The following is a 72,089-nucleotide window of genomic DNA, read 5'->3' on the forward strand; positions in this document are numbered from 1 at the left end:
TGCTGGTGGATTCTAACTGCCGACCTTTTGCTTAGCAGCTGAGCTCTTCACCACTTTGCCACCAGGTCTCCATGTATATATGAATTTATATATATATTTATTTATATGTATGTATATATATATATACATAAGCTTTTTTTTCCACCTTTGTCAGCCACTGTGTATAATTCCTGCACTTCTGCACAGAATTATCTCTAGGTATTTTGATACTAATTTGAAAGGTCTTAAACTGATTATATTTTTAGGCATTTTCTTTTGTGTAGATTTCTTTAAACTTGTCACACATTTTCTTAAAAAAAAAAAAAAAGCTTTGAAGATTTTTTCCACTGAGTATTTGGAATAATTTCCAGTGATAGTTGAAAGTGGATTGTGTGCGCTTGTATAAGTTTTTAAACAAGAGAATTATTCTCTGAAGTCTAAAACTCTGTTTCGTAAGCTCGATTATCATAAATTTCATGGAAATTGTTAAAACAGAACTTAAAGGGATGATTAAAAAAAATTAAGATTCCCAAAGGTAATGAATATATTGTTATAAACTGACAGGTGTTGAAAACAGTTTAATGAAAAGTCTGATAGTCATGAATTACAAAGTAAATAGAAATTGAGTACTACAATTATCTAAAAAGGAACCCTGGTGGTGCAGTGGTTAAAGCGCTTGGCTGCTGACCAGAAGGCTAATGGTTCAAACTCAGCGGCTCTGCAGGAGAACGACCTGGTGATCTGCTCCTATAAAGATTACAGCCTTGGAAAGCCTATGGGGCAGTTGTACTCTGTCCAGTAGGGTCACAAATTGAAAGGCCGGGGGTTCAAACCCACCCAAAAGCTCCTGGGAAGAACGTCCTGGCGATCTACGGCTAACAACTTAGCCATTGAAAACCCTGTGGAGCACAGTTTTACTCTGACACACACGGGGTCGCCATGAGCCTGCATGGGAATCGACTCGATGCCAACAGGTTTTCATTTGGGGTTTAATTATCTGACATTAAACGTTCGTCAACCTGGGGCACAAGAAAGGGAAGACATAACAGACATTCTCCTGCTTCAGCTTCAAAACTGTTTGTTTGAGACAAATTGAAAGAGCAGAGAATGTCAGAATTAGAAGAGACCATAAAGAGATTTCACTTCAGCCATTCCTTCCATAACCGGAGATCCTCAATAAAATTCCTGCCAGGCCAGTATCCAGCTTTTTTGTGGACAGTTCCTACAAAGAGACTTTTACAAATTCCAGGGGTAGCCTGTCCTCTCATTCACAGACCAACTTGTTCTGTGCTGCAGTCTACTTCTTCCAAGGAGCCCTGGTGTGCAATGGTTAAGTACTGGGCTGATAACCTGAAAGATGGCGGTTTGAACCCACCCAGCAGCTCTGGAGCCCTGGTGGCATAGCATGGCTAAGAGCTTGGTTGGTACCAAAAGGTTGGCAGTTCGAGTCCACCAGGTGCTCCTTGGAAACCCTATGGGGCAGTTCTAATCTGTCCTGCAGGGTCGCTATGAGTCAGGATCAACTCAACGGCAACTGAGTTTTTTTTTAAGTGGCTCTGCAGGAGAAAGATCTAGTGGTCTGCTTCCGTAAAGATTAGCCCACGTGAGGAGTGTGCTTCTTAGTTCAAATACACGAGACCAAATGGGCAGCTCCTGTCCAAAAGCAGGATGAGAAGGCAGGAAGGGACAGGGACTGGACGAACAGATACAGGGAATCCCGGGTGGAAAGAGGGAGTGTACTGTCACATTGTGGGAATTGCAACCAATGTCACAAAATAATACGTGTATACATTTTTGAATGACAAATTAACTTGAGCTGTAAATTTTCACCTAAAGCCAGCACCACACACGTACACACACTCACAAAAACATTGCCATTGAGTCAATTCCCACTCATAGATACCCAACAGAACAGAATTGCTCCATAGGGTTTCCAAGACTGTAATCTTTATGGAAGCAGACTGCCACATCTTTCTCCTGCCCACCTTTTGGTTAGCAGCAGAGCGCTTTAACCACTGCACCACCAGGTTCCTTCCGTAAAGGTCACAGCCTTGAAAACCCTATGTGGCCATTCTACTCTGTCACACGGGGTCCCCATGACTTGAAATTGACTTAACAATACCCAAAACAACAGTATCCTCTCACAAGTTATTCACCTCATCACTCTGGTCCCTGGAGAAGCAAAGTAATGATTGTAAAATGTGTTGTGAACTCAACTCAAATACTGAAAAACATTATATTGTGTGCATTTCACCACACTGTGTGTCTGTAGCCGTTACCCTTTGCTGTGGAGTTGGCTCCAACTCATCGCGACCCCACATGCTGTAGAGTAGAACTGCTCCGTAGGGTTTTCTAGTTTATTGTAATCTTTAAGGGAACAGACTGCCAGGTCTTTCTTCCATAGCACTGTTGAGTGGGTTTGAACCGATAACCTGTAAGTTAGCAGTTTGCAAACTGTTTCCACTGCCCAGGGAACGCTCTACTTCTTTCCACCTGAGTCCTTCTTGAAAACTGGAACCACTGTGCAACAAGATTTCATTTCTCTTTATGGCTGAGTAATTTTCCGTTGTATGTATGGGCCGCATTTTGTTTATCCATTCACCTTCTGGAAGCCTTGGTGGCGCAGTGATTGAGCATTCAGCTGCTAACCAAAAGGCAGTTCAGATCCACCAGCTGCTCCTTGGAAACCCTATGGGGCAGTTCTACTCTGTCCTATGGGGTCGCTATAGGTGTGTTTTTTTTGTTTGTTCATCTGCTGATGGACACTTGGGTTGTGTCCACGTTCTGGCTCTTGTGAAAAGTGCTCCAGTGAACCCATAGGGTTTTCAATGGCTGTGAGCTTTCAGAAGGAGGTTGCCAGGTATTTCTTCTGAGGTGCCTCTGGGTGGATTCAAACTGCCAGCCATTCAGTTAGTAGCCCAGTACTTAATCAAGGGACTCCACACAAAGACTTGCATATGTTTTGTTTAAGGATGTGAAGATCTACTTTACAATCCTTAAGTCGCTTAAACCTTGGTGGATATCATTCATTCAACTCTGCAGATTCCAGACTCCTTAAACTCTGGATAGAGTGCAAAGAATTGTTTACAGAGGAGTGTTAGGTAAGAAAAACACATTTAAAATGATGGCATCTTGTATCTTTACCGGAACGCCTTCCTGTGTCTTTCTTAGGTGGAAAAAAGGAATAGTCTTGCCTGGGGATGCTACAACTGTCTGTTGTCTATAAGAGTGTCAAATGGATCACAGCACGTCTGCTGATGGTAAGAAATATTTCTGCAGTCTGGGTTACGGAGCAGCTAGATCTGCAGGTGAAAAGTCGCAGGTGGTATCACTGCTGCCGCCCTTATGATTTACAGTCACCAAATCCCACAGTCATTATTATAATTAAATCTCAGTAATTAATGCTGAGGGACTCTCTCTGCCCACCATATGGTAAGGTACAATTTGGCTGTATGATTGAAACCATCACGAAAATGTGAGAGAAATCAAAGACGTCCTAAACAGAAACCTTTCCACTCTTCCTCATTATGCATGATACCTCATCGCATGTAATTCCTCCCCTTAAGGAGCCCTGGTGGTGCAACGGTTAAGCACGCGGCTAAAGGAAAGGTTGGAGGATCGAATCCACCCAGGAGCTCTGTGGGAGAAAAGTCCTGGTGATCTGCTCCCATAAAGAAGGCAGCCGAGCCCTGGTGGTGCAGTAGAGCCCTGGTGGTACTGTGGTTAAAAGGTACAGCTGCTAACCCAAAGGTTGGTGGTTCAAATTCACCAACTGCTCCTTGGAAACCAGATGGAGGCAGTTCTACTCTGTCCTATAGGGTCGCTATGAGTTGGAATCCACCCAACAGCAATGCTTTGGTTTTGTTGGTTAGGAAACTCTGTGGGTAGTTCTGTTCTGTCATGTGGGGTTGCTATGAGTCAGTTCCAACTCATAGGGATCCTAGATAGAGTAGAACTGCTCCATAGGGTTTCCAAGGAGTAGCTGGTGGATTCGAGCTCCTGGCCTTTTGTTTAGCAGCCAAGCTCTTAAGCACTGCAACACTGTGGCTTCTACTATAAAAAAAAATATATATATATATAAATATATATATATATATAATTTTTAAGTGTATAAGTGAAGAAGAAAGGAGCCTTGGTGGCGAAAATGGCTAAGCTCTTGACTACTAACAGAATGTTAGCAGTTCGATCCCACCAGCTGTTCCACGGGAGAAAGACCTGGCAATCTGCTTCGCCAAAGATGACAGCCAAGTAAACCTTACGGGGCATTTCTACTCTGTCACTTGGGGTTGCTGTGTGTCAGAATTGACTCGACGGCACCCAACAACAAAAATAATTCTTTCCATTAAAATATACCCTGGTATTTTTTTCCAGTTTTGGGGAAAACGATTTATTACATTTTGGGTCTTCCCCTTTTATAAGGATCTTGAGTCCGAATTTTTAAATTCTACTTCTATATAGCTTTGTTGTGAACATGTATTTCTCACATGTTCTGTTGACCAAGTATTATATAATGGAATCATGCTTATGGCTCATCCACAAAGAAATTCAATTTAAAGTTGGTAAAACCACCACCCATCTGTCAGTTTGTGGTATGGTATGTTGCTGTGATCCTGGAAGCTAGACCACCTGTACAGTAGTTCCACTTTATCCTCCTGGGATACTTTCCAAGACCCCCCATGGGTGCCTAAAACTGAGATAGTCTCGAGCCTAGTATACACAACAACACTAGCACAAATTTCTTTTTCCATCTTCCTAATTGCACAGGTAGAAGATTCACTCTTACTGTAACAACCTTACCATGAGATTTTTTTCTCTTTCCTCATTAAGTCATGAACTTTCACTTAAAAGAAACACTTTACGTTTTGTCTTTGTCATATTCAAATAGCCAGTATTGCTACTCTTATGACTTGGAGCCAGTATTAAGTAAACTAACGGTTACTTGAGCACACACACTGCAATACCTTGACAGTCCATCTGAAAACCTAGACGGCTACTAATGGAGCTGGGAGCCTATGCAGCACGGGTAATGCTGGACAAAAGGATGATTCACATCCCGGGCAAGATGGATCTGGATGGAGTGAGATTTCGTTATACTACCCAGTCCCCTATTGAGTCAGCCCTTTCAGTCTCTCCTTTCGTGACAATTTTGCCAGCTTCCCTCTCTCTCTATCCTCCCATCCCCCCTCCAGACAAGAGTTGCCAACACACTCTCAAGTGACCACCTGATATAATCAGCTCACTCTTCATCAGCGTCTCTCTCCCACCCGCTGACCAGTCCCTTTCATGTCTGATGAGTTGTCTTCGGGGATGGTTCCTGTCCTGTGACAACAGAAGGTCTGGGGACCATGGCTGCCAGGATTCCTCTAGTCTCAGTCAGACCATTAAGTATGGACTTTTTATGAGAATTTGGGGTCTGCATCCCACTGATCTCCTGCTCCCTCAGGAGCTCTCTGTTGTGCTCCCTGACAGGGCAGTCATCGATTGTGGCCAGGCACCAACTAGTTCTTCTGGTCTCAGGATGATGTAGGTCTCTGGTTCATGTGACCCTTTCTGTCTCTTGGGCTCTTAGTTGTCGTGTGACCTTGATGTTCTTCATTTTCCTTTGCTCCAGGTGGGTTGAGACCAATTGATGCATCTTAGATGGCTGCTTGTTAGCATTTAAGACCCCAGACGCCACATTTCAAAGTGGGGTGCAGAATGTTTTCATAATAGAATTATTTTGCCAATTGACTTAGAAATCCCCTCAAACCATGTTCCCCAGACCCCCGCCCCTGCTCCGCTGACCTTTGAAGCATTCATTTTATCCCGGAAACTTCTTTGCTTTTGGTCCGGTCCAATTGAGCTGACCTTCCATGTATTGAGTGTTGTCTTTCCCTTCACCCAAAGCAGTTCTTATCTACTGATTAATCAATAAAAAACCCTCTCCCCCCTCCCTCCCTCCCCCCTTCGTAACCACAAAAGTGTGTGTTCTTCTCAGTATTTACTATTTCTCAAGATCTTATAATAGTGGTCTTATACAATATTTGTCCTTTTGCCTCTGACTGATTTCGCTCAGCATAATGCCTTCCAGGTTCCTCCATGTTATGAAATGTTTCACAGATTCGTCACTGTTCTTTATCAATGCGTAGTATTCCATTGTGTGAATATACCACAATTTATTTACCCATTCATCCATTGATGGACACCTTGGTTGCTTCCAGCTTTTTGCTATTGTAAACAGAGCTGCAATAAACATGGGTGTGCATATATCTGTTTGTGTGAAGGCTCTTGTATCTCTAGGGTATATTCCGAGGAGTGGGATTACTGGGTTGTATGGTAGTTCTATTTCTAACTGTTTAAGATAACGCCAGATAGATTTTCAAAGTGGTTGTACCATTTTACATTCCCACCAGCAGTGTATAAGAGTTCCAATCTCTCCGCAGCCTCTCCAACATTTATTATTTTTTGGATTAATGCCAGCCTTGTTGGTGTGAGATGGAATCTCATCGTAGTTTTAATTTGCATTTCTCTAATGGCTAATGATCGAGAGCATTTTCTCATGTATCTTTTGGCTGCCTGAATATCTTCTTTAGTGAAATGTGTGTTCATATCCTTTGCCCACTTCTTGATTGGGTTGTTTGTCTTTTTGTGGTTGAGTTTTGACAGAATCATGTAGATTTTAGAGATCAGGCACTGGTCGGAGATGTCATAGCTGAAAATTCTTTCCCAGTCTGTAGGTGGTCTTTTTACTCTTTTGGTGAAGTCTTTGGATGAGCATAGGTGTTTGATTTTTAGGAGCTCCCAGTTATCTGGTTTCTCTTCACCATTTTTGGTAATGTTTTGTATTCTGTTTATGCCTTGTATTAGGGCTCCTAAGGTTGTCCCTATTTTTTCTTCCATGATCTTTATCGTTTTAGTCTTTATGTTTAGGTCTTTGATCCACTTGGAGTTAGTTTTTGTGCATGGTGTGAGGTATGGGTCCTGTTTCATTTTTTTGCAAGTGGATATCCAGTTATGCCAGCACCATTTGTTAAAAAGACTATCTTTTCCCCAATTAACTGACACTGGTCCTTTGTCAAATATCAGCTGCTCATACGTGGATGGATTTATATCTGAGTTCTCAATTCTGTTTCATTGGTCTATGTGCCTGTTGTTGTACCAGTACCAGGCTGTTTTGACTACTGTGGCTGTATAATAGGTTCTGAAATCAGGTAGAGTGAGGCCTCCCACTTTCTTCTTCTTTTTCAGTAATGCTTTGCTTATCCGGGGCTTCTTTCCCTTCCATATGAAGTTGGTGATTTGTTTCTCTATCCCCTTAAAAAATGACATTGGAATTTGGATTGGAAGTGCGTTATATGTATAGATGGTTTTTGGTAGAATAGACATTTTTACTATGTTAAGTCTTCCTATCCATGAGCAAGGTATGTTTTTCCACTTAAGTATGTCCTTTTGAATTTCTTGTAGTAGAGCTTCGTAGTTTTCTTTATATAGGTCTTTTACATCGTTGGTAAGATTTATTCCTAAGTATTTTATCTTCTTGGGGGCTACTGTGAATGGTATTGATTTGGTGATTTCCTCTTCGGTGTTCTTTTTGTTGATGTAGAGGAATCCAAGTGATTTTTGTATGTTTATTTTATAACCTGAGACTCTGCCAAACTCTTCTATTAGTTTCAGTAGTTTTCTGGAGGATTCCTTAGGGTTTTCTGTGTATAAGATCATGTCGTCTGCAAATAGTGATAACTTTACTTCCTCCTTGCCAATCTGGATACCCTTTATTTCTTTGTCTATCCTAATTGCCCTGGCTAGGACTTCAAGTACAATGTTGAATAAGAGTGGTGATAAAGGGCATCCTTGTCTGGTTCCCGTTCTCAAGGGAAATGCTTTCAGGTTCTCTCCATTTAGAGTAATATTGGCTGTTGGCTTTGCATAGATGCCCTTTATTATGTTGAGGAATTTTCCTTCAATTCCTATTTTGGTAAGAGTTTTTATCATAAATGGGCATTGGACTTTGTCAAATGCCTTTTCTGCATCAATTGATAAGATCATGTGGTTTTTATCTTTTGTTTTATTTATGTGATGAATTACATTAATGGTTTTTCTGATATTAAACCAGCCTTGCATACCTGGTGTAAATCCCACTTGATCATGGTGAATTATTTTTTTGATGTGTTGTTGAATTCTCTTGGCTAGAATTTTGTTGAGGATTTTTGCATCTATGTTCATGAGGGATATAGGTCTGTAATTTTCTTTTTTTGTAATGTCTTTACCTGGTTTTGGTATCAGGGAGATGGTGGCTTCATAGAATGAGTTGGGTAGTATTCCGTCATTTTCTATGCTTTGAAATACCTTCAGTAGTAGTGGTGTTAACTCTTCTCTGAAAGTTTGGTAGAACTCTGCAGTGAAGCCGTCCGGGCCAGGGCTTTTTTTGTTGGAAGTTTTTTGATTACCGTTTCAATCTCTTTTTTTGTTATGGGTCTATTTAGTTGTTCTACTTCTGAATGTGTTAGTTTATGTAGGTAGTGTTTTTCCAAGAATTCGTCCATTTCTTCTGGGTTTTCAAATTTGTTAGAGTACAATTTTTCGTAGTAACTGAAATGATTCTTTTAATTTCATTTGGTTCTGTTGTGATGTGGTCCTTCTCGTTTCTTATTCGGGTTATATGTTTCCTTTCCTGTGTTTCTTTAGTCAGTCTAGCCAATGGTTTATCAATTTTGTTAATTTCTTCAAGGAACCAGCTTTTGGCTTCGTTAATTCTTTCAATTGTTTTTCTGTTCTCTAATTCATTTAGTTCAGCTCTAATTTTTATTATTTGTTTTCTTCTGGTGCCTGATGGATTCTTTTGTTGCTCACTTTCTGTTTGTTGAAGTTGTAGGGACAGTTCTCTGATTTTGGCTCTTTCTTCTTTTTGTATGTGTGCACTTATCGATATAAATTGGCCTCTGAGCACTGCTTTTGCTGTGTCCCAGAGGTTTTGATAGGAAGTATTTTCATTCTCGTTGCATTCTATGAATTTCCTTATTCCCTCCTTAATGTCTTCTATAACCCAGTCTTCTTTTAGGATGGTATTGTTCAGTTTCCAAGTATTTGATTTCTTTTCCCTAGTTTTTCTGTTATTGATTTCTAGTTTTATTGCCTTGTGGTCTGAGAAGATGCTTTGTAATATTTCGATGTTTTGGACTCTGCAAAGGTTTGTTTTATGACCTAATATGTTGTCTATTCTAGAGAATGTTCCATGTGCGCTAGGAAAAAAGTATACTTTGTAGCAGTTGGGTGGAGAGTTCTGTATAAGACAATGAGATCAAGTTGATTGATTGTTGTAAGTAGGTCTTCCGTGTCTCTGTTGAGCTTCTTACTGGATGTCCTGTCCTTCTCCAAAAGTGGTGTGTTGAAGTCTCCTACTATAATTGTGGAGGTGTCTATCTCACTTTTCAGTTCTGTTAAAATTTGATTTATGTACCTTGCAGCCCTGTCATTGGGTACATAAATGTTTAATATGGTTATGTCTTCCTGATCAATTGTCCCTTTTATCATTATGTAGTGTCCTTCTTTATCCTTTGTGGTGGATTTAAGTCTAAAGTCTATTTTGTCAGAAATTAATATTGCTACTCCTTTTTTGCTTATTGTTTGCTTGATATATTTTTTTCCATCCTTTGAGTTTTAGTTTGTGTCTCTAAGTCTAAGGTGTGTCTCTTGTAGGCAGCATATAGATGGATCATATTTCTTTATCCAGTCCGTGACTCTCTGTCTCTTTATTGGTGTATTTAGTCCATTTACATTCAGCGTAATTATAGATAAGTGTTTAGTGTTGTCATTTTGATGCCTTTTTATGTGTGTTGTTGACAATTTCGTTTTTCCACATACTTTTTTGTGCTGAGACGTTTTTCTTAGTAAATTGTGAGATCCTCATTTTCATAGTGTTTGACTTTATGTTTGTTGAGTCGTTAACGTTTTTCCTGGTTTTATCTTGAGTTATGGAGTTGTTATACCTCTTTGTGGTTACCTGATTATTTACCCCTATTTTTCTAAGTAAATACCTAACTTGTATTGTTCTATATCACCTTGTATCACTCTGCATATGGCAGTTCTATGCCTCTTGTATTTAGTCCCTCTTTTTGATTATTGTGATCTTTTACCTATTGACTTCCATGATTCTCTGTTATGTGTATTATTTATTTATTTAAATTAATTTTAATTTGTTTGTGTTTGTGATTTCCCTATTAGAGTTGATATCAGGATGTTCTGTTTTGTGACCTTGTATTGTGCTGGTATCTGATATTATTGATTTTCTGACCAAACAATATCCTTTAGTATTTCTTGTAGCTTTGGTTTGGTTTTTGCAAATTCTCTAAACTTGTGTTTATCTGTAAATATCTTAATTTTGCCTTTATATTTCAGAGAGAGTTTTGCTGGATATATGATCCTTGGCTGGCAATTTTTCTCCTTCAGTGCTCTGTATATTTCGTTCCATTCCCTTCTTGCCTGCATGGTTTCTGCTGAGTAGTCTGAACTTATTCTTATTGATTCTCCCTTGAAGGAAACCTTTCTTTTCTCTCTGGCTGCTTTTAAAATTTTCTGTTTATCTTTGGTTTTGGTGAGTTTGATGATAATATGTCTTGGTGTTTTTCTTTTTGGATCAATCTTAAATGGGGTTCGATGAGCATCTTGGATAGCTATCCTTTCATCTTTCATGATGTCAGGGAAGTTTTGTGTCAGGAGTTCTTCAACTATTTTCTCTGTGTTTTCTGTCCCCCCTCCCTGTTCTGGGACTCCAATCACCCGCAGGTTATCCTTCTTGATAGAGTCCCACATGATTCTCAGGGTTTCTTCATTTTTTTTAATTCTTTTATCTGATTTTTTTTCAGCTATGTTGGTGTTGATTCCCTGGTCCTCCAGATGTCCCAGTCTACATTCTAATTGCTCGAGTCTGCTCCTCTGACTTCCTATTGCATTGTCTAATTCTGTAATTTTATTGTTAATCTTTTGGAGTTCTACATGCTGTCTCTCTATGGGTTCTTGCAACTTATTATTTTTTCCACTATGTTCTTGAATAATCTTTTTGAGTTCTTCAACAGTTTTATTGGTGTGTTCCTTGGCTTTTTCTGCAGTTTGCCTTATTTCGTTTGTGATGTCTTGAAGCATTCTGTAAATTAGTTTTTTTATATTCTGTATCTGATAATTCCAGGAGTGTATCTTCATTTGGGAAAGATTTTGATTCTTTTGTTTGGGGGGTTGGAGAAGCTGTCATGGTCTGCTTCTTTATGTGGTTTGATATGGACTGCTGTCTCCGAGCCATCCCTGGGAAATGAGTTTTTCCAGAATATCCACTAAAAAAAAAATGCAGTCAGATCTCTATCAGAGTTCTCCCTCTGGCTCAGGCTATTCCGATGTTAATGAAGCCGCCTGGGGAGGGTGGGGAAGGGATCAGAGAGATAGGAGAGTAGCCCCTCAGAATATAGCCAGAGTTGCTTGTCTTGCTTGGAATGACTATTATATCTGAGATTTCCGCGGGGTGTGTCGCCTATGTGTGCTGGCTGTGTGGAGATTGCCCCTGGGGGGTCTGGCCCACTGAAGTCACGGTCAGATCCTCCGCTGGCAGCCCCACGCCCAATGTCAAGGTTGCCCTACTGGGACGGTGCACTTTCGACTCCAAAATCAGTCGCTGCTTCCCGGGGACTCCCCGTCCCTCCAGCCGCATTGCCGCGCCGCATCCGAGAAATGGCTGGGCCCCCCCCGGGGTCAGCTCAGGCGAGTGGAGCAGCTCTCCGCGCCTGCGCCGCGACCACGCGTCCTGGCTGGGACGCCACTCTCCCCGCTCCAAGACCCGTCACTGTCTCCCGGGGACTTCCACCCGCTGCGTCGCCAAGCCGCCCGTGTGAACCGGCTGAGCCCCTCCCGGAAGGAGTTCGGGGGTCAGGGCTGGGCCCCTTGTTTGTGCCATCTGCCCCCGTGGGCTCTGCCCCAAATTGGGCGCCAAAGGTCACCTGACCGGTACGCTGGCTCCAGGCTCTGAAAACAATCACTGCCTCCCCGTATTTGTTCATTCTCCGTCTCTAAATCTGTGTTTGTTGTTCAGGGTTCGTAGATTGTTATGTATGTGATCGATTCACTTGTTTTTCCGAGTCTTTGTTGCAAGAGGGATCCGTGGTAGCGTCCACCTAGTCCGCCATCTTGGCCCTGCCTCCTCTATTTAATATTTTTCAGACTGTGGTTGACTTCAGTTAACTGAAACCATGGAAAAAGAAACCACAGATAATGAAGGTCTACTATATTTCAAATACCAGCAGGGTCACCCATGGTGGACAGGTTTCAGTGGAGCTTCCAGACTAAGAGAGACTAGGAAGAAAGGCGTGGAGATCTACTTCCAAAAATCAGCCAGTGGAAACCCTATGGATCACAACAGAGTATTGTCCACTGTAGTGTTCGAAATAGTGAAATAAGGTGTTAGAAGACATTGACGTTGTCAAGGATTTCATTTTACTTGGATCCACAACCAACGTCTGTAGAAGCAGCAGTCAAGAAATCAAACGACATATTGCATTGGACAAATCTTCTGCAAAAGACCTCTTTAAAGTGTTGAGAAGCAAAGGTGTCACTTAGAGGACTAAGATGTGCCTGACCCAAGCCATGGTGTTTTCAATTGCATCCTATGCATGTGAAAGATGGACAATAAATAAGGAAGACTGAAGAAGAATTGATGCTTTTGAGTTATGGTGTTGCTGAAGAATATTGACTACACCATGGACTGCCAGAGCTACAAACAAATCTGTCTTGGAAGAAGTACAGCTGGAATGCTTCTTAGAAGCAAGAATAGGAAGACCATTTCATGTACTTTAGGCACATTATTGGGAGGGATCAGTCCCTGGAAAAGGAAAGACATCATGCTTGGTAAAATAGAAGGTCAGCAAAAAAGAGGAAGACCCTCAACACGATGGATTGATACAGTGGCCGCAACGATGGGCTCAAACATAGCAACAATTGTAAGGATGGCACAGAACTGGGCAGTATTTTGTTCTGTTTTATATAGGGTTGCTATGTGTCCGAGCCAACTTGACGGCACTTGATAACAACAATAGTATGGCAATATGGCGCAAGACAGGTCAGCATTTGTTTCTATTACCCATAAGGTCTTCATAAGTCAGAGCCGACTCAATGGCGGCTAAGAGCAACATCATTCTTGATTTTACACACTAGGTTGAATACTGTGAATAGTTATTTCACAAAACCGTGTTCTCTTCAAAGTTAAACTCTTAACAGAAGATAAATTCACTTGGAATTCTGAGCTATAAAGCCCTGTTAACTGGGAGATGTTCCACTAAGGGACACATATAACTTTTGCTGGCCAATCTGAGGAGATATACCTGGGTGTTTGTTTTTCAGTAAGTTTCATAGTTTGTTATGAGAACTAGCACACCAATGATTTAACATCAACATAGCAATTCATCACCTGGGAGAGCAAACCTGCGTCTAATATGGCTAAAGTGGACTCTTATCTCTTCTTTAAAACCTTCAGTTAAAATTGAGATAATTATACCAATGTCAAAAATAAAGTTCTAATTTAAACATAAGCTAGCTACATATTGCATTGAAAAAAATCTGCAGCAAACGAATGCTTTAAAATCTTAACAAGCAAAGATGTCACTTTAATGACTAAGGTGAGCATGACCCAAGCCATGGTTTTTCAATCACTTCATATGCATGAGAAAGCTGGGCAGTGAAAATGGAAGACAGCCAAAGAAATGACACCTTCAAACTGTGGTATTGGGGAAGAATATTGAATATACCGTGGACTGCCCAGAAGGAATCTGTCTTGGAGGAAGTACAGCCAGAATGCTCCTTAGAAGCAAGGATGGAGAGACTTCGTCTCATATACTTTGGACATGTTATCAGGAGGGATCAGTCCCTGGAGAAGGACATCATGCTTGGTAAAGTAGAGGGTCAGTGAAAAGAAGGAAGACCCTCAAGGAGACTGACACAGTGGCTGCAACAATGGGCTGAAGTATAACAACAATTGTGAGTGTGGTGCAGGACCAGGCAGTGTTTCGTTCTGTTGTACATGGGGTTGCTATGAGTTGGAACTGACTCAACAGCACGTAACAACAACAATAGAGTAATTTCATCCAAGCAGCAACCATTTGCAAATAGAACGAATGTTCATAGTATGAAAATCTTGAATAAATTTCTAAGGGCTGAAAACATGAAGATTAAGGTCAGCTCTTACATCTAAAACTTACACATTTTGCATTTTGCAATACCTATATTGCATTTTAACAGTATTTTAATAGTTCAGGGAAAATAATATTGTATATGGCATGCATTTCTTAATGAGTTGTAACTCTTAAACTGAGCTAACAGTATTCTTGGGTTACCAGGAGAATAATGTAATAACATGCAAAATCCAACATCAGCATTGCAAAACTCCAGATAAAAAGATACAATGTCAACCTTGCAAAACACAATTATGAGTTTGCAAAAAAAAAAAAAAAAAAACAAGCCAAGGTTTCATTGGGGTTATCTTCTGAGAATACCACATAACAAACAAAATGCAGATCGAACTAAAAAGCCCAACAACAGATAGCTGAAATAACTTTAAAAAGTACCTTTTCATGGTCACTGACAGAGAAATTTAATTTACTCTGGTTACAGCCTTAGGATTTATAACATTTAGCTAGATCCTGACCTTGTATTTCTGGGGTTACCAAGGAGACTTCCTTTCCTCTTAGTTACTCACCAGCAAAGATTTTGGTGATCCTAGATGTCCCTTGGAGTCGTGGAGGTGCAGTGGTTAAGAGCTCAGCTGCTAACCAAAAGGTCAGCAGTTCATATCTACCAAGCACTCCTTGGAAGCCCTGTGGGGCAGCTCTACTCTGTCCTATAGGGTCACTATGAGTCAGAATCGACTTGAAGGCAATGGGTTAGGTTTTGTTTAGATGCTCATAAACTTGACTATTACAGCAACTATAAAATGCTCATTTACACCATCCTACAGCAATTTTTTAGATCTTAAGATAAAATGACCCTTTGTTGTCAAGTTGATTACAACTTATAGCAACCCTATAAGAAGTACAGCCAGGATGCTCCTTAGAAGCAAGGATGGTGAGGCTTTGTCTCACTTCCTTTGGACATGTTATCGGGAGGTATCAATCCTTAGAGAAGGATGTCATGCTTTGTAAAAAAGAGGAAGACCCTCAAGGAGATGGATTGACACAGTGGCTGCAACAATGGGCTGAAACATAGCAATGATCTCGAGGGTGGTGCAGGACCAGGCAGTGTTTTGTTCCATTGTACTTGGGGTCACTATGAGTTGGAACCTACTTGATGGCACCTAACAACAACAAGATAAAATAGTTGTTTATTTTTAGATAAAATCAAACTGATAGCATCAGTAACGTTAAGATTTTAGCAATATTATAACTACCAAGGAAAGAGCAATTTAATAATCAGATATCAGGTGTGATATTTGAATCATCACATGAAAAAGTCGTTTGATGCTGTATTTTCAAGAAGTAAATGCTTAAAATTTTCCCCATACTTCTCCCAGAAAAGTTACCCTACCCATTTAAATTTTGTAAAAGAACCATAACTTTTATGTGGTTGACTTTGGAAGATAAAGTATAGAGGAGATAAAAAAAAAAAAAAAAAAAAAACCATATATGAGGCATATTTAGAGTGTGGTTTGAATAAGAAAAAATTGTGAGGCTTGCGGATGTGTGTGCCGTGATTTAGTAGATACCTTTCACTGTATAACCCATTGCCTTTGAGTTGATTCCAACTCATGGTGATCCCACGTGTGTCAGAGTAGAACAGTGCTCCGTAGGGTTGTCAACAGCTCATTTTTTAGAAGGAGATCACTGGGGCTTTCTTCTGAGGCACACTCAAACCTCCAACCTGGCTGGCAGCCAAGCATATTAACTGTTGGCACCACCCAGATGTTTTAAAATCAAAAGGTCAGTTAAAGTGAAGATGGAATCTTGAGAAGTTATCTGTAGCAACAAAAGAACTATACATCAAGGTGCACCCAGAAGATAAACACTCAGAAGGAGGATATTCTGGGACAGTGAAGGGTAAGGAAATCTTCACCAGGCTTTCAACAGCTGAAGTAGGTAGACCAGCACACTAAATTGGAGAAAGTACCAAGGTATTCTAATAGGATGCCCCCTGTGGTCCTCGCATCTGGGCAAAGTATTGCCTGGAGTTTAGGATCAGACACTCCATGTTCAAATAACGGCTACTCTCATTAAACCAGTTGCCATGGAGAGGATTCCAACCCATGTCAACCCCATGTGTGTCAGAGTACAATCGTGCTTTCAGTGGTTGGTTTTTTGGAAGTGAATCTCCAGGCTTTTCTTCTGAGGTGCCTCTGGGTGGACTCAAGCCTCCAACATTTCAGTTAGCAGTTGAGTGCATTAACGCTCTGTACCACCCAGTTCTTTAAGTCCTTTGCATCTCTGAACAGGCAAGGCATCACGTGGTCTTACAGCACACCTGCATTGCAGGCAGATACCCACAGGTGATGGAGCTGTCAGTGATTGCCTACCGCTATTTTCACGGAGGATGGGAACAGCAGTCCATACAATTAACAGCAATTTCCTCGGGAGGAGAAATTAACCTACTAGACTCCTGTGAAGTCAGAGATGTTGGTTCAGTGGCGGTTATGTGGGAAGGAGCCATGTCTTCCCGTGGCACTAAGAATCCACTCTGGGAGGTTTGGGGAATCTGTTAACACCTCCTGTGTGCCTTCCCTGACTCTCCTGGCAGAACTTTAATGTGTTTATACATTATGAGACGCACTGACTTGGAATTATTTAGATATGGAAGTTGTGGCTGTTGGAGCCGACATGTAAGGTGTGCTGTTTTCATATTTTAAAAAAAGGCAGGAATCAGACTATGTTTATTCGATTCAACAGATTCCACCTGAAGAAATGTTTGAGCAAACAGCCTGGAGTGAGCAGAGCTAGGGCCCATGAGGATTAAAAATACAGAAGAGAAGTCGCTGCTGAAATGACAGAGAAGCACAAAAACAATGATAAAATACAGAATGCTGCTGCTGTTAGAATAAAGCTAAAAGTGACTTAGTATTGCATATTGGAATTACCTCGTTATGCGTGGTTCTCTGTTTTGTATGGACTCCTGGATGGGAAATCTTTTTATTCATTTTTTCCAACCTAAATGTTGTACAGTAACTGTTCAAAAAATATGGTAGGAGAGTAAGACGAAAGGGTGAAAGACAGGGTGGGACAGAAAGAAGAAAGGATGGGAGGGAGGAAAGAAGGAAGGAAGGAGGAAGGGAGGGAGGAAGGAAAGAAGCAAAGAAGGAGGACGGAAGGGAGGGAAGAAGGAGGAAGGAAGAAAGTAGGAAGGAAAGAAGGAGGGAAGGAGGAAGGAAGGGAGGGAGGAAGAAAGGAAGGAATGGAAGGAGGGAGGGAGTAAGGAAGGAGGGAAGGAAAGAAGGAAGACATTAAATATGATTTGAACTCAGGGGAAAGTCTTGGAGAAGGTACCATTTTTGGTTAAAGTATCAATTGATTTGGGGTGGGCTGGGGAGGGAGCGGAGAAAGGAAGAGGGGATCAATGAAGATCCCAGGAGAAGGGAACATCATTTGAACTATGATTTAAACAAAAATACCCTGACATAGCGTGACAAGGCATGGCTTTCAAACCCCATGCTGGCATTGTGCAGCTGTGGACCATTGACAATTACATGTATGTTCAAAACAGTATTCTGGGAGGGTTACCAGTGTGTTCTGACACGGAATGGTTTGGCGGGTAGAGCAGACTGGGGACAGATTTTAGGAGGAAGGACAAATCAGGGGCCATCATCCAGTGCCAGTGTTGGCATCCTGGATTTCGTTGATGGAGATGTCAAATAATTTTAATTTTCTACTCAAATCCTCTTTCTAGTTATACATGCCCTTTAACAAAATAATGTGGTCGTTAGTTGCCATGGAGTTGGCTCCAGCTGATTCCAACACCAGGCACATCAGAAGGTAACGTTCCCCAGTCCTGCACCACCTTCATGATCGTTGGCATGTTTGAGTCCCTTGTTGTGGTTGTTGTGTCAATCCACCTAATGGAGGGTTTCTTTCATTTTCACTGACTCTCTACTTTACCAGGGAGTCCCTGGGGGGCGCAAACGGTAAAGCACTGGACTATTAGCCTAAAAATCAGTGGTTCGAGGCCAACCAGAGGTGCCAAGGAAGACTGGCTCCACCCACTAAACCAGTTGCCATTGAGTCAATTCCGACTCACAACAACCCCACGTGTGTCAGAGTAGAACTGTGCTCCATAGGGTTTTGATCTACTTCTGAATGGTCACAGCCTTGAGAATCCTATAGAGCACAGTTCTACCCTGCATGCATGGGGTCACCACGAGTGGGAATCGGCTCAGTGGCAACTAACGACAGCAACAACTGCTATTTTACCAAATACAACGCTCTTTCCTAGAGATTGGTCTCTCCTGATGATGTGTCCAAAGTAAGTGATTTGAAATAATGGGATCTAGAATGTTTTTTAAATATTTAACTTAACTTATTTATGTGTGAGTATGTGAAATTTTACATGGCAAATTACGTTCCCATTTAACAATTTCTATAGGCATTTTCCAGTGACTGTCTTAGTCATCTAGGGCTGCTATAACAGAAATTTCACAATGGGATGGTTTTAACAAACAGAAATTTATTCTCTCACAGTCTAGGAAGCTAGACGTCCAAATTCAGGGCATCAGCTCCAGGGGAAGGCTTTCTCTCTCTGTCAGATCTGGAGGAAGGTCCTTGTCATCAATCTTCCCTGGTCTAGGAGTTTCTCAGGGCAAGACCCCAGGTCCAAAGGACATTCTCCCCTCCTGGTTCTCGATCTTGTTGGTATGAGTCGGAATCAATTCAACAACAATGGGTTTGATTTTTTATGGTACATTTGGATGTCTGCTGTCAGACACGTGAATTTTATTGATGTGTGATATACCTCTGGGGAATTTTGGGATGATTAAAACATTCTATATCTTGATTGCCAGAAGAATGAACTCCGCCTTGGAGGAAGTGAGGTAGAATACTCCTTCGAGACGAGGAAGGCAAGACATTGTCTTACTTACTTTGGACAGGCCATCAGGAAAGACCAGTTGCTAGAACAGGACATCATGGTTGGTAAAGGGTCAACCACAATGAAGGTGACTGTCCTCAAGATGGATTAATTCAGCGGCTGCAACAAAGGACTCAAGCATAGAAATGATTGTGAGGATGGTGCAAGAAGGGGCAACATTGCATTCTGTTGTACATGAAGTCAATGGCAACAATAGCAACGTATCTTAATGGTAATGGTGGATAGATATGATTGTCCTTTTTTTTCACTAACATGTTAACTCACCTCATTAGAAAATCAACCAAAGTGAAGCTCTACAAAATCAACCATGTAAAAATCTTAATGAGCCAAGACTGCATCTTTTAACTGAAAAGGTCTTGTTATGGACTGAATGGTGTCCCCCAAAGAGGTACCATGAACTCCTAACTCCTGGTACCTGTGAACTTCACCTAGTCTAGAAATAGAGGTTACCAGTTAGCATGAAGTCATTCTGGAGTTGGGTGGGTCCTAATCCTATATAAGAGGTGTTCTAATGAGAGGAGAGGAGACACAGAGAAAAGGACCCAGAAACAAAGGCACACAGGGACTAACAGCCATGTGATGGTGGTTCACCTGTAGCTGCAAGCCAAGAAACTTCTGGGGTCTCCAGAAGCTCAGACAGATAGGAAAGGACCTTCCCCTAGAGAATTTGGAGAGAATATGACCCTCTGCATACCCTGAATTTGGACTTCTGGCAGAACTGTAAGACAATAAATTTCTGTTGTGTAAAGCCATCCAGTTTGTGAGTGTGTGTGTGTGCATGCATGTACGGGTGCATTTTTTCCCCAGTAATTCTAGGAAACTAATACAGATTTTTTTTTTTTTTTTAATACAGATGTGACATTACATTTCTATCACCCATAGATTACCTGGATGTTGTTAGGTGCCCTCAAGTCAGTTCCTACTCATAGCGACCCTGTGCACAACAAAACCATACACTGCCCGGTTCTGTGCCACGCTCACAATTGTTGCTATGCTTGAGGCCATTGTTGCAGACACTGTGTCAATCCATTCCATCAAGGGTCTCCCTCTTTTTCTCTGATCCTCTCCTTTACCAAGCATGTCGTCCTTCTCCAGGAACTGGTCCCTCCTGACATGTCCAAAGTATTTGAGGCAAAGTCTCACCATCCTCACTTCTAAGGAACATCTTGCTGTGCTTCTTCCAAGATAGATGTGTTCATTCTTCTGGCACTCCATGGTATATTCAGTATTCTTTTCCAATCCCACAATTCAAAGGCACTGATTCTTGTTTGGTCTGTAATATGATTAATATTAACGAGTAGAGGGTCCACTGTTTCTACTCACAACCACCACAGAAAGTGGGGAAGGTGTTCCTGTCCCATTTGGAAGACACGGAAGTGGAGGGACTGGTGAGGTAAGGCAACCACCTCCTAAGATCAGTCAGAGGCAGAGCATAGCACGACTCCAACTCTAAATGGATCGCATTTGAGAAACGGAAGGTTAAACAACTATATTTCAGGGCTTTGCAGCCAAGGATATTAAGTGATCTTTCAGAGATAAAATACCCTTCTTTCCTTTTCCTCATCGGCAATGCCCAAAGCTGGGGGGAAACAAAGGACAGCGGACTTTCATTATATGAATGGATTGCTTGAGCTCTGTCACCAGCGTTTCATGGATGTTCTCTGCAGCACTTGGCTTTGTGCGTGGAATTCTTAAGCATGGTTTCTGTGATACCTTGAGGCTACCGTTATTTCTCTGAGAACACATCTCTGAAAAATGACTATGTCGGTGGAAAAAAATATATCCGTTACCTATAACTTCTCCAGACTGTTTCACCCAGGGCATTTCAATCACATTGCCTTCGAAGTTTCTGGAAGAGAGTCTTCTACATGGTTTGTATGAAACCCAGGCTTTTGAGTTTCATGAGGAGGTTGTAAATCAAGATCCAGATACACCCAAGGAATCAGATGTATTGTTTTCCAAGATGATTTGATCCAAACGCTGGCTGCACCGGGCTAACCAAAGCCCTTTTGTCAAAGTTAGACAAGGTCTGGTGAATATGCCCTTTCAAGGAACACTTATTTTCCTAACTGAGCAGAAAGCACTCATCATCACAATTAATTTGTGAAAATAGCAAAACCTTGAGCCCAATGCTTATTTAAATAAAATAATTCTACCTATGCTTTTAAACATTAATTTTTAACTGGGTATCAGCATTATCTTTTAATCAGTGCAGCCTGTCTATTGTTCTTGTTGTTAGCTGCCATCCAGCCAGGCACCAACTTGTGGTAACCCCATGCACGACAACATGTATAATAACCCTGTGGATTATACAGAGACAGACAAGACAGAATGCCTTATCTCCAGGAGCTCACAAAGCATTGAGAATTGTGCACGTAATATATATGTGTGTGTGTGTATCTATATTTATATCTCTATATAGATATAAAAAACCAAACCCATTGCCGTCGGGTCGATTCCGACTCATAATGACCCTGTAGGACAGAGTAGAACTGCCCCCATAGGGTTTCCAAGGAGTGTCTGGTGAATTTGAACTGCTGACCTTTTGGTTAGCAGCCAAGCTCTTAACTACTGCACCACCAGGGCTCCAATATAAATATAGACATTATGGATAAACACACCTTTGCTGTCGAGTCGATTCCAACTCATGGCAACCCTATAAGACAGTGTAGAACTGCCCCATAGAGTTTCCAAGGAGCAATTGGTGGATTCAAACAGCAGTCTTTTGGTTAGCAGTCATAGCTTTTAACCACTGTGCCACCAGGGCTCCAAACCCATTTCTGTCAAGTCTATTCTGACTCATAGCGACCCTATAGGACAGAGTAGAACTGCACCCTCTGGGTTCCCAAGGTTATACTCTTTACTGAAGCAGACTGTCACATCTTTCTCCAGTGAAGTGGCTGGTGGGTCCAAACTGCCAACCTTTTAGAAATTATATATACCAATACATGTCTGTGGAGCCCTGGTGGCACACTGGCTAAGAGTTTGTCTGCTAAACCAAAAAGGTCAGCAGTTCGAATCCACCAGCTGCTCCTTGGAAACCTATGGGGCAGATCTACCCTATCCTAGAGGGTCACCGTGAGTTGGAATGGACTTGACGGCAATGAGCTTGGTTTTCAGTTTGGTATGCATGTCTATCTATAGATATATAAAAATATATATAGATATAATATCTATAATATCCACATATGGATAGATACAGACATATATAAATATCTATAAACAAATGTATGTTTATATATCTATATTATCTATAAGGTGTATATATATATATGGAGCATGATGGGACAATGGTTAAGTACTCAGCTGCTAATCATAAGGTTGGCAGTTCAAACCCACCAACGGCTCCCTGGGAGAAAAGACCTGGTGATCTGCTTGGAATCAACTCAAGAGCACCTCACAACACCACCACGTCTATTTATACCTATCTATTTTTATCTACATATTAGATAGATGTTGTCATTGTTAAGTGCTTTCGAATCTACCCTGACTCATAGCAACCCCACAGGACAGAGTAGGAATGTCCCATTAGGTTTTCTAGGCTGTAATCTTAAAGGGAACAGATTGCCAGGTCTTTCTCCAACGGAGCCAATGAGTGGGCTCAACAGCCAACATTATGGTTACAGCCTAGTATTTAACCGTTGCACCACCACCGTATATATATATATATATATATTTTCAGTTTAATCATTAAGGGAGCAGGCCACTCTCCAGTGTAGTTGTTGGGTTGGTTTAAATCACCACCGTTTTGAGTATCAGCCTAGCAATGGCCTATCTATCTCTGTATCTATCATCTATCTATCTGTCATCTATGTCTAGATCCATCTGTCTGTGTGTCTGTCATCTGTCTATCATCTACCTACCACCCATCCATCCGTCCGTCCGTCTGTCCTTCCTTCCGTCCATCCATCCATCTACCTACCTACCTGTCATCTCTCTGTTCTCTATTTCTCTGGAGTATCCTGATTAATACATTGTATGAGATAAGAAGTAAATCAGAAAATATCCAACCTGCCTCAAAAGCAGACAGTTAGCAACTCTCGCTCTGTGTTAATTGCTGTAGCACTCTGCACTGTGACTCGATCAACACCTTAGGAAAGCAATCTAGGGTGGAGAAAAAGGACTGACCTTGCTTTCATTTCCGGTCAATATTTATTGACATGTTTCAGCTTTTAACCACCGTACATTCCTGATGGTCTGCGCGATGTTCATTCCAGTGTAGAGTTCTCCCCAGCTCCATATGGCCTTTGTGGGGAAAGACAAAGCCAGAGAAAATATCTTAGGTAAAACTGTCCTAGGACGCACGGTTATTTCAGTGTGATGTTTTATCACTGGCTGTCTTCACAAACAGTGGGAGACCATGTCGGAGAAGAACCCTCGAGGCAGAGGTAACAATGCTGTATAGTTTATTTAGCAAGATTTTCCAAAAGCCTAGGTTATTCTTTCTTTGAATATTAGTTATTTTTCATAAGTTATGTCACTAACTCTCAATTTAAACATTTGGACATTTCATGATGCATTAATCTAGAAATTATCCTTTTCAAAAATTTTGGTAGTCACCATTGTCATCATTATTTTTGTCATCATCAAAAACGTGTCTCCTCCTTCTTCTCCTCCATCTCTTCCTTCTCCTCCTCCATTTCCTTCTTCTCCATCATCTTCTTCTTTTCTTTCTCCTCCTCCTCCTCTTCCTTCTTCTCCTTCATGTATTTGTCACTCATTCATGAAAATCAACATAAAAAATTAATCAGTTGCTATGGATTTTTTTTTATGGAGTTAACTCTAACATATGGCGACCCCATGCATGACAGAGTAGAACTGGGCTCCTTAAGGACTTTCAACGGCTGGTTCTTCAGAAATAGATTGCCAGGACTTTCTTCTGAGGTGCTCCTAGAAGGACTCAAACCCTTAACCTTTTGGTTAGCAACCGAGAACATTAAAGGGTTACACCACCAGTGCAATGTTGACGAGTATGGGTTCTGAAGACGACTAATATTATTCACATTAATACAAGATTATGTCGTTACAAAGAGCTCTCTCGGTGAGCTTCCTTCCTAGTCTGTCTTCGTCTGGAAGCTCCATTGAAACTTGTCCACGGGGGGCAGCCCTGCTGGTATTTAGAATACTTGTGGTACATCCTGCAGCAACGCAGCAAGGCACGAGCCATCCCAGTATGGTAGATGGGGTGGTGGAATCCAGGGGAAACATACTTACCCTTTCGTGCCCGATGGTACATATAGTGACCATGAACTTTTTCAGACTCTGGGGTTTAATGGGAAGCTGCTGTTCCATTGACAGTGTGTGCTGCCACAAGGCATTGTATGAAGTGTACATATGAGGTGTCGAAGCCGTTGTGGCAAAGTGGTTAAAAGTTAGGCTGCTAACCAAAAGCCGGCAGTTCCAATCCACCGGCTGCAACTTAGAAACCTTATGGGGCAGTTCTATCCTACAGGGTCGTTATGAGTTGGAATTGACGCAATGCCCATGGTTTTGGTTTGATACAAGGTGTCTCAAAGTTTTGGCAGGAAAAATAGAAGTTTTGAATTTTTTTATTCGCTACACATACCTATCAGTGGACCCCGGTGGGGTCTCTGAGGTATAATTAGTGGTACTTCATAGGTACCACTAAACACTTAGGATAGGCTTGTGGGAGTGGGAAAGAAAAAAATTTCATACGAACTACCAAAAATTCAGACAGGCTCAATGATTCAGCATGCTTCCATTAATGAAAACATACGGTGTCAATAAAAAATTCAAAGCAGAAAATAATCGGGTCACCAAAGGGTTAAAAATGTCAATTCCGTATCATAAAGCCTGTACACTGTTAGCACTAATGTAACGCAGTAACCGTCCATGCCCAACAAGTCCAAATTCATGCTATGCATTCTATAAACTAAGCTTTCACAATGTTTCCTGTTAATTACAACACTTTACCTATCCGTGGAGTCCCTGCGTGGTGCAAAGAGTCAAAGCACTCTGCAGCTAGCTGAAAGGATGGAGGTTCAAGTCCACCTAGAGATACCCCAGAAGAAAGGCCCGGCAACCTACTTCCAAAACATCAGCCATTGAAAACCCTGGGAAGCACAGATCTGCTCTGACACACGTGGGGTCACTGTGAGTTGGATTTGACTGCAGGGCAACCAAAAAAAAAAAAAATTGTTTTAATATATCTATGCTAGAATGCTGGAACAAATAATCTGATAAACTGGACTATATGAAGAAGATTTGGGTATCAGGATTGGAGGAAGACTCGTTAACAAGCTGCGCTGTGCAGATGACACAACCTTGCTTGCTGAGAGCGAAGAGGGCTTGAAGCACTTACTAATGAGGATCAGTATGGATGACACCTCGTCCTCACAATTGGACTGGTAAGCTACTTCATGATAAATGGAGAAAAGATGGAAGTTGTCAAAGATTTCATTTTACTTGAATCCACAATTAACACCCATGGGAGCAGCAGTCAAGAAATCAAAAGATGCGTTGCATTGGCCAAATCTGCTGCAAAAGACCACTTTAAAATGTTAAAAAGCAAAGATGTCACTTTGAGGACTAAGCTGCGCCTGACCCAAGCCATGGTGTTTTCAATTGCCTCATATGCATATGAAAGCTAGACAATGAATAAGGAAAGCCAAAGAACTGATGCCTTTGAATTGTGGTGTTACTGAAGAATATTGAATATACCATGGACTGCCGGAGAAATGAACAAATCTGTCTTGGAAGAAGTACAGCCAGAATGTTCCTTAGATGCAAGGATGGTGAGACTACGTCTCACATATTTGGACATGATGTCAGGAGGGATAAGTTCCTGGAGAAGGACATCATGCTTGGTAAAGTACAGGGTCAAGAAAAAGGGGAAAACCCTTAATGAGATGGATTGGCCCAGTGGCTGCAACAATGGGCTCAAACATAATGATTATGAGGACGGTGCAGGGCTGGGCTGTGTTTTGTTCTGCTGTGCACAGGGTCACTATGAGTCAGATCCAACTTGCATCACCTAACAGCAACTGTGGTGCAGTGGTTGGCTGCTAATCAAAATGTTAGCAGTTCAAATCCACCAGTCACTCTTTGAAAACCCAACGGAGCAGTCCTACTCTGTCCTGTAGGGTTACTATGAGTTGGAATCAACCGGATAGCAAGGAGTATGCTAGAATATTTTCAAGAAATTACCTTGAGGGTAAAATAATGTTAGATAACATGAATCGTGATTCCCAGAGGAGTCAATCCTGATCTAACCTGGCCTGTCGTTAGAGCCAAGGGCTTTTTGGATGGCTGAAGACTATCATGGATGTAGTATTTACTGTTACTTTGTAGTTGTTATTGTTGTGTAGTATCTTAGGTATCTAGTGCTACTACAACAGATATGCCACAAGTGGGTGGTTTTAAAAATAGAAATTTATTCTCTCACAGTTTAGGAGGTTAGAAGTCCGAATTCAGGGTGCCAACTCTGGAGGGAAGCTTCCTCTCTCTGTCGGTCTTGGGAGAAGGTCCTTGTCATCAACTTCTCCTGGTCTAGGAGCTCCTCAGCACAAGGACCCTGGGTCCAAAGGACATGCTCTGCCTTCTTGGTGGTAATTAGGTTTCCCTGTCCCTCTGCTGGCTTCTGTCCTTTATATCTCAAAAGAGATTAACTCAAAATACAACCTAATCCTGCAGTGAGTCCTGCCTCATTGATGTAACTGCCTCTAATCCTGCCTCATTAACATTACAGAAGCTAGGATTTACAACTTATAGGATTATTAGGTCAGATGACAAAATGGTGGGCAACCATACAGTACTGGGAATCATGGTCCAGCCAAGTTGACACACATTTTTTTTGGGGGGGGTACAATTAAATCTATAACAGGTGCTGGCTGGTTGATTCCGACTCATAGCGATCCCATGTGATGGAGTAGAATTGCCCCATGGGGTTTCTTAGGCTGTAATCTTTAGGGAACAGATCACCAGGTCTTTTCTCCCACAGAGCCACACCACTGGGTGGATTAGAAGCACTAACCTTTTAGTTAGCAGCCGAGCACTTAAACGTTATGCTACCAGGGCTAGCACATTGAGAGTCGAGTCATGAAGGTGAAGTTAAAGTTTACTAAGAAAGGACACCTGGTGGTCAGCATTTAGAGGTGGTCTAAATCCCATCTCCCATCTCCAACATCTCCTGAGGCTGTTGATGACTTTCAGGGCTTTATAATTAACACTGAGGACACCTTGTGGCTCACAGGATGTCCCATCTCATTTTTACCCATGAAAGAGAAACTCCTGCTGCTGATCTTCCCTACTGACAGACATTAAAAGTCACTCGACTCCACCTGGGTAGAGAAAGTGCAATGAAGCCATGGGACTCCAAACGAGCAGAACTAATTAATTCACTCAAAAAGCAGCCGGAACATCAGAGGACCCTTCTATAAAGCCCACCTCATTTCACATCTGCAAATCATGGCATGATTGAACTAAAGAAGATATTAAGCATCATATTAAACTTTAGCCATTTCAGAGCTATGCTTTTTTTTTTTTTTCCAACAGTAAGGTCAGTAACTGGATAACGTAGTGGATAACATCTTTAAAAAACCACACTCATTAAATGCAGTGCTAAATGTGTAGAAGTAAAGTAGACTCAGAGAATCCATTCCAGTCAGTATGAACACCCTGATAAAGCACAGTGTTCATCATGGCCCCAATTCTTGCAAAATCTCACCATCTCACTGTGGACACCTTCTCTTAGTTTCAGTATTTTAATTTACCGAAGAAGATTCATGGGGTGGTAGGAATTGCCTAACAGAAGATATGTTATGTAAAGGAGACAAGCTGTGAACACCTATCTTAGTTCCCTTGTGCTGACAAAACACAAAAACCACAAATGAGAGGCTTCAAAGAACAGAAACGCATTTTCTCACAGTTGAGGAGGCTGAAAGTCCCAACCAGGGTCTCAGCCATGTCGATTTCTTCCTAGCTGGTAACCTCGGGTGTGTCTTGTTTCCCCGGTTGTAGATGATTCTCACAGGGCATCTGTCTTCCCCTGTTCATGGATGCTTCAGTGTCTCATCTGGTCTTTTCATAACTCAGAAGTGATTAAGTCTAGGACACACCCTATATTAATATGGACTCATTAACATAACAAAGGCCCCTCGGAAGACAGGCCTGGCAATCTGCTTCCAAAAGGTCACAGCCTTGAAAACCCTGTGGAGCAGTTCTACTCTGCACACATGGGGTTGCCATGGCCAGCGTGTACAAAACCAACCAAACCTGTTACTGTTGAGTCGATTCTGACTCATAGTAACCTCATAGGAGAACCAACCCATAGGGTTTCCAAGGAGCAGCTTCTGGATTCAAACTACCTACTTTTTGATTAGCACTCGAGGCTCGAAGTACCTCTTAAGCACTGTACTACCAAAACCCACTAAAAACCCACTGCCGTCAAGTCAATTCTGACTCACAGCTACCCTATAGGACAGAGTAGAACTGCCCCATAGAGTTTCCAACGAGACCCTGGCAGATTTGAACTGCCGACCTCTTGGTTAGCAGCCGTAACACTTAACCACTACGCCACCAGGGTTTCCAACTGCAGTCCATGGAATACTCAATATTCTTTGACAACACCGTATTTCGGAGATGTCAATTCTTCAGTCTTCCTTATTCAGCCGTCCATAAAGATTGTAGCCTAGAAAACCCAATGGGGTAGATCTACTCTGTCACGTAGGGTCACCATGAGTTGAAATCGATAAGAATGTGGGGGTGTCACCCCTAAGTACGGGAGTAAAATAGTTTTCTTAGTTTTGAGAAACTCTGGCCCTACCATAAATGTTATCCACCTCAGTGGGTTGTAGACATGAAATTCTCGTCCGTGGGGTGCTGTTTTTAACGTTTAGGAACTGCAGGCGTTTGACATGAAATGCACATGGGTATGACAAGCCCAGTTCATTTTGAGATACTGTCCGGGGGTATTACTTTTGGAAATGTTAAAAAAAAAAAAAGCCAGGATCGCTTTTGAAGTAGAGAGAGAGAGTACGGGAGTCTATTTCTTTGATCTTTTAAACACAGCACAGGCAGTAACATTTCTATGCTGCCTCGTCCTTAATTTGGCAGCACAGAACTAGGGATAAAGTAAAAATAACTGATTGATGCCTATCCAATGGGTACATTTGAAACCCACGGATATTGATACTGCACATGTTATGTTTAAAACAAAGTGTTTGACTTATTTTTCTGCATTTCCTCTGAACACATACAACGGTTACATTGTTATCTAAGTAAGAGATTTGCATGTTCCAGAAATATTTACGTAACTTGGAAAAGTATTCTAGGGAGTTGCCATTGAGTCAACTCCAACTCGTGGTGACCTCATGTGTGTGAGAGTAGAGCTGCACGCCATAGGGTTTTCAATGGCAACAACTTTTCGGAAGTAGATTGCCAAGTCTTTCTTCCAAGGTTACTCTGAGTGGACTGGGACCAACTTTTCAGTTAGTAGCCTAGTCCTTATCTGTTTGTGCCCTCCAGGGACTCCTTACTCTGGGGTTGTTGTTGTTGCGTGCCATTGAGTAGATTCCAGCTCATATCTTTAATTATTAGTTTACAAGTATTTCCATAATTCTTGTTTCAGATTATATAAAAAATTTGACAAACAAAAATAAAATGATACTAATGCATTTGTACACATAAAGGGCAATTTTTTTAAGTAAATTTAACGTTTTATTTTTGTTGTTGTGAGGTGCCGTCATGTCGGTTCTGACTCATGCTGACCGTATGTACAACAGAAGAAAATGCTATGTCATTGCTATGTTTGAGCCCTTTGTTGCAGCCACTGTGCTAACAGCATTTTATTTACTCAACCAATATCGAAGAGTCCACTCTATGCTAACGGCCAGAAGCATAGTTGTTAGAGAAGTAGACCTGAAACTCCCTGCTTGGTGCTAGCGTATTTGATTATTCAAGGACCTGGTGACTTATTGAGGAGCCCTTGTGGCGCAACGGTTAAGCGCTCAGCTACTAACCAAAAGGTCAGTGGTTTGAGCCCACCAGCCACTCTGCAGAAGAAAGACCTGGCAATCTGCTTCTGTAAAGATGACAGCCTTGGAAACCCTGTGGAGCAGTTCTACTCTGTCCTATAGGGTCACTATGAATTTAAATCAACTTGACTGCAATAAGCTTGGTTGTGGTTTTGGTGGATTGGTATCTAATCAGGGATACTCTTGTTGTTGTTAGTTGCCTTCAGTTTGACTTCAACTCCTCTTGATCCCATGGGTTTTGATGAGAACTGCTCTATAGGGTTTTCAATGGCTGATTTTTCAGAAGTAGGTCACCAGGCCTTTTTTCTAAGGTGCCTCTGGGTGGACTCCAACCTTTCAACCTTTCAGTTAGCAGACAAGTGATTAACAATAAAAAAATATAAGCAATTGAGTGCTGTATACCAGTTCTAGGTAAACATTGAGACCAAACCAGTTGCCCTCAAGTTGATTCTGATTCACGGCGACCTGTGTGTGTCAGAGTAGAACTGTGCTCCATAAGGCTTCCAATGACTGACTTTTGGGACCAGATCAGCAAGCCTTTCTTCCAGAGCATGTTTGAGTGGACTTGAAACACCAGCCTTTTGGCTAATAGTCAAGCTCTTAACCGTTTGCACCCATCAAGGATTCTAGTATCTTCTATAACAGAAGGATTGATAGAGAATAACAGAGGTACCTTAATCTCAACTGATGGTCAGGAGAGAAGGCCATGGAAAGGCTGAAGCCTCAAGAAGGAGCAGGTCACAGCCATATAAGAAAGACTCTGTCACTAGGCAGAAATCCCCATCAGGGTAGTATGCAATTTTTTAATGCTTCTTTAATCTCTCAGACCATTCAAATTTACCTGGCCCACAGAAGGCATCAATAATAAAGCTCAACGAAGCTGAAATAGGGGGTGCTATCTAATTTCCCCAATTAGCAAAGTTCAAGAATAATAATATGCAATTTGAATATATAAATATTTAGGGATTTAAATGAAATCAACAAGTCTCAAATAAACTAGCATGCATGTAAACTCAATATGAAATATCCTAATTTAGAAACACTGCTTTATCTCCTCTACACTTCCTGATATGGAGCCCTGGTGGCACAATGGTTAAGCACGCAGCTGCTAACAGAAAGGTTGCAGGTTCCAAGTCACCCAGTGGCTCCACAGGAGAAAGACGTGGTGACCTGCTCCCATAAAGATTAAAACCAAACCCATTGCCATCGGGTTGATTCTGACTGACAGTGACCATATAGGACGTAGTAGAACTGCCCCATAAGGTTTCCAAGGAAAAATTTGGAAAAGAAGGGTGACAATCATTGCATAACTGGGAAAAGGTCATCAATGTCACTGAATGGTACATGTAGAAATTATTAAATGTTTTGCTGTGTATATTCTGAACAATAACAACAAAAAATAGAGTAAGTTTAAAAAAAAAAAAAAAAAGACTGAGATTAACCCCATCACTCCCCAAAATGAAAAAATGAGTCTAAAGGCTGGGAGGCATTGTATAGTGAAAACTCAACAGTCTGATATTTGAGCTTTCTCTCCAGGTAACATTGTGTCTCGCTCTGCAGACTTTTGCCCTAGGGTGATATGTTAGCAGGGAGCTTCTCAGGGCAACTGTGAGCCTGGCTGTTGGTGTGGGAATCCCAGGCTGTGTGCACAGCACAGGGAGGCAGTCCCAGAGCCCCCAGTGTGAGCCCTCCCTGCTAGTTGGCTGAGCAGTGGCAGGTCTGGAAGCTTTGCAAGAATGCCGACCGATATCACCCTGCTGTCAGGCAGTGGCTTAGAAAGCAGCCAGATTTGCACTCAAAAGGGAGCCTAGCTTTGCAGAAGATGCAAAATATCTTCTAGGAAATTAAATCAGAAGAATAACTCCTAATGACCTTTCTTCGTTTCCTAGTGCTGCTGGACTATATGAAGAAGAACGGGGCATCAGGATTGGAAGAAGACTTATTAACAACCTGCGATATGCAGATGACACAACCTTGCTTGCTGAAAGTGAAGAGAACTTGAAGCACTTACTAATGAAGATCAAAGACCACAGCCTTCAGTATGGATTACACCTTAACGTAAAGAAAAAACAAAAATCCTCACGACTGCACCAATAAGCAACATCACAATAAACGGAGCAAAGATTGAAGTTGTTAAGGATTTCATTTTACTTGGATCCACAATCAACAGCCATGGAAGCAGCAGTCAAGAAATCAAAGATGCATTGCATTGGGGAAATCTACTGTAAAAGACCTCTTGAAAGTGTCAAAAAGCAAAGATGTTACTTTAAGGACTAAGGTACACCTGACCCAAGCCATGGGGTTTTCAGTTGCCTTGTATGGATGTGAAAGCTGGACAATGAGTAAGGAAGACAGAAGGATTGATGATTTTGAATTATGATGTTGGCAAGAATATTGAATATACCATAGACTGCCAGAAGAACAAAAAAAAATCTCTCATGGGAGAACCAGAATGCTCATTAGAAGCAAGGATGGCAAGGCTTTGTCACACACACCTTGAACATGTTATCAGGAGGAATCAGTCCTTGGAGAAGGACATCATGCTTGGTAAAGTAGATGGCCAGGGAAAAAGAGGAAGACCCTCAATGAGATGGACTGATTCAGTGGCTGCAACAATGGGCTCAAGCATAGCAACAATTGTGAGCATGGTGCAGGATGGGGCAGTGTTTTGTTCTGTTGTACATAGGGTCACTATGAGCTGGAACTGACTTGATGACAGCTAGCAACAACACGATTAGATAGGGGTCCCTGTGGTAAATGAACAACAAACATGTCTAAGAGTGTGTAGGTATAATAAAGCACTCTGCATTACTTTGGGAAGAACTCAATGTTGGGGATGTAATGCCCACTCCTGTGAAGGGAACCATGTCTTGATTAGAGGACACTTTCTAGAAGGAACTGCAACTTCACACTTGTTAAAACTGGGTCAATAATACCTAGTGTTCTGTGTCCAAATCTTGCATGGAATGGTTTTGTGTGTAATCTAGTCTTGGTGGTGCAATGGTTAAGTGCTCAGCTGCTAACTGAAAGTTTCATGGCTCAAAACCCCCCACTGGCTCTACAGCGGGAAGATCTGACCATCTGCTCCTGTAAAGGTTACAGCCCAGGAAACCCTATGGGGCAGAACTGCTCTGTAACACATGGGGTCACTATGAATTGGAATTGACTTAATGGCACACAAGGACATCCAAAATATTATTGTTTCAACATGTAACTAATATACAGATTATTAGTATGACATTTTACATTCTTTCTCTGGCAAAGATAAGAAGCCCTGGCAGCTTAATGGTTAAGCACTCTGCTGCTAACTGAAAAATTCATGATTGGAATCCACCCAGCAACTCCGATGGAGAAAGCCTGGCGATTTGCTCCTGTAAAAGATCGCAGCCTAGAAAACCCTATGGGGCAGTTCTACTCTGTGTCACATGGGGTCGCTTATGAGTAGGAATCTCCTAGATGGGACGAAACAACAACAGTAACAAGAGAGAAACAGTTTAATTAAATTTATAATTAAAAACACCAAATGTGTTTTCCTGCTTAAGGAAGATCTGGATTGGGTGGTACGTAGACTTGTTGCTCTTTAGAGGCAGGTAGAATCCTAAATGAATTCCATCAAAGAGTAACAACTGTTTATGAGACTTAGCACCATGCTCAGAACTAGCTGTTCAAGTGGCAAATCGTAATGTCAGGACACTGGAAAACTTGAGCGTCCTTTGGGGTCTTTGGTAACCCCAATTACTAGTACCCCTATCCCTACATTGAATCGGAACCAACAGAATATGAACACAGAATAAAATAATTGGGGTTAAACATCATCCTTATTAAAGACAATAGCTGGGTTGAAACATTCTGTCTACAAACAGCGGACATTCCAATCCTGAACCCCATAATCAGATATATGTATATATATATACACACACACACACACACACAGTTACATACAACATGGCAACGTGGAATGAAGACAAGAACCCATAGAACAATGAAGAGGAGGAGAGTGGGTAGCTCCTGCAGGGACAGAGAGAGAAGAAGGGAGAAAGAAATGCAGAAAAAGAGGGAGATAGAAAAGGAGAAACAGAGAGAGAAGTGAGAGAGAAGAAAGGAGAGAGGGGGGAGAGAGAGAAAAGGAGAGAGCAAGCAGAGACAGAAAGAGAGGAAAGAGAGAGAAAGTGAGGGAGGGGGAAAGAGTGAAGGGGAGGGAGAGGGAATTAGAAGAAGGAAGGGGAAGAGGAGGAGAGAATAGAAGGGATAGAGGAAAGAGAGGGAAGTGGCAATAATAAGAGTACAGAGAGAGGAGGAGAAAGCAATAAGAGAGGAAGGACATGATAAGGGAGCGGATGAAAGAGGGAGAAGAAAAGGAATGAGGAGGAGGAGGAGAAAGAGAGAATAGAAAGAGAAAAGGGGAGAAAGAGAGTAAAGACAGGAAAAGGAGGAGAGAAGCTGAGGAGAACAGGTTAATCAGTAAGATATGTATTTCACACAAAAATTTAGAAAAGATAAATCTGGGTGTTGGATACCGTCTTAGTTATCTACTGCTGCTATAACAGAAATACCACAAGTGGATGGCTTTAACAAAGAGAAATTTATCCCCTCACAGCCTAGTAGGCTAGAAGCCCAAATTCAGGGTGTCAGCTCCAGGGGAAGGCTTTCTCTCTTCTGTCGGCCTTCTCATCAATCTTCCCATGGACTAGGAGCTTCTCTGCGCAGCGATCCTAGGTCTAAAGGATGCACTCTGCTCCCGGAACTGCTTTCTTGGTGGTATGAGGTTCCCCTGTCTCTCTGCTAGCTTCTCTCTTTTATCCCTCAAGAGGTTGCCTCAAGACACAATCCAATCCTTTATATTGAGTCCTACCTCACTAAGCCTGTCCTACCTCATTAACATCATAGAGGCTGGATTTACAATGTATAGGAAAATCACACACTACCAGGAATAGTGGCCCAGCCAAACTGATACACACATTTTTGGGTGGACATAATTCAATCCATGACAAATACATTACACAAATTGCATTTTACAGTTGTATTAAATCATATTATTTATCTTAGTGACAATGCGAAGACTCATTTGTCTTGTATTCTCCAGGACTTCTTGCTTGTGAACTTTGACATAGCGATGCATTCGTTACCAAAAGGTGATGCCCATGATGGCTTTCAGGGCAGCCGGGCCAGATGCTGCAGGTGCAAACGATAAAGCCCAGTGGACAAGAATGGCTGCAGAGGGTTTTCTTTTTAGGTGTTCCCTTGAATCCCTTTTTAATTCATTTTTCCCCTCAAGGCTCTCTCAACTGATGCTGAAGAGAAAAACAAAGTCATCTGCTTCCTCATCTTTCTTTAAAGTAGGGATCAGTCTAAGATGCTTAGTATACCACAGCTCAGCAGGAAATTTTGTTAAAAAAAAAAAAGATGTCATCCTTTCAGTCAATGCAATTTTAATTGATACCTACTACATGGCCATGAAGGATCCCTGGCGCTGCAGTGGTTAAAGAACTTGGTTGTTAACTGAAAGTTTGGAGGTTCAAACCCACCAGCCTCATCATGGGAGAAAGATGTGGCAGTCTGCTTTGGTAAAGATTACAGCCTTGGAAACCCTATGGGGCAGTTCTCCTCTGTGCTATAGAGTCCCTGAGTTGATATTGAATCAATGGCAACGGGCGTGGTTTTAGTTGGTGACATGGCCATGAGTCAAAATCAATAGGAACTAACAACAACAACAACACATAGAGCAGTACAAGTGTCTTCATAGAATTGTATCTCCTAAAGGGTCGGAACCAGCAATAATTCATTAAAAAAAAAACATGATAGTGGTAAGTGTCACAAATGATGGTAAGGAAGAGATGGCTGGGGATGCTAGTTTAGATGGCGCAACCTGGTCAATCTCTCATTTAAGTCAAGGTGGAATGAGATTCCAGTCTCTCTTCGATGTTGCTGTTGTTAGTGACCTTTGAGGGCAGCCTTATCCAGAACAAAATGTTGCCTGGCCCTGCACCATTTTCACGATGGTATGTTTGAGTCCGTTGTTTCAGCTGTTGGGTCAATCCATCTCATGGAGGGTTTCCCTCATTTCTGCTGACTCTGTACTTTATCAAAATATGATGTCTTTTCGTAGTGATTGGTCTTCCAATGATGTGTCCAAAGTAAGCAAGATGGAGCCTCACCATCCTCACTTCTAAGGAGAATTCTGTTTGTATTTCTTCCAAGACTGATTTGTTCATCCTTCTGGCAGTCCACGGTATATTCAGTATTCTTCTTTTAGAAAATTGTGTTTGTGTTGTTGTTAGTTGCTGTCGAGTTGGCTCCAACCAATAGTGACCATGTGTACAACAGAATGAAAAGTTGCCCAGCCCTGTGCCATCTTCGAGATCGTTGGTATGTTTAAGTCCATTGTTAAGGCTATATTGTATCAACCCATCTTATGGAGGGTTTCTCTCAATTTTACTGACCCTCTACTTTACCAAATACAATGTCTTTCCTAGCAAGTGATCTTTCCTGATGATGTGTTCAAAGTAAGCAGGATAACATCTTGCAGTCCTTGCTTTGACAGAAGAATCTTTCTTGTAAGCTCTCCTAATTTTCCTCTAGAAAGGAACTTGGTTTGAATTTCAGACCTTCTATTTTTGGGGGGATTGGGGAATAGGTTGGCTACTCTAACCTTTAGTGAGCACTTATCAAATGCCAAGGACTTTTCTAATGATGAAGGATAAAGGAAGACCATCTCTGAGGACCCTTCCAGCTTTGCGTTTCATTAACTAGGTAAATCACGACAGGAGTCCAAACATATTGGCTTGTTTAGACCCAACTTGAAGAATCTAGAGGCCAGTCAAAATTTTTAATCTCTTAGCTCCTCCTTTCTTTTACACCTAAATCCAACCTCTGTAAACTGAGAAACCTCTAACCTGAGACTAGAAGAACTAGATGGTGCCCAGCTACCACTACCAACTGTCCTGATCGGGAACACAATAGGAGGTCGTGGATAGAATGGGAGAAAAATGTCAAACAAAAGTCAAATTCTTAAAAAAGGCCAGACCTACTGGACTGATAGAGATTAATTTCCTTACTACATTTTTTCTCCTTATTTTATTTTATTATTTCATGACGTGTTTTCAGTATTGGAACGCATGCTTACTCACTGAGTGTGTTTAAATTTTCACTTGGTGGCAACACAACCCGCCAATGAGGCGGGTAGCACTGTAGTGCCACTGATTTGTGGCATGACAATATGCCAGTGGGAACTAGGTGGATAACTTTCCGCTGGCACCTTTCCATTAGGTTACAAGAGGAAGCTCTGGTTTTCCAAATACAACACAGAAAAACCAAGACAAACCCATCAGGACTCCCTCACTATACACGGCAAAACCATAATTATGCTCGCAAGCTTTATCGCACAGAAAGAAAGGGAAAAAAGGCAAAAGTTTACAAAGCTAACACATCCAGGAAGCATCACCTAATAGAATGCTCAACCCACACAATGAGGCTCCGACTCCATCTACGGAGTTTCAAGCATTTCAAAAGGAACTGAATTTGATGCTAAATGCGTTAGAATGGAAATGACACCTTACCTCTGAGTTCCAGAGGCATAGAAAGTGGCTGGCATACCGTTTATGCCAATGGTAAGGAAAGGGCTAAGGTAAACCCCAAGACTATCACCCTAAGACACCCTTTGAACTTGGAATTGAAGCCATTTCCGCAGGGCACCTTTCAGCCAAATAATACATTGGCTTATAAAATAAACAATATCACCTGTGAGTAATGTGCTCCCTTAAACAAACAGCTACATGAGAACAAATGGTCAACATTTACCCAAAAGCAACGATGAGAAGGCAAGGAGGAGAAGGGAAGCTAGATCAATGCGAACAGAACCATCAGAATGGAGATAATGAGAATGCTGACACATTGTAAAAATTGTAACCAATGGCACAGAACAATTTGTATAAAAATTGTTAAAGGGGGAGCCTAATTAGCTGGGTAAACTTTCACTAAAACAATACAATGTTATTTTTTAGAAAAAGTGCGTTAAGGGGAGGTGGCAGAGGTTACAGACTGTTGCTTGATGTGTGCATGAAAGACGCCATGTTCTGGAAGAAATGTGCGAAATGGAAAGTGATATCACTTTATTTAGGAATGTAACACAAAGCTAGTGCTTTGCTTAACACAGTTCTTTAAAAAATTTATTTAGGTAAACATTAAGTGCGTGCAGGTCTTTTTTTTTTTTTTTCTTTCTTTCTTTAATGGTACGTTAGATGAACTTTTACAGGACAAACTCGTTTCTCATTAAACAGTTAGTACAGATTGTTTTGTGACACTGGTTAACAACACCATGACATATCAACACTCTCCCTTCTCTACCTTGGTTCCCTATTATCAGCTTTCTTGTCCCCTCCAGCCTTCTAGTCTTTGCCCCGGGCTGCTGTGTTCCTTTAGTCTCGTTTTGTTGTATAAGCCTGTCTAATCTTTGGCTGAAGGGTGAACCTAGGGAGTGACTTCATTACTGAGCTGAAAAGGTGTCTGGGGTCCATACTCTCAGGGTTTCTCCAGTCTCTGTCAGGCCAGTAAGTCTGGTCTTTTTTTGTGAGTTAGAATTTTGTTGTACATTTTTCTCCAGCTCTGTCTGGGACCCTCTATTGTGATTCCCATCAGAGCAGTCAGTGGTGGTAGCCAGGCACCATCTAGTTGTACCGGACTCGGTCTGGTGGAAGCCATGGTAGATGTGGTCCATTACTCCTTTGGACTAATCTTTTCCTTGTATCTTTAGTTTTCTTCATTCTTTCTTGCTCCTGAAGGGGTGAGACCAGTGGAGTATCCTAGATGGCCACTCACAGTCTTTTAAGACCCCAAATGCTACTTACCAAGTAGAATGTTGAACATTTTCCTTATAAACTGTGTTACACCAGTTGAGCTAGATGTTCCCCGAGACCATGGTCCCCACAGCCTCCAGCTCGGCCATTCAGTCCTTCAGGGAGTTTGGATGTGTCTATGGAGCTTCCATGACCTTGCCTTGTACAAGCTGTGCTGGCTTCCCCAGTATTGTGTACTGTCTCCCTCTTCACCAAGTTACCACTTATCTATTGTCTATTTAGTTTTTTTCATCCCCACCCCTCCCCACCCTCATAACCATCAAAGATTCTTTCTTTTCATGAATTTTTATGCTAGCGGTCTCATACAATATTTGTACTTTTGTGATTGACTTATGTCACTCAGCATAATGCTCTCCAGATTCATCCATGTTGTGAGACACTTCACAGATTCATCATTGTTCTTTATCGTTGGCTAATACTCCATCGTGTGTACGTACCACAGTTTGTTTATCCATTCATCTGTTGATGGGCATCTAGGTTGTTTCCATCTTTTTGCTGTTGTGAACAATGCTGCAATGAACATGGGTGCACCTATGTCTATTCATGTGATGACTATTGTTTCTCTAGGATATATTCCTAGGACTGGAATTGCTGGATCATATGGTATTTCTATTTCTAGCTTTCTAAGGGAGCACCATATTGTTTTCCAAAATGGTTGCATCATTTTGCATTCCCACCAGCAGTGCATAAGAGTTCTGATCACCCTGAAACCTCTCCAACACTCGTTATTTTCTGTTTTTTGGATTCAGTACACAGATCTTTTTAAGGGGAAAGAGAGCCCCCTGGTTCTTCATCTATTTGTATGCTACAGTATTACTAACTTTTACTGATGTTGAATTATGTTATATGTATAATATTTGCCATTAGCTCTACGTAAACATATGTAGGATGTGATTATTTTTCTTTGATTCATGACAATTTTTGTTGACCTGAATTCTGAAAATATCACCATTTGATGAAACAGTGAGATTTTGGAATTTCATAAAGATTTTCACCATCCCTGGTCCTCCCCCCATGGATCCTTGGTCTGACTTTAATCATTTATTGAACTTGCTCCACAATTTTTGGGGGGCCTTGGTGGCACAGTGGTTAAGCATTTGACTGATAACCAAGAGGTTGGCAGTTCGAATCCACCAACTGCTCCTTGGAAGCCCTGGGGGGCAGTTCTACTCTGTCTTACAGTGTAGCTATGAGTTAGAATCGACACAATGGCAACAGGTTTTTTTTTTTTTTTTTACAGTTATTTCACTTTCCCAGGAAACATGAGCCACATGGACACTGATGTTTACTTCCATCAATTAAAATGTGGTCCAGTAAATCTTTGGCAAAGAGCCCTGGTGGTGCAATGGTTAAGCTACTAACTGAAAGGTTGGCAGTTCTAACCCCACTCAGTGGCTCCATGGAAGAAAAGACCTGACAGTCTGTTGCCATAAAGATGAAAATCCTATGGGGTAGCCTAGAAAATCCTATAGGGGTAGTTCTACTCTGTCACATGGGGTTGCTATGATTCTGAGCCAACTTCATGGTGCCTAACAACAACAACAACAACAACAAATGTTAGGTCAGAGATCCAAAGATAATTCTTCTCTAGTGATCTCCTTCCTGAAAAAGAACAGGGCAGGAAAGGCCAGTGGAACACCTGCTTTCCGAATGTCCCGTGAACATTTCCCAGGACTAGTCATAAAAAGCAAAACCCATGATAAACTCCACTGAACACTGTGTTCAGGAAGAACAAAAACAAAGAACAATAAAAAACTATTAAAATGAAAACTACTGGACTATACTTGTCTGTCAGGCTCCAGTGGAGCTTCCAGACCAAGACAGACTAGGAAGAAAGGCTTGGTGATCTACTTCTGAAAATGAGCCAATGAAGCCCTTTGGTCGCGACAGAATATTGTCAGACATAGTGCTGAAAGATGAGCCCCGTTGGTTGGAAAAAAAAAAAAAATCCATTGCTGGTGAGTTGATTCCTACTCATAGTGACCCTACAGAACAGAGTAGAACTGACCCATAGGGCTTCCAAGGAACAGCTGCTGGAATCGAAGTGCTGACCTTTTGGTTAGCAGCCGCAGCTCACCGTAGCTCTTAACCACTGCGCTACCAGGGTTCTCAACATGCATAGTGGCCCAAGAATGCACTCAAACATAACAATGATATGAGGATGGCACAGGACCAGGCAATGTTTTGTTCCGTTGTACATGGGGTCACCATGGGTCAGAGATGACTTGATGGCAGCTAACAACAACAATGTACAAGTTTAAGATAAGGATGTGTTTCTTGCAATCACTGGTTAGTTTGAGAAAAATTGGAAAAAACTTGGGAATAGAATGATTAATGATGCATTCAAAGAGAGGGTAACTGGATGTAACCTTTTTCTTGTACGCAAATCAAAAGCCAGTCAGCTGGAATAAAGATCAAGAGTCCTTCTAGCTTGCATCCTAGGAATGATAATAATATTTTTGTGAATTACAACTAGGAAGTGTGTAACACGTCCCCGTGGTCCAGATCTTTGTGTGGGATGGTAGTAATGGGTCTGTGAACTACAGAATATCAGGTCAACCCTCTTAGCATTGTGGGGCTGCCTTTGCAAACTCAGAGGTAGAAAGCAAAACCCAATGAACCAGATTACATGTCTCTTGGAGCCCTGTGGCACAGCGGTTTAGAGCTCGGCTGCTAACCGAAAGGTCTGCGGTTCGAATCCACCAGCCGCTCCTTGCAAACCCTATGGGGCAGTTCCACTATGTACTATAGGGTCGCTATTAGTCGGAATCAACTCCACGGCAGTGGGTTTTTTGGTATAGACATACAAGTTTGTATTGAAAATTATTTCCCACTGAGCTTGTACGTCTCTTCAAATACTTCTAACTGGATTTCGGATTTAACGCAACATGACAAGGTAAGAGCCTGCCAAAAAGAGTCAAGTAAAGTCAAAACTTGAAAGATGGCATTTTGTAAACCTGCTTAAAAATAAGACATGTGTGACTTTAGATATCCATGGTAGAGTATATTAATGTTCTTTGTAAGAATATAAATTATAAGCTTTAAAAAAATCTTTCTAAACTGCTGCAAGATACACAGATATACATACACTTACATACATGCAAACAAAAAAAGGAAGGAAAGAGGGAGGGAGGGAGGGAGGAAGGAAGAAGGCAAAGAAGAAAGGAAGGAAGGAAAAGAAAGAAAGAAAGACAGGAATGCAAGAAAGAAAAAGAGAGAGAGGAAGGAAGGAAAGAAGAGAAAGAAACAAAGAAAGAAATATAGAGCACATGATATATGATCACGGTTGTAACTTTAAAAGAATGTTTATTAGTTGTAACCCAAAAGGTTTTTTTTTTTTTTTCATTGTTTCTAGCAAAGAAAGAGAAAGAGAGGGAGGAAGGGTGGAGGGAGTGAGAGCTTGGGTATATGTGTGTGTGCGCATATGTGTGTGTGCATCTGTGTTACTTGTATGTTATAAATATATATTTATACAATACGTAAGTATATATATTTACATATATATGTAAAATAAATATATAGAACAGAAATTAGGGATACATACACATATATCAGATTATATAATACAGTTAAATGCATAAAATCAGAATTGAGAGATGTGACTTTTCTGTTTTTAGAAGAGAAACTTGAAATACAGATCATGAAATGTGTCACAAGGGGCTGTGAGAACTGTAAAGAAGATGGCACAAACCTGACTTCTGGACAATGAAAACCGTATCTGTTCAGCAGAGCGCTACCGACCAAAAGCCATGCTTCCAGTACTTTTATTTTAAAAAATTCTACATAAGAAATTCCAAGTCAGGCCTTTGTAATGGCATGCAAAATATTAAGCACCAAAATATTAGGGTGCTTAACACATATGGAACCCTGGTGGCACAGTGGTTAAGAGGTCAGGCTGCCAATCAAGAGGTCAGCAGTTTTGAATCCACTAGCCGCTCCTTGGAAACCCTAGGGGGCAGTTCTATTCTGTCCTATAGGGTCACTGGGAATCAGAATTGACTTGACAGCAATGGGCTATATACATATATGTATATGTGTATATATATACGCATATGTATATGTATGTACATATGTCTGTATGTATGTGTTAAACCAGTTGCTGGATATATATATACACATATATGTATGTATTAAACCCATTGCTGCCAAGTCGATTCCGACTCATAGTATAGGACACAGTAGAACTGCCCTCTAGGGTTCCCAAGGAGGGATTGGTGGATTCAAACTGCCAATCTTTTCTATATATTTATGATATCTACATTGTGTAATATAATAAACACAATACATAATTAAGTAAAGACAGTCATCCCCAAAATTGTTTGGAACAGAAATGCTACATTGTGGGAGATACATTTTTGAGGAATAACCCAGTTGAGACATATTCAATTTTCAGAGATAAAATTCAAATTATATATATACTTTGTAACTTCTTGCTTCTGTAAATGATACTGGCTATGTCAACTCCCCAAATATTTGTTTAAGACGGATAGGTAAACATTTGAGATCTCATGTCAGAGTAGAATGAGCTATGCAAAATGAGATTTTTTTTTTAGTGAATAAAAATGTACCATTTTTGCAAAGCTAATCTAGAGTAGAGATAAACATGCTTACCTTAAACCAGTAGCACTGCCATTTTTTTGTGTATCTGATTTTTCAATTTAAATTATCAGTACCAAAACACCAAACCCAGTGCCATCGAGTCAGTTCTGACTCATAGTGACCCTATAGGACAGAGTAGAACCGCCCCACAGAGTTTCCAAGGAGCGCCTGGCGGATTCGAACGGCTGACCCTTTGGTTCGCAGCTGTAGCACTTAACCACTAGCCACCAGGGTTTCCAAATTATCAGTACCCCAAACAAACACCAGGTTGGCTTAAAGATCAAGTTAAAATAATGATTTGCAATTGTGATAACTCATCCCTTGGGTAAAGCACAAAATGTTCCCAACCCTCTCTCCGAGACCAACAAGTGAACAGATGAATGTTGTTGTTGTTAGCTGCCCTGAATCGGCTCCTACTCATGGCGACCCCGTGTACAACAGAAAGAGACGTTGCCTGGTCCTGTACCATTTTTATGATTGTTGGTATGTCTGAGTCCATTTTTGCCACCACTGTGTATTTTGAGTGCCTTCCAGCCTAGGAAGCCCATCTTCCAGCACTGTATCAGACAATGTTCTGTGGTTATACATAGGGTTTTCATTGGCTGATTTTCAGAAATAGGTTGCCAGGCCTTTCTTCCTAGTCTTCCCCGGTCTGGAAGCTGTGCATCATAGCTTCCGGCATCATAGCAACACAGACACACCCACAGGCTGACAGACAGGTGGTAGAAATTAATGAGATCCAGTTTTTAAAAGTTTTATTGCATTAGCTGGGAAGCAAGGGGCCTTGGTGCTACATGGATCCACTTGGCTTCAGAGGGTCAGTAAAGCATGAACTGCGTTTGGCAGAATGAGATGGAGCTTGTCTGCCATTTCACTTCTTCAGACAACCTTTTCCTTCCAATGGCTGTTGCTGTTGGTTGCCACTGAGCCGGTCCTGTAGTGACCCACTAGTACGGGGTAGAACTGCTCCATAGGGTTTCTGAGGCTGTAATTTTTACAGGAGTAGGTCTTCAGGTCTTTCTCCCACTTCCAGGTTACATAGCTTGTAATATCACAACACGGGGAATACAGAAAGAGGTGTGAGATACCAGCTGCATTTCAGTAACCTGCCCGTTAAAGGGAGCTACGAGAATCCCAGGGTGGCACAAACATTGAAGGGCTCGACTACTAGCCAAAAGGTTGGTGGTTCAAATCCACCCAGAGCTGCCTAGTAAGACAGGCCTATTGATCTGCTTCCAAAAAGTCACAGCCTTGAAAACCCAGTGGGGCAGTTCTACCCCGCTAACATGGGGTTGCCGTGAGTCAGAAGTGACTCCACAGAAACAACAACAAAGGCTGTTCCTGGGTGGGGCATAGGGTTAACACGCTGGGCTCCTAACCAAAAGGCTGGAGGTTTGAGTCCACACAGGTGCCTCAGAAGAAAGGCCTGGAGAACTACTTCTAAAAGATAAACCATCGAAAACCCTGTGGAGCACAGTTCTGCTCTGACACACATGGGGTCTCTGTGAGTCAAAAGCGGCTAGACCAGCAACTGTCTCTTTTCTCTTTTTAATAAAAAGTAGAACTGTGTACTACATTTTTATAATGGTATATGAATACGCATATCTATCTCTAAAACCTCCACACGGTTTAGCATGTTGGGGTGACGTATGAACTGTCACAGAAGAAACGAATGTCAGCTCTTAATGTTGGAAAGAGCTCCCCCATCAAATAACTCACATGCACCTACAGAAATCTCCAGCCCGTCCCCTGACCTGCAAATTTTGGATTTACCAACACCCTGAGCCCCGTGAGCCAGCAAAGGTTTTCAGCCTGCTGGCTGACCCGTGTATTTGAGACTTATAAAACCCCACAATTGTGTTAGATATTCCCTTGTAATAAATCTCTCAGAGAAAGAGAGAGAGAGCCCCAGTGGAGTAGTGGTTAAGAGCTCAGCATCTAACCAAAAGTCCAGGGTCTGAGCCCACCAGCTGCTTGGTGGGAGAAAGATGTGGCAGTCTATTTCCACAAAGATTACAGCCTCGGAAATCCTACAGGGCAGTTCTATTCTGTCCTATAGGGCCACCGTGAGTCAGAATCAACTCCCACAGCAGGATATATATATATATATATATCCCATCCTCCAGTAGAAAATAAAAATCCTTGCAACTGGACCAAGAAGCCACATCATGATAAACGGAGAAAAGATTGAATTTGTCAAGGGTTTCATTCTACTTGGATCCACAATCAATGCACAAGGAAGCAGCAGTCGAGAAATCAGAAGACGCATTGCATTGGGCAAATCTGCCACAGAAGAGGTCTTTAAAGTGTTAAAAAGCAAAGATGTCATTTGAGGACTAAGTTGTGCCTGACCCAAGCCATGGTATTTTCAAACCCCTCCTATGCATGGGAAAGCTGGACAACAAATAAGGAAGACTGAAGTAGAATTAACGCATTCAGACTATGGTGTTGGTGAAGGATATCAAATATACCATTGACTGACTGAAGAACGAATAAAGCTGTCCTGGGAGAACTACAGCCAGAATGCTCCTTAGAAGTCAGGATGACGAGACTTCATCTCACATTCTTTGTACATGTTATCAGGAGGGACGAGTCCCTGGAGAAGGACATCATGCTTGGTAAAGTAGAAGGTCAGTGAATAGAGGAAGACCCTCTATGAGATGGATTGACACAGTGGCTACAACAATGGGTTGAAGCATTACAATGATTGTGAGGATGGCGCAGGACGGGGCAGTGTTTCGTTCAGTTGTGTCTAGGGTCGCTATGAGTCAGAACCTACCCCACAGCACCTAACAACATCCAATGAAAAGAGGAGGCCCTCTTTCCCCAGCTGTCTCCTACTCTTTTATGTTTGTCTGAAGTTATAGCTCTTGCCTACTATTGTGGACTGAATTGTATCCCCCAGAAATAACGTGTTATATGTCTTAACTTCTATGCCTGTGGTTGGAGCCTGGGTGGTTAAGAGCTCAGACCACTAACCAAAAGATTGGCAGTCGGAATCCATCGGGCTCTTGTTGGAAACCCTGTGGGGCAGTTCCACTGTGCCCTATGGGTTGCTATGAGTCAGAATCAACTTGACTGCACTGGGTTTTGGGTTTATGCCTGTGGTTATAATCTCATTTGGGAATGGGGTTTCTTTGTTATGTAAATGAGACAGCATTAGTGTACAGTGTTTTGAGTCAATTTCTTTTGAGATATAAAAAGTCATTTAACAAGCAAGCTGGCAAGCAGAGATGGGGGACAACAGATACCAAGCCACATGACGATCGCCCAGGGGCAGAAGCTCAAAGAGGCAAGGACTTTTCCCCAGAGCCGACAGAGAGAGAAAGCCTTCCCCTGGAGCTGCTGCCTTGAATTCAGACTTCTAGCCTCTTAGACTGTGAAAGAATGAATTTCTGTTTGTTCAAGCCACCTACTTGTGGTATTTCTGTTATAGCAGTACTAGATAACTAACTAAGACAGCTGCCAATATTCAGGTCTACCCACCAATACACTCAAGGACTAAACAACAGGCCAACTGGACAAACGACTACCTGAACATATTTCCTACCCTCTTTGTTGCCTGTGCAAGTGAAAACTTGGGTAAGTATTTTCTCAAGAGCTCCTTGCTCCCTGATGCAAATCCATTCTAACTGAAACCTCACTTTAGCTAGAGTTTTCTAAAGAGAGAGTCTTTCTAGCTAACTCAAGTATAATGGAGCATCTTAGAAGAAAACACAGGGGATAGAAAGTGAAATTGCCAGGGGAAAATAATGAAGAACACCAATAATCTATGAGGCTTTTTTTAGTCAGTTCTTATCAACACTTAGTCACAAGACCCAAAACAAAACCAAAAGCCAGTTGCTGTCAATCAAGTGAATTCCGACTCATGGTGAACTCACGTGTGTCAGAGTAGAGCTTTGCCCCCAGGGTTTGCAGTGGCTCTGATCTTTTGGAATTAGATTGCCAGGCCTTTCTTCCAAGGCACCTCTGGGTAGACTCAAGCTTCCAACCTTTCTGTTAGCAGCTGAGCTCATTAATCCTTTGCACCACCCAGGGACGCCTCCATTTTCAATGTTGGTTAAGAATTTCAAGATGGTAATCAAACTAAAACCGTTGCCGTCCAGTGGATCGTGACTCAAGGGAGGCCCACGTGTGCTTGAGTAGAATTTCACTCCACAGGGTTTCCGATGGCTGTTATCTTTCAGAAGTAGATTGAGAGGGCTTTCTTCTGAGGCACCTCTGGGTGAATTCAAACCTCCAACCTTTCAGTTAGTAGCTGAGCGCGTTAACTGTTTGCACCCCCATTGACTCCAACAACTTCTGAAGAGCCCCAAATAATGGAGAAGCATATATTTTTGTGCTGAGAGTGTTGAAGTCAGAGCAATTCAAGAGGCCACCTAGCTGCTCTGTTCCAGAACCTTCCATCATTTTCAAGGACTTTCAAATCATCCTATAATATCACCAAGTCTCTCATTGTCTTCTCCTCTATATATTTACCTTCCATAACCTAACCTAGTAAAATGCATGCTTTCTAGCCAATAAAATTAAGATGCACAGCACAACTGTGGTTACAAGTCAATAAAAGACTCACATGTCATCTTGTTCTGGATTTGTTTTCAATGTAATAATAATGTTAATATCCTGTTTTCCAGCATCTTAAAAACCGCTCTTTCTCTTTTCCTCTCTATTATCCTAATTTCCATTTTGTCCTTTCAATCAAAACCCACAGAAGGAAACCAAAGTCTCATAGAAGAAACTAATCCAAAGGACTAAAAATCTACGTAAGGCACAACTTCATCTACCCTGAGAACAGAAGAACTAGATGGTGCCCGGCTACCACTACTGACGGACCCTGCTAGAATGGGAAAAAAATGTGGAACAGAATTCAAATTCTTAAAGAAGTCCAGACTTACTGGGCCAGTTGAAACCAGAGGACTCTTTGAGACTATCAATCACCCTGAGATACTCTTTAAACCTTGAACTGAAATTATCCCCTGAGGTCACCTTCTAGATAAATGACAGGCACAGAAAGTAAATGATATTACCTGTAAATATGGTGCTCCATTTAAACAAACAAAAAAACATAGTGTGCAAGGAGTGCCTGGTAGATTCAAACTGCCGACCTTTTGGTTAGCGTCCATAAAACTTAACCACTACACCACCAGGGTTTCCACATGAGACCAAAAAGTCAACATTTTATCTAAAGCAAAGATGAGAAGACAAGGGGGCAGGGAAACTAGAATACCAGAAACACAACAACAGAATGAAATTAAAGAGAAGGTTGACACGTTGTGAACAAAGTAACTAATGTCTCTGAAATATTTGTGTGGATGTTGTCAAATGGGACCCTAATTTGCTGTGTAGACTTCCACCAAAAACACAATAAAATATTATTAAAAAGAAAAAGAGAGAATGGGTAAAAAAAAAAAAAAAAGTCATTATTTCTGGATACAGAGAGCTTCCTGGCCTCTCCTCCAGATCTGTTTTTGTATCCATTGTTCTGTTTTTCCTCCTTTACTGTGCCAGTGATCAAGATCACACTTCGAGGTGAGAAAGCGTGAGTTTATTGTGAATCCCTATAATTACAGGCACGGGAAGTGTGATGTCCCCTGTCATGGATTGAATTATGTCCGCCCAAAAATGTGTGTATCAATTCCAGGTATTGTGAGATTTTCCTATATGCTTTAAATCCTGCCTCTATGATGTTAACGAGGGAGGATGGGTGGCAGTTGTTTTAGTGAGGCAAGACTCCAACTATGAGATTGGATTGAGGCATGGATTGAGGCAATCTCGTGAGATATAAGAGAGAAGTGAGCGGAGAGATATGGGGGCCTCATACCACCAAGAAAGAAGCACTGGGAGCAGAGCAGGTCTTTTGAACCCGGGGTTCCTGCACAGAGATGCTTCTAGTCCAGGGGAAGATTGACAAGAAAAACTTCCCTCCAGAGCCAACAGAGAAAGAAAGTCTTTCCCTGGAGCTGATGCCCTGAACTTGGACTTGTAGCCTACTGTGAGAAAATAAATTTCCCTTGGTTAAAGCCATCAACTTGTGGTATTTCTGTTATAGCAGCACTAGATCTCTAAGACATCCCCATAGTGAGTGTAGGGATGTAGCTGGAAAGTAAGCAATACGGAATCTATCCATTCAAGCTTGACGAATGAAAAGTAAACATGGCATTGAGAACACTCAGTACGTGCCTGCTTCCTCTGCGTGCCTACGTGTCTTTCAAAAGCAAAGATACTCACTAGGCTGAGATAGATTGTTAGTTCTTAGGAAGATCCCAGGCAAGGAACTCTATAAAGGAAGCTTAAATGCAGCTGCATGTAATTTTAATTGGCTTATCCGTAGTCTGTACAATAAAATTAGTATTTTACCAAGTGCAAACTCTACCTTCTAGTAACTATCTATCACGTTGACAACCTGCTGAGGAAAGAGAAGAACCGACTTATATAAATATTCCTGCAATTTTAATTCTGTTTATAGAGGCCCTCATGGCGTTGATTGGGATCTGTTTCAGGGACATTTTCTCCAAGTCTACCATCCTATCAGGAGTCCCTGGATGGTGCAAAGGTTACTGCACTGGGCTGCTAACAGAAAGGTTGGTGGTTTGACTTTACCCAGAGGCACCTTGGAAGAAAGCCCTGGCTATCTACTTCTGAAAAATCAGGAATGAAAACCATATAGAGTACAGTTCTACTCTGACATACACGGGGTCACCATGGTTTGAAATCAACTCAACAGCAACTGGCTACAATTAGTAAGCATTTTAACATCATCTTTGTTTTTTTGTTTGTTTATATTGTTATTTCTGTAACTGTAGCTTTGCCCTTAAACTAGAAATCATACCTATAAATAATTCGAAGATGGAGATGGTTAGTAACAATCTGCTTCAGCCATTTAGGCTTGCTGAATTTGTATCAAGCTACAGTTTTCATAATTTTGAACTCTTAAAAAAAACTGAAAAAATGTGGGAATGACTCTGAATCAACGACAAATAGAGAATAACTGACTCTGTCTGGAATATGTTCAAACAATATTTTAAAGAAAATTATTTCACACTGGCTATCAGGTCACGGCGTATAGATATTCTACAAACTTGGCGTCTTCCAAGCAGTTCTATGATACATTATTTGGGAGAAGGGAATTGGTGAACATTACCCAGGTACGTGTATATCTGGTCCTGCCCTCAACATCCATCAACCCTTCAACCCACTCTCTTTTGCCTCCATCTTTTGTGGCAAGGTGATTGAAATATTCTAGCTTGGTAGTGAATCATATCAAGGTACACCAGAATAGCCAACACATTAATGAGATAGATTGACACAGTGGCTACAGCAATGTGCTCAAACATAACAACGCTTGTGAGGATGGCACAGGACCGGGCAGTGTTTCGTTCTGTCCTACACAGGGTCGCTATGAGTCAGAATCAACTCAACAGCATGTTAACGACCTCACATGCAAATTTTGGGACTTCCTGGGTGACATAAATCGTTAAACGCTGGGATACTAACTAAAAGGTTGGTGGTTCAAACTCACCCAGAGGCGCCTCGGAAGACGGTCCTGGTGATCTAATTCCGAAAGTCCACAGCCTTAAACATCCTATGGAGGACAGTTCTACTCTTCACACGTGGTGTTGTCATGAGTCGGAATTAACTCCACACCAACTAACAATAAGAACAACGTGCATGTTGTGGAAACTAGAAATGATGTACCATCTTCATGATCGCTGGTGTGTTTGAGTCCATCTTTGCCCCTGTTGTGAATATCCATCTCTTGGAGGGTCTCCTTCGTTTCCTCTGACCCTCTACTTTACCAATCATGAAGTCCTTTACTAGTGATTGGTCTTTCTTGATGACGTGTCCCAAGAAAGCCAGCTGAAGTCTCATCACCCTCTTTTCTAAAGAGCATTCTGATTGTAGTTCTTCTATGACTGATTTGTTTATTCCTCTGGCAATCCATGATATATTCAATATTATTTGCCAACACCATAATTCAAACGTGTCAATTCTTCTTTGATTCCTTATTCATTGTCCAGTTTTCACGTGCATATGATGCGATTGAAAATACCAGGGCTTGGGTCAGGTGCACCTTTGTCATCAAAGTGACATCCTTGCTTTTTAACACTTTAAATAGGTCTTTTGCAGCTGATTTGCCCAGTGCAATGCAACCTTTGATTTCTAGACTGCTGCTTCCATGGATGTCGATGGCTGATCTTGGTAGAATGAAATTACTGACAACTTCAATTTCTACTTCACTGGTCATGATGTTGTTTATCAGTCCACATTCATGTGTAGGTACTTATATGTCCTTTTTCCAGATGGTAACATTGGTTTTATCCTCTAGTTTTTTTTTGTTTTTTTTTTTCTCATTTTTTGCAAATTTGACCTAAATGAGTTCTGGCAAATAATTAGGTTTTTGCATGCTTTTTCTATTTTCCCTACTAATTAAATAATATAGCAGTGGGGAATCTCTTTGGATACGTGGATGGATACGAACGCATTAGCATTTCAAATCGAATGAAATCAAGTGACCTGCAAGGAGAGGAAGTGGGCTTCTTTTCCAGAGCTATTTCAGAGAGCAGCCTGCATGGAGTCCTGAGCTAGCATCTGCAGAGAAGCCTCGCCTGCAGCCTTGGCCGCCCCCTCCCGCTCCTTCTCTGGATTCCTGCCCATCGGGGCTGCCAGACCCCTCCACAGGCGGAGACAGCTGCACCCGAGGAAGAAAGCTCACCTTCATCCAAACAGGCTTTGAAGCTCTTCTGCACATAAACACTCTTCGTTTATGAACGACTTAATCCTTTCATAAAAGCTTACTTTGTTGAGTGGCTTGGCTTTCCAAAGCGGCCCACGCAGATATTTGCATGAGGCCATTAAAAATGATCACACAGCATGGAGTAGCCTAAAAATATTGTCCTGGGCTTCTCCGTGAGCCTACAAATCCAACAGGGACAGGGAAAGAGGACAAGACTCTTTGTGCTAAGTTAGCGTTCCTGAAATATATTTTCTTTTTCTTTCCTTTAGACACATCGGAATTAGACAAATTATAAATTCCTAAATAACTCACCAGCATTAAGGATTTTTTTTTTCCTGTTGAGACCAGTAGCATGTAGTGAGAATGGGTAAGCAGAGGCGTCAGTGACATGCTGGAATGTGAATTAAATTAGGTCGCTCAAAGAGTGCCTCCCTGTAAACGGTAACTCCTGTGTTCTCACCTCCGAAAGGCAGTTAATTTGAAACGCAGTGTGGAGAGTGTGTGAAAATCTTATTGCCGCTGCATTTACAATGCCTGTGAGCTTTTTAAGTTTAAGAGATGCAACCAATAGCATCAATGTTTTTAGAGTACTACACCTGCTGCGTCAAATGCGATGGGGGCTGCTTATTGTACACCTTGAAGGGGAGAGGGGGGCGTTAGGCAATGCCAAAGCAATTTTCAAGTTTGAAGAGAATTCCAGTCTTTCGACCTACTTCTTTCTCTGCTTCGGGAAGTCCCGAGAGACAAGCAATAGAATAGAAGCTAGCATGTAACCAGGCATGAAGCAAAACAAGAAAATGGGAACGAAGAGAATTAGTCAAACCATTGAAGGAAATGGTGAAGATGGAAACGTCGATGTCAGTTAATTTTTAGGTGTCAACAGTGACGGAGAAACCACGTGCAGACAAATCAACTCTGACTCGTGGTGACCCCGTGTGTGTCAGAGTAGAACCTGCTCCAGAAGGTTTTCAACGGCTGATTTTTCAGAAGGAGATAGCCAGGATTTTCTTCTGAGGCATCTCTAGGTGGTGGACTGGCACCTCTGAGCATATTAACTCTTTGCACCACCCTCCAATGAAACAACAGTGTACACTTATCAAGGGCTTAAATAAAATAGCTTGGAGTAATACAATAATCAAGTGGAATACAGGTCACTTTTGAGATATCTGCCAAAGGAAGGGAAGGTTCACTGAGGCCAGAGGGAATATGAGATCCACTACAGAGTGTCTGTTGGTGTTTTTGTAAGTGTGTGTGGAAGAGTGAGTGGGTATATGTGTATGTGGAAGCAATTATGAAGGATGGTAGCCGAGATTCTGAGTCTCAGGTGAAAGCAACATCTACAATTCCCACATCACAAAACCAACCAAACCCTCTCCTGTTCTTGTATTAGCCCTTTCTCTCTGTTCCTTCTGGACCTTGCACCTGTGGCTACCAGTCCCTGGAGAAGGACATCATGCTTGGTAAAGTAGAGGGTCAGTGGAAAAGAGGAAGACCCTCAACGAGATGAATTGACACAGTGGCTGCAACAATGGGCTCAAAATAACAAGGATGGTGCAGGACCGGGCAGTGTTTTGCTCTATTGTATGTAGGGTCACTGAGAATAAGGACTGACTCCACAGCACCCAACAACCACCACCTTTGGAGAGCTATTCTTCACAAAAGGACGCAAGGACCCACAGGTTTGAAATATGTTCCTCTCAGCCCCCTAAAAAGCCATCCAAACTAAACAAGTAATTAGGAATGGGGTCCCAGAAAAGCAGAGAACAGAATCCGTTTTCCTGACATGGTGCCGAGCCTTCCCTTGCTGCTGTTGAGTGGCATCTGAGTCCACGGCTCTCATTTTCATTTGGGCTGCAGATGTTCTAGTCGTTACATAAACCCATCACAAATCCATGATCTTGCTCCCATTTCCACCCACGTTTGTGGACCACAGTTTTAGCTTTACCATTGTTTCATCCCCATAAAGGGAAAACAAACAAACAAACAAAATGGCACATAAGAAGAAGTGTGACTTGTAGGTCAGGCCGGGAGCATTCTAGCATCCTAAGTGTCTGACGTCTGCGCCAATGACAATGGAGAACCTCATTTGTGCTGCATCCAGACTTCCATCCTTTCTGCTGTTCTTCTTCTCCCCTTTTCTCTGCCAATGGCTCTCATCCTTACCTTCAATGTCCTCTTGTCCCTCCCTCTAATGTTCTCCCGAATATATAAGTGGTTCCAGCAACACCACCTATCTCAGGCTGTCACCTGCTTCAAAGCTGCCCTTGTTTCGATGTTTCCTCATCCTCCCATTGCCAAGGTCCTCTGTGTTATTGTCAGGTGCTATCAACTTGATTTTCGACTCATAGCAACCTCATGTAACAGAGTAGAACAGCCCTACAGGGTTTCCTAGGCTGTTGGCTGCTAACCTAAGGGTCAGCAGTTCGAACCCACCCAGCAGCTCTGAGAGAAAAGACCTGATGATCTACCCTAGTGAAGATTACAGCCTAGGAAACCCTATGGGGCTGTTCTAGTCTGTCACATGGAGCTGCTATGAGTCAGTGGCAACTAACAACAATGTAACTCTTCAAACCCCCAAGCAACTTGCCTTGTTACAAAAAATGAAAGCCTGTGTGGAGATAATACTAGGTAGAGGAAGACAGTTTTTGTAATAAATGCATGCTGGTGTATGTGTCTATTTGAAAATTGTGTGTGTCAAACCACACTCATCTGTCAGTTTGCTGTACTGTGGTGGCTGGCATATAGTTGCGATGCTGGGAGCTATGCCACCAGTGTTTCAAATACCAGCAGGGTCACCCACGGTGGACAGGTTTCAGACTAGAAAGAAAGGCCTGGTGACCTCCTCCTGAAAATAAGCCAATAAAAACGCTACAGGTCACAGCAGAACATTGTCCAACTCATTTCCCTTGGACACTACACCAGGAAGGATAAGTCACTAGAGGAGGACATCATGTTTGCTGAAGCAGGGGGTCAGCAAGGGGGAGGGAGACCCTTAGTGAAATGGATTGACACACAGCTGCCAGGATAGGTTGGAACATGCTGGTGACTGTGAGGATGGCACAGGGTTTGGCAGCATTTCATTCTGTTATACATAAGGTAGCCATGAGACTAAACTGACTCAATGGCAGCTATCTTTCTTTCTATCTCTCTCTCTCTCTATCATCTGTCCGCCCTCCCGCCCGTCCGCCCGTCCATCCGTCCTTCCGTCCATCCGTCCATCCATCATCTGTCTGTCTATCTATCTAATCTGTCTGTTTATCTATGTCTATCCATTTATCTATCTATCTGTCATGTATCTGTTAATCTATCATCTCTCTATGTCAAAAGATTGGTTTGTACACTTATATTTCAAAAAAGAATAAAAGTTTAAAGACTAGATTCAAGTCGGTTGTTTAACTCAACTAAACCCAAACAAAATGAAAATCTACCACATAGATAGCAAATTCACCAAGGTGGCAGACTCATCCCCAGACCATCACGATGTTTTACAAGCAGCCAGCGATTTGTACTCATTTCCAGTAGAAAAAACAATGATGGTAAGCGTATGCATCGCCTGTTTACAGTAAAGCTACACACAAGCCATTCACACGACCCCCTCCCCCAAAAAAGAGTAAACAAAGTATCCCATTTACAGCAGATGCCACTTCAAATAATTGAGAGAAGTGAGCAGATTGGCATATTTGGGATGTTGGGCTGAGCTGGTATTTGTGTGAATATGAGCTATATAGCCCCATGGCCTAGGGTTCTGAACATGCCAGTTTTCACCTAGAAAAAAAAAAAAAAAAGAATTTTTTTTTTAATAAATCAGCCATCAAACTCACGATGAGAATGTGAGCCTGTCATTGTGAGTGACAGTCTTGGACTTGGAGAGAAGGGAATTAGAAGACATACTACTGACAGGGATTCAGATACATTTCCTCCAAATGAAAACAACCAAAAACTAGTGGTAGTGGAGTTGACGCCAACTCGTGGAGACCCCACATGCGTCAGCACTCCCTAGGGTTTTTGGTAGCTGATTTTTCTGAAGCAGCAGATTGCCAGGCCTTTCTTCTGAGGTACTTCTGGGTGGACTCCAACCTCCAACCTTTAGGTGAGCAGGGAAGCACACTCATTGTTTGCACAACCCAGGGGCTCCTGAATGAAAATTTTAGACCGTTGTTTCTCACGGTCATTTTTTACTTTAATAATTCAAGCAGATATTAAAATAAGGTCATAATTCAAGCAGATATTCATGAGTAACTTTCTTCATAGACTTCATGGTTTCAGGTCAGGGTTATGTTAAATACACATTTTACATTTTGTATTGCAAAAGGGAAATAAACGACATCATATGGACTGAAAACGACCCAATAAATGGTCTGGGAAAACCAAAGTTAACAAAAATACACATGAAAAAAATTATTAGATATGCAATTACCCTCTGTGAGTAGGGTCCAGGAGATAGACTCTTTGGACCAGAGGCAAGAGAAAAATGGCGGAAGGAAGGTTTTTTTCATGGATGATTGATGCACAGTCATTCAAAAGTCTAAGTCAGACTCTGGGACTTAGCATTCCCATCAGGATAGTGGTTCTCAAATTTCGGTGTACATAAAACCTCCCCGGCAAGATTGTTTAAAACGTGGTTTTAAAATGACTCTACAGCCACCATCTTAAAAAAAAAAAAAAATCATTCCCAGTAATATTGGCAAATTACATGGCTCATGGATAACACTTTTTTTTTTTTTTTTTTTTTGAGAAATAAGTATTTACATGAGAAAAAGATAGCAGGGGGAGGGCAAAAGAGACAGAGTGAAAGAGAATTAAAAACAAAAGCCCTTGCAGTGAGTCCTTTCTGAATAATAGCCACCCTATAAAAACAAACCAAACCCATTGCAGTCAAGTCAATTCCTACTCATAGGGACCCTACAGGACAGAGTAGGACTGCTCCATAGGGTTTCCAAGGAGCACCTGTTGGATTCGAACAGCCAACCTTTTGGTTAGCAGCCATAGCACTTAACCACTTCGCCACCAGGGTTTCCAGCTACCCTATATAGCACAGAGTAAAACAGCCCCATAGGGTAAATCCGTAAATCTTTACGGAAACAAACTTCACATCTTTCTCCTGAGAAGCAGCTAATGGGTTTGATCCGCTGACCTTTTGGTTAGCAGCTGAGTGCTTACCCACTGCACCACCAGGGTTCCTTGAGAAATAGACAGTGACATTTTATCATTTCAACAATATACCAAAAAACCAAATCCATTGCCATTGAGTTGATTCCGACTCATAGTGACCCTAGAGGACAGAGTAGAACTGTCCCAGAGGGTTTCCAGGGTGCAGTGGTAGATTTGAACTGCCGACATTTTGGTTAGCAGCCTGAACTCTTAACTACTACACCACCAGGGCTCCAATTTTGGACAAACTGCCTTTAAAGAAATTTTTAAACTAAATCTATCATGAATACAAATGCTGAATGGTTGCTAATGATTAGTTTTCAAAGGCGTGAAAAATTGCTTACACTACAGCATGAAAAGTAGCAATTCCGTATGCCAGAAAAAAAAAGTTTACCAAATAGAATTCTTAGTAGAAAAGAAAGGGTATTAGGAAATAAAAAAAGTGGTTAACTAAATATGCAATACTATAAATATTTCAATAAATAGCGTATTTCAAAATAAATATTTTTACAACACATTTAACTCAAATCATACAATACTAATTGATGGTATTTGGGGAAAGAAGGGGTAGTTTATAAAGTTATCACCATGATTTAGTAGGAGGACATTCCTTAGGTCAGCACCCTCAGAATAATTATTTTGTTGTTGTGGTTGAGAATATACACCGCAAAACATACACCAATTCACGAATTTCTACATGTACGATTCAGTGGCATTGTTTACATTCTTCAAGTTGTGAAGCCATTCTCACCCTCCTTTTCTGAGTTGTTCCTCCCCCTTTAACATAAATTCACTGCCCCCTAAGTTTCTTATCTATTTTTCGAATTGTTATTGTCAATTTGATCCTGTACAGATGCTTCTTAAAAGAGCACTATGCTCATGGCAGACATTCTTTACTAGTTAAGCTAGACTGTTCTTTTGTTTAAAGAAGACTTCAGAGGATATTTTTGGTTTATGGTTTCAGGGTTAAATATTATCTCAGGGCAATAAGTTTCAAGGGTTTTTCCAGACTCAAGTCTCCAGAAAGGCTGAAGTCCATGAGAATTTGAAATTCTGTTCTGCATTTTCCCACCTTTTGATTAGGACTTTTCTTAGCATCATTGATCAAAACATTCAGTAGTGGTAGCCTGGCACCACACCAAACCAGTTCTCCAATGGAGGAAGATATTCATGGAGGCAACCAACCATGAGCTTAGGATAATTTTTAATTATTGTTTTTCTATCATTTTTGTTTCACCTTTTATTCCCAAGGAGACAGACCTTGCCTAATGGAAAAGCAATTAATTATTTTTAAAGGCTCCACAAGATAAATGGGTGAGAAATACATAAAATATCTTTCTAGGGAAGAAAAAAAAATTTTCTTTTAAGTATGGGAGAAGGAATAGAAACTTTGATTTCATTTTCCTTCATTCTGAAGCATGATGGCCAAGCCTTCAGGAGCTTTTCTCTAAGTCCCTAAGTCTGAGGTCTCCAACCTGAAGCAGTGTGTTGATTTTCGGATGACTAACAGTCTTTCAAAACGCATGAGAAATGGCCTTTTGGATCTAAAAGACGGGGCCTCTTTCTCCAGAGATTCGCACTTTCCCTTGAAAATCAAACCCATAAAGCACACAAATTGACTTAGCTCTGAAATAGGGAGTTAGGCTCATGGAAACCAATAACCAGGGTGCTGGCTGCCCCAACCAGCCACCCTGTAGAGGTTTAATAAATGCCTTTGGGGGCCCACTCAATAACGGTTTATTGAGTTTTAGGGAAAGGAGATAGCCATCGTTTTTCACTCTTTGGCTGAGCTGACAAATACAGAAAATAATAAAGCCTAGGATATGATAATGCCAACACATTTAACTTATCGTACATGAAAAGGTCGTCTTTGGAGCATTTTGGTACATTCAAATGAAGTCTTTCAAAACTGACTAAAGGGGGAAAAAAAAAAACAAACGAAGGGTACCAGTTCTCAGATAAAGAAACACTTGAACTTTAAACTGTGATCCTGTGTGTGATTTATAAATCGTAATACTTCCTTAAACATCAGTAGAAAGATACGTTTTAAAAAGAAGTATTCTCATCTTCGGAATTAAATTATGTCATGATATTAAAAAATAATAATAACATACCTTTTAAAAACAGATTTCATTTTCTTTTTAACTTGTAGAGTAGCGCTCTGCTGTAAAGTTTTCTGCAATGATGGAAATATTCTCTATCAGAACTGCACAATAGGACAAGTTTATAGATTCATTTGTGCCTCCCAAAAATATGGGTGGGAATTCTGATGCCTAAACCTATGGATTCAGTCCTGTTTGGAAATAGAATTTTCTTTGTTGTGTTAATTAGGTCATGTCCTAATAAAACTAAACCCACTGCCCTCCAGTCGATTCTGACTCACAGTGACCCTATAGGACAGCATAGAACTGCCCCCATAGGGTTTCCAAGGCTGTCTTCTTTACGGAAGCAGACTCCCACATCTTTCTCCCAAAGAGCCGTTGGTGGGTTCAGACTGCCGGCCTTTTGGTTAGCAACCCAGTGCTTTGACCACTTGGCCCTAATAAAGTGGATTCTAGATCTAATCACTTCTGAGTTACAAACAGAGCAGGACAGAGAGGCACACACAGGTGGTGGGGCCAAACACCATATGACCATGGTCTACAAACCAAGGAACCATGCTGAGACCACCTAAGAGGAAGGAATCCACATGGGGACACTCTGATTTGGACTTTTAGCCTCTGGAACTATGAGACAATCAATTTTTGTTTTTTAAAGCCCCCCACTTGTGGTATTTCTGTTACAGCAGCAGTAGGTAACTAAGACAGGAAACTACCAACCAAAAAAATAAAAAATAAAAACATCAAACCATTTGCTGTCATGTCCACTGCAACTCATGGAGTTGCCATGTGTGTCAGAGTGCTCCCTAGAATTTTTCTCTTCTTTTTTTAATTCTTATTGTGCTTTAAGTGAAGGTTTGCAAACCAAGTCAGCCTCTCATACAAAAACTTATATACATGTTCCTATATACTCCTAGTTGCTCTCCTGCTAAAGAGACAGCACACTCCTTCCCTTCACTCTCTTTTTTCATGTCTACTCAGCCAGCTTCTGACCTCCTCTGCCCTCTCATCTCCCCTCCAGACAGGAGCTGCCCACATAGTCTCATGTGTCTACTTGATCCAAGAAGCTCACTCTTCACCAGTGTCATTTTCTATCCCATAGTCTAGTCCAATCCCTGTCTGAAATGTTGGCTTTGAAAATGGTTCCTGTCTTAGGCTAACAGAAGGTCTGGGGACCATGACCCCTGGGGTTCCTCTAGTCTCAGTCAGGCCATTAAGTCTGGTCTTTTTACGAGAATTTGAGGCCTGCATCCCACTTCTCTCCTGCTCCCCCAGCGATTCTCTGTTGTGTTCCCTGTCAGGGCAGTCATCGGTTGTAGCCGGGCACCATCTAGTTCTTCTGGTTTCAGGCTGATGGGGTCTCCGGTTTAGGTGGCCCTTTCTGTCTCTTGGGCTCGTAATTACCTTGTGTCTATGGTGTTCTTCATTCTCCTTTGCTCCAGGTGGGTTGAGACCAACTGGTGCATGTTAGATGGCCTCCCACTTTGGAGAGTGGCTCCATAGAGCTTTTAAGGCTGTGACCCTTTCAGGAGCAGATCTCCAGGCCTTTCCTCTGAGGTGCCTCTGGGTAGACTTGAGCCTCCAAACTTTCAGTTAGTTCTTGTTGTTAGGTGCCATCTGGTCAGTTCCAACTCATAGAGACCCTGTGTACAACAGAATGAAACACTGCCGGGTCCTGTGCCATCCTCACAATTGTTATGCTTGAGCCCATTGTTGCAGCCGCTGTGCCTGTCAATCCTTCTCACTGAGGGTCTTCCTCTTTTCCGCTGACCCTCTACTTTTCCAAGCATGGTGTCCTTCTCCGGGGACTGATCCACCTGATAACATGTTCAAAGTATGTGAGATGAAGTCTCACCATCCTTGCTTCTAAGGAGCATTCTGGCTGTACTTCTTCCAAAACAAATTTGTTTGTTCTTTTGGCAGTCCGTGGTATATTCAATATTCTTCACCAATGCCACAAATCAAAGGCGTCAATTCTTTTTCGGTCTTCCTTATGCGTTACCCAGCTTTCGCATGAACGTGAGGCAACTGAAAACACCATGGCTTGGGTCAGGTGTACCTTAGTCTTCCAGGAGACATCTTCGCTTTTTAACACTTAAAGGGGTATCTTTTGCAGCACATTTGCCCAGTGCAATGCGTCCTTTGTAGACCAGCATATTAACCATTTACACCACCAAGGACTCTTTAGCTCACATAGCCTCTTCTTGGAAAAAAAAACAAGGGGAAGACACATATAAATAGAGATGGTGCATGATTTCAGTTTCTAAAACAGCTCTGATATGTGTACTCAGTCTCTGCTTGGATCTAGACCAAGGGTTGGCAACCTTCTCTGTTCAGTCAGGGCCATAGTAAATATTTTATTCTTTGCAAACTATACGGTCTCTGTCATATCTACTCAATTCTCTTCCTTTAGTCCAAACACAGCTATAGGCAATAGGTTAAAAAGAAAAAAATTGAGCATGGCTGTGTTCTAACGATACTTTATTTACAAAAATTGGGTGTCAGGCTGGACTTTGGCTGTGGGCCATAGTTTCTTGACCCCTAACACAGAGTATGGAGTTGAGGCACGTGGAGAGCCCATTTATAATTTTCTCATGGTCGTTTTGAAATGTTCCCCTCTTATTTAAAAGGGTGGAGTCCTGACGGCACAGTGATTAAGAGCTCAGCTGCTAAAAACCAAAAGTTTGGGAGTTCGAATCCACCAGCCACTCTTGGAAACCCTATGGGGCACCTCTACTCCATCCTATCGGGTCACTACATCAGAATGGAGTCGACAGCAACTTGGGCTTTATTTTAAGGTCTGTGCTCAGGAGTCTGCTGTTTGTTAACGGTGATCATTTCACCTGTTCCCAAGCTGGGGCCCAGCTGCCATGCCTCCACATTATAGAGATCAAAACCACATGGCTACTCAGTCTTTAGAGGTAAAGCGAACTCCTGGTAGAACTCCAAGTTCACTTCAGCTCCTCCAGGGCAACCGAGATATTGAACCTTATTCCAGCTGGTCTTGCGCTCATTACCTGGGAATCTATCTGATTGACTTTGAATGGGAGTGGCTACACTAAAATATTGACTCCCTGTTCAGAAAGGGAGCCCTCATGGTGCATCAGTTAAGCACTCAGCTATTAACTGAAAGGTCAGCAGTTAGAATGAACCAGTTGCCCCAAGGAAGAAAGATGTGGCAGTCTGCTTCCCTAAAGATTACAGCCTTGGAAATTCTGTGGGGCAGTTCTACTCTGTCCCATAGGGTGACTATGAGTCCGAATCAACTCAATGGCAATGTGTTTACGGGTTCAGAAAAGGGGAGAAATGATATAGCAGTTTAAGCCCAAAGGGAGTGAAAATTCATTTTAGTTTTGAATTTATGATACAATAATATAAAACATGTTGGCTCTGACAATAGGGTCCCTGTAAGGTTAAAACTTAGGAGGTTGTTGTTGTGTGATATTGAGCTGAATCAGGCTCACAGTGATCCTATATGACAGGGAAGAACTGCCCCCATAGGATTTCCTAGGCTGTAACATTTACAAGAGCAGATTGCCAGGTCTTTGTCCCTCAGAGCCTCTGGTGGGTTTGAACCGCCAACCTTTCAGTTAGCCGTGGAGAGCTAAAATGTTGTACTTCCAGGGCTCCTTCAAAGGTTAGGACAGAGCCTGGCATTTTATTGGCACTTGCGTTGTCAGCCATTCTCTCTCTCTGAATATATATATAAGATGTATTATATATATATGTCATATATGTAAAACAAAAAAAGCAACCTGTTGCCTTTGAGCCAATTCCGACTTCTAGTGACCCTACAGGACAGAGTAGAATGGCCCCCATAGGGTTTCCAAGGAGTAGCTGGTGGATACGAACTGCCTACCCTTTGGTTAACAGCCAAATGCTTAACCACTGTGCCACCAGGGCTCCACTTTATATATAGTACACGTATATAACATACATGTGATATGTGTATAGTATCTGTGGTGACTTGTATGTTACCGTGATGCTGAAAGCTATGCCACTGGCATTTCAGATATCAGCAGGGTCACTTGTGGTGACAGGATTCAGTGGAGCTTCCAGGCTAAGACAAAGTAGGAAGAAAGGCCTAGAGATCCACTTTAGGAAACCTGTTGGATCACAACGGAATATTGTCTGACTAGACTCAAATATATATGGAGCTGTGGTGGTGCAGTGGTTAAGATCTTGGCTGCTAACTAAACTGTCAGCAGTTTGAATTCACCAGCTGCTCCTTGGAATCTCTACAGGGCAGTTCTACTCTGTCCTGTAGGGTTGCTATGAGTTGGAATAGACTCAATGGCAACGGTTTTCTTTTTTTTTTTTAGACTCAAATATACCAATGATCATGAAGATGGCTCAGGACTGGGCAATGTCTCATTGCTGTAGATGGGGTCGCCATGAGTCAGAGCCTATTGGAAGGTAGCTAACCACTTATATATAGCAAATCAAGGAATGCCAGTCCTTCATTTAATTAATATTCATTACCCAGGACATGTGCTAGGAGTTATGCCATTTCTAGAAGGTCTTTTATTCTTATATATTTGTTAAAAGTACCCAGATTTTCCCTTTAAATGTAGACTAGTGTTTCAAGATGACCATATTTAGGGTGAGTAGTACCACCATTTTGAATGTGAAAATGAAATTTAAGTCGATTATGCTTTACACTCAAAGGAACAAACAAAACCTTTTACATCTGGTGGTTTAGCTACTGCAGGGATGTGTGCCGTGAGCTATTTTGAAAACCCAAGTTATCCAGACAATTACTTAAACTGCCTATGGCAGTTTGCACAGACAGCCTCTCCTAGAAGAATGCACCATCAGGGAGTGATCAAGAAAGACTGTGTTAAACGTCCCACCCAGGGAGGGGGTGTTGAGAGCCAGTGGGCTATACAAGTTGATGAATCTATCGTCAGAAGTCAGTCACGTGGATTTGTTTTTCTTACCTTGACTTTTTTCGTTGTCTCTTTGTAAATGTTTATATGTTTATGTGTATATATATATATATATATATACACACACACACATACAGACATATGCTATATTTTTATGGAAATAACACACATCTTCTACGTTTGTTTGGCAACCATATCCTCCTGCCTCATTACTGTAAAAAAATCAGTATAGCGCACTGATAAAAATATCTCTCAGGGGAAGGGAGTGGTTGGCAAACAAACGTAGAAGATGTGCGTTATATGAGTAAAAATATGGGGAGTGTCTGTGTGTGTGTGTGTGTGTGTATAAAATCTTACCTTAGATAAAATAAAAGTTGACAAAGCAAGTGTTGCCCTTTATAGGTTGTCTTGGCCCAGTGGAGACCCCATATTTAAAGATTTAAGTGTCCTCTCTGCTAAGGCGGAAAACAATAGATCTAAATGCCAAAAAGAAGCCCTGGTCACTTGATGGCAGTGGGTTTGGGTTGTTCTTTTTTTTTTAATTTTACACTCAACTAGCTCTATCCATTTAGATAGAGAAAGGCTCGTTTTATTCTCATCAGACCAAGCAAAATGACAAAAACCCTTTCTCCATAAATTCAGGGTATCCAGATTATGTGATACCTGAAACTCGAGTTCAATATCTTCATCGACCAGGGTTTTCTATCACCATTTTTGGAGGTGACCCCAGAAGACGAAAGTAAAAGCCGTTCAGTCACATAGTTTCTCTGAGTGGGAGGGAAACCAAAGTCATCTTTTACACAACAATATATTCATGGAAACTTGCTTAGGAAATCATGAGAGATAGCCAAGGAAGAGGTGAAACGAGAGCCTGCTTTACTAACAAGGCCAGAAAACTGGCTAATAAATGCATGTCTACTAAACCGTGGTGAAATAATATCAAGTATGCACAAATATGTGAGATTAAAAATTTGGTTTGTTTTCTGTTCTTGTTAGTTGCTGTCCAGTTGGCTCCCGCTCATGGTGACCTTATGTGTAACGAAACAAAATATTGCCCAGTCCTCTACCATCTTCAGAGTTGTTGGTATGATTGAGCCCATTGACATGGCTATTGTGTCAATCCATCTTGTGGAGGGCTTCCTTGACATGGCTATTGTGTCAATCCATCTTGTGGAGGGCTTCCTTCATTTTTGCTGACCCTCTGCTTTACCAAACATGATATCCTTTTCTATAGATTGGTCTTTTCTGAAGATGTGCCCAAATTAAGCAAGCTGAAGTCTCGCCATCCTTGCTTCTAAGGACCATTTGGGTTGTCTTTCTTCTAAGGTGATTTGTTCACGTTGTTTTATAAAAAAAAGTGTTAAAATCAGACAGAATATAAACTCTTAAATTCACAAGGCAAATATAAGTTATGCTGCAGTCCTGACAGCCCATGATGCTTGTGTTCTTTTTCCATTAGGGGTGTGTTTTCTCAGGCGTTACCCATGTCATCCCAATGAAAACTAAGCAAGGAACGAAGACTGGGATTAACATCTGAGAATCAAATTTGAGTTTGGAAAGAGGAATATTACACTGTATAGCAGGGGTTGGCTATTTTTCTGGTTGTCGTTGTTGATGTTATGTGCCATCTAGTCAATTCCAACTCATGGCGACCCCATGTGACAGAGCAGAACTGCTCCATGGAGTTTTCTAGGCTGTGATATTTGTGGGAACAGAGCTCCAGGTCTCTCTCCCACAGAGCTGCAGTGTGGGTTAGCAGCCAAGCACATAACTGCTGCACCATCAGGGCTCCTATTTGTGGGCTTTTGTCATTATTAGGTGATGTCAAGTAAGTTCTGACTCATAGCAACACTGTGTGCAACAGAATGAAACACTGCCCATTCTTGCTCCATCCTCACAATTGTTATGTTTGAGCCCATTGTTGCATCCACTGTGCCAATCCATCTCATTGAGGGCCTTCCTCTTTTTTGCTGACCCTCTGCTTTACCAAGCATGACATTGTTTTCCAGAGAACTGGTCCCTTCTGACAACATGTCCAAAATACTTGAGACAAAGTCTCTCCTTTCTTGCTTCCAAGGAGCATTCTGACTGAACTTCTTTCAAGACTGATTTGTTTGTTCTTCTGACAGTCCATGGTATGTTCAGTATTCTTTGCCAACACCATAATTCAAAGGTATCAATTCTTCTTCAGTCTTCCTTATTCATTGTCCAACTTTCACATGCATATGAGGCACTTGAAAACACCATGGCTTGGATCAGGCACTCCTTAGTCCTCCAGGTGACATCTTTGCTTTTTAATACTTTAAAGAGGTCTAGAATTTGAGGGCTAGAATTTCCTAAATGTGACTCAGGCTGGTATTTGTTCCATTCTATTATTTTTCCATATTCTTCAGCCCTGAGCTGTAACTTTGCCCACTCGATACCAAATGGGTGCAAGGAGTTCCCTGTGTTAACATTCAAGCAACTCACTAGTACACTTCAAGAATAATATGTAGGCTTGTTTGGGAGTTAAAAGGACCACGCTAAGTAAGGCAGACAGTTTCATATGAACTCCTAACACTTAAAAATTCAGTTCAGTACAAAATAAACAATAAACTTGGACCCAATAGGTAGACTTGTTAATTTAAAGGAGATGAAAAAATTGCAAACAAAGCAAGGGTTTTTAGAGCTGAATTTTTCTTTGTAGCCAGATTGGATAACTCACGCAAAAGACATAAACCAGTGCATATTGCTGAGGAGAAAGTTTGGGAAGCTAAAGAACAAGGCAAGTAAGATCTGGCCAACCCTGATGGCGGCTCGCAACTTTGGGGAAGTTTGTTCCTCCTTTGCAAAGCTGCAAGTCAAAGACGCCAGATCTATCTCTCCAGGCATCTGAGGGTTTTAAAAGTACCTTGACTCAGGCAATGAATGTCGGACAATTGCTACAACAGTGGGTAGCCAACCATCCCCTCACCTAATGCCATCTCTGAGGACAGTCTTCTAACTCTTTGGTATTTTCCTCTTTTTGAGCTTTCTGATTCAGTAACTACTGTAACACCAACAGAGCTGAGAGCTACTGGAGGGTGAGCCAGTTTTGATAAAATAAAAAAAGAAAACAACAACAACACTCAAATCCTTATCTACTCCTCAAGGATGAGCTCCGAATCTGTGAACTGTTCCAATAAAACATATCCCGTGTTCAGTTCTGGGATAAAATACAAGAGCAGGAAGGTGTAATGGATGGAATGGTGTCCTTCTAAAATATATGTTAGGATCCTAACCCCTGTATCTGTGGATGAAATGCTGTTTGGGAATAGCGTTTTCTTTGCTATGTTAATGAGGCCAAATCAGTGTAGGATGGGTCCTAAACCTGATCACTTCTGAGATATAAAAAAAGCAGACCAGATGCAGGGATATGCACAGAGGGAAGATAGATGTCACATGGCCATCACCAAGGGACCAAGGATCACCTGGGCTACAGAAGCAGAAAGAGTCAAGGGCCTTCCTCCAGAGCCGACAGAGAAAGAGACTGCCTCTAGAGCTGGTGCCCTGAACTGGACTTCTAGCCTCCAGAACTGTGAGAAAATAAATGTCTCTTCTTTAAAGCACCCACTTGGGGTATTTCTGTTACAGCAGCAATCAGAAACTGAGACAGGGTTAGGATACTTGACAGCTGATGAAACAACCTCTTCACGTGGAAATCGAACTTGAATTTGGCATGAAATAGAGAAACATTTGGAGCCCTGGTCAAAAATGAGTCTAGCAGTGAAACGGCGGTGATCCAACCTCTAATGTCTACTACTGTTTGTAGTATGTTTTTTGCATTCTAGCTAGGTTATTTTCTGTTCTGAGTATCTTGCAGCAAGAAGTGAGACGAGAGAGTTAAGTAAGGAAGTTGAGAGAGGAGAATGTTGAAGTGAAAGTGGAGTGGTTTTACCAAAACCAGCATCCTAACAGGGAAATGGATCAAGGATCTGAAATTATGTTTTTTTTTATTTAGGTTGATTCCCCTCAATTCAGAATTTTGAGCTCAACACCAATGACACTGGAGTGCCTTCCAAGGTATTCTCTTTAGAAAACTTCATGTTTATTTCCAAAAGCCTATATGAAAAAAAAGATAAACTTAAAACTATATTCTAATGTAGGTTTTTCTCATGTTCTAACTTTTATGCTGAAAGAATCATGTATATTCCATCCAGTCTGCCTATTTTAACAAGTATGTCAGCCAAGTGACAAATCTTTGACAGAGTGTAAGTATCACTGTACAAACACTCAACATGAAAGCAGCTATGGAGATGTACAATTCCAAAAGCATCGGAGAAAGAAGAAAACCCAGACAAAAATAATGTTTGCATCATTTGAAAATGAATGTGTTCCCATTTCTTTACTTCCTCATAATAGAACGAGTCTTTGAATTTGTGGGGTGAAAAATATGAAAGTTAGCATCGAACATCTACAAGTAAATTCCAAAGATGATAGATACTTGTCCTTAAAATGGGATGAAAAAAAAATTAATATAGAAAGAAAAAAGTTCAGTTCTCCGTAAATGAGGTGTGAATAGTTTTATGGCTTGGTAAGCTTATTTGTAAACAATACCAATGTCATATTATAAAATACAGTTCTATATATTTTAAGTATTAAAGATAGTAAGGAAACCCTGGTAGTGTAGTGGTTAAGTGCTACGGCTGCTAACCAAAAAACTTCGGCAGTTTGAACCCATTAGGTGCTCCTTGGAAACTCTATGGGGCAGTTCTACTCTGTCCTATAGGGTCGTTATAAGTCGGAATCAACTTAATGGCAACAGGTTTTTTAAAAGATAGTAAGATACCACCAGATACCTACATATATAGTAGATAACCCGTTGCCGTCCAGTGGATTCTGACTCATGGTGAGCAGAGTAGAATTGCTCCATAGGGTTTTCTTGCCTGTAATATTTAAAGAAGGACCCCCAGTGGGACAGTGGTTACGTGCGCTCAACTACTTTGAAACCCACCAGCTGCTCTGAGGGAAAAAGATGTGGCAGTCTGCTTCTGTAAACATGTAGAGCCTTAGAAATCCTATCGGGCAGTTCTATGAGTCATAATCAACTTGATGGTAATTAGTTTGATTTTGTTTGTTTGTTTTGGTGAATAGTTGCAGGAGTGTATTGCTAGGCTTTTCTTCCATAGCATGGCTGGGTAGGTTTGAATCATCAACGTTTCAGTCAGCAGCCAAGAACAAACCATTTGTGCCACCAAAGGACTGACTTTCCATATAACAGATAGTCAGCAATAGTAAGTTTATTTTATTTTAATAGAGAAATTAAAATTTGTCTTTAATTTGGTCCATGGATTGGAGACAACAATGACACAAGTCCTTGTCCATCTGTTTCTGTGCAGACATATGGATGTTAGAAAGACTGTTTTCTCCTCTTCAAGAGCTCAACTAAGTGACTTATACTGGCCAGTGGATATGGATGATAGCTAATTGAGAGCAAATTTGGTAATGACAACTGTTGCCTTCATGCCTTTTTTTGCAGCTCTTTTCATAGCTCCTGTTTCTGGGTGGTGCAATAGGCTAACACGTTTGGCTGCTCACCAAAATGTGCAATGGTTTGAGTCCACCCAGCAGTGCCTATAAAGAAGGGCCTGGAGATCTACTTCCGTAAAATCAGCCACTGAAAACCCCACAGAGCACAATTGTACCGTGACACACATGGGGGCGCCATGAGTCAGAGTTGATGCAGACGTAACTTGTATACACACCTTCAGTCTTAAGTGCAATCCAAGATACAGATGGTGATGTTCTTAGTATGCGTGTATTGTATGGTGATTGTTCCTCATCACCCTGGTGGCATAGTGGTGAAGAGCTAAACCAAAAGGTCGACAGTTCGAACCCACCAGGTGCTCCTTGGAAACTGTATTGGGCAGTTTTGCTCTTTCCTATAGAGTCAGAATCCACTCAATGGTTTTGGTTTGGTTTTTTGGTCCCCAATCACAAAAAACCTCAGTATTAATAATATATTGAAGAACCTAAAAAGAAAAAAAAAAAAAAAAATACAAAGCAGTTTTATGGCCAAACATCAAACACCTTCCCTTGGGTTTGAGAGGTGTGAATCAATATTGAATATCGTGGTAGCTCGAATATCTCATGGCAAGAGAAAAACACAGTGGTGTCCCTACGGGGTGTGGGGGGGTGTGGACGCCGTCAGAAGGGGTGACACAAAATGACTGCCTATAAAATTTTTGTGCATTTCAGCAGAAATTTAGTATTTTTAAAAACATCCCTGTAGTTAGTTATAACAACAAAAACATTTTTTTGTAAGCCCAGCTTACGTATATTAATATACCTCCAAGGCTAAAACTCTATGCTAATTTACTTTTTGAAACTTCTGATGCTCTGGCGTGAGAGCTGTCACTACTCCCTAACTACAACCGTGCTTCAATCACGAGGTTTGGTGTGTACAGGCTACAAGCCCACGCTGCTGTTCTCATTGCTGCCCGTGTTTTCTATAGTCGCTGATTTCGTCAAATTTTCTGGCATTTTAGGTACAATATTGTGGTGATTAGTACTTGTGAAGCTAAATCAATAACTTTTTTGAGAATGAGGTAGTCATTAAAACGAGAAGAAGGACCGATATACACGAATTAGGAATAACATTAGTTCAGAAAACGTGACTAAGGAGCCTGTATGGCCTGGTACGGGAGGAGGTCCACGGGGTGCGGTCATGACTTGCAGCCCTGGGCGGCCCCAAACCCGCCCGACGCCACTGGAGACAGGAGCCCACTGTTTTACACGTCCTGGGAGTGAATTTTCAGAGTTTGGAGCCTACTCTGTGCATGTAGCACAAGTGGTAATATAAAGGCTAGTGTGTTTGGAAAGGTTAAAATAGGCATTAAAAAGCAGAATGTGGAAATAGGGCATAGATTATAGAAATTTATTTCTCCTGCTGCACTGAGCGTGATGAACACAGGAAATTGCATTGAGACACCTCCAGGCTACGATGATAAAGGGCACTTTGTTTACACATACGACTGTGAGACTAAGGGTTTTTTTTTTTTTTTTTAAAGGCGTGCTTATTTTTCAGGTGAAGAAAAGCAGGTACATACCAAAGTGGTCGGGCAGCAGGAGAGGGGCTTTGTGTTAACTCACATGGATTTAAACCTTGTTTGATCCCACCCAGGAGAGCCTCAGAAGAAAGGCCTGGTGATCGTCTTCCAAAAGGTCCCAGCCTTGAAGCCCCGTGGAGCACAGCTCTACTCGACAACATGTAGGGTCATGCTTAATGGGTTTGTTTTTTGCTTGGTTGTTCTTTTTAATTTTTACTATTCTCAGGAAAATCCATAGAAATGTGGAAAATTCTCCGTGGAGGATTTTCATCTGCCAAGAATTCCATTTTTGAATATGTAACTAAAATATCTGAAGCAGGATGTAGCTAGCAGCCAAGCTTGCTAATCAGAGAAGGTCTAGAACTTTTATGGCCAAATATGTCAGAACTATTCAAGAATAAACTTGTAGATTTTACTTAAATGTAACATTAGTATTTGGTTATTAAAGAGTTGATTAGTGAGAAAATGTCATAGCTCTTGATATTAAGGTTGTCGTTGTACTGACTCATAACAACCCCATGTACAACAGAGTGAAACACTGCCTGGTCCTGCGCCATCTTCACAATCATTGTTATCCTTGAGCCCGTTGTTGCAGCCACTGTGTCAGTCCATCTCATTGAGGGTCTTCCTCTTTTTCACTGACCCTCTACTTTA

This window comes from Loxodonta africana, chromosome X (assembly GCF_030014295.1).
Source record: "Loxodonta africana isolate mLoxAfr1 chromosome X, mLoxAfr1.hap2, whole genome shotgun sequence".
Lineage (NCBI taxonomy): Eukaryota > Metazoa > Chordata > Mammalia > Proboscidea > Elephantidae > Loxodonta > Loxodonta africana.